Raw genomic sequence first — 72089 nt, forward strand, 5'->3', positions numbered from 1 at the left:
TTGGCACAAGTTAGCGGAAATTTTTTGTTTGTTTTTGTTTTCGTTTTTTCTTACTAAGTCTCATATTCCACTAACTTGTGTCAAAAAATAAAATCTCACATGGACGCACCATACCCCTCACGGAATCCAAATGCGTAAACATTTTTAGACATTTATATTCCAGACTTCTCACGCTTTAGGGCCCCTAAAAAGCCAGGGCAGTATAAATACCCCACATGTGACCCCATTTCGGAAAGAAGACACCCCAAGGTATTCCGTGAGGGGCATATTGAGTCCATGAAAGATTGAAATTTTTGTCCTAAGTTAGCGGAAAGTGAGACTTTGTGAGAAAAAAAACAAAAAAAATCAATATCCGCTAACTTATGCAAAACAAAAAAAAATTCTAGGAACTCGCCATGCCCCTCATTGAATACCTCGGGGTGTCTTCTTTCCAAAGTGGGGTCACATGTGGGGTATTTATACTGCCCTGGCTTTTTAGGGGCCCGAAAGTGTGAGAAGAAGTCTGGGATCCAAATGTCTAAAAATGCCCTCCTAAAAGGAATTTGGGCCCCTTTGCGCATCTAGGCTGCAAAAAAGTGTCACACATCTGTTATCGCCGTACTCAGGAGAAGTTGGGGAATGTGTTTTGGGGTGTCATTTTACATATACCCATGCTGGGTGAGAAAAATATCTTGGTCAAATGCCAACTTTGTATAAAAAAATGGGAAAAGTTGTCTTTTGCCAAGATATTTCTCTCACCCAGCATGGGTATATGTAAAATGACCCCCCAAAACACATTCCCCAACTTCTCCTGAGTACGGCGATACCAGATGTGTGACACTTTTTTGCAGCCAAGGTGGGCAAAGGGGCACATATTCCAAAGTGCACCTTTCAGATTTCGCAGGCCATTTTTTACACATTTTGATTTCAAGGTACTTCTTACACATTTGGGCCCCTAAATTGCCAGGGCAGTATAACTACGCCACAAGTGACCCCATTTTGGAAAGAAGACACCCCAAGGTATTCTGTGAGGGGCATGGTGAGTTCCTAGAATTTTTTATTTTTTGTCGCAAGTTAGTGGAATATGAGACTTTGTAAGAAAAAAAAAAATAAAAAAATCATCATTTTCCGCTAACTTGTGACAAAAAATAAAAAAAGTTCTATGAACTCACTATGCCCATCAGCGAATACCTTAGGGTGTCTACTTTCCGAAATGGGGTCATTTGTGGGGTTTTTCTACTGTTTGGGCATTGTAGAACCTCAGGAAACATGACAGGTGCTCAGAAAATCAGAGCCGTTTCAAAAAGCGGAAATTCACATTTTTGTACCATAGTTTGTAAATGCTATAACTTTTACCCAAACCATTTTTTTTTTGCCCAAACATTTTTTTTTTATCAGACATTTAGAACTATAAATTTAGCGAAAAATTTATATATGGATGTCGTTTTTTTTGCAAAATTTCACAGCTGAAAGTGAAAAATGTCATTTTTTTGCAAAAAAATTGTTACATTTTGATTAATAACAAAAAAAGTAAAAATGTCAGCAGCAATAAAATACCACCAAATGAAAGCTCCATTAGTGAGAAGAAAAGGAGGTAAAATTCATTTGGGTGGTAAGTTGCATGACCGAGCGATAAACGGTGAAAGTAGTGTAGTGCCGAAGTGTAAAAAGTGGCCTGGTCATGAAGGGGGTTTCACCTAGCGGGGCTGAAGTGGTTAAGAACGCTCCCGGTCAACTGTCTCACTTCAGAAAGTGGCATTAATCATGAAGAGAAAGTTTTTTTTTTTTTTTTTTTTATTTGTATTTTTATTTTACAGACAATATAAAAGCAAATTTCCAATCAGATATACTATAATAGCGCACATTAGACAGTGTATCGTCTCCATGCCATATATCGGACACATACAACAAAACAATCTGTGACCAGAGGAGTCAGCTCTAATACCAGTACATAGGCATGGGATCCACAACCCAAAAAAAAAACACACAAGAATAAAAAAAAAAAAACCATAAACCCAACCCCCCTCCGCCCCGCCCCCTCACCCCCCACCCGTTTCCACCCGGCTTGGTGCGGCCGCCGCGAGGGGCGGCGGAGTATTCCTGCCCCCCTCATAAGGATTTTCATTAGAGCCTTTACAATTTCACACGTATTCTGGCGTGGGCTGTGTTGATAGAGTTTATCTAGGAATATATAATGGTTTGTTGGGGTATATCAGTGGTCTCCCCAGTTACTAGCCATCAATTCTGCTCTGGGGTATTACGGCTGGCTATTTCCCTTCTCTATGGGCCCATTCCGGTAGCGTCGTTTAATCCACGTCGTTTCATGCCCTCAAAATGTGTTATTCGCGTCATTAAACTTTGCCAATCATTGATTGTTGGGGGTCTATCTTTCACCCACTGTCTCAAGATTATCACTTTGGCCAAAAGAAACCCCTTTAACCAGTATACCTGTTCATTTTTAGTGGTTTTGTTTTTATACTCAGGAGGAAGCAATCCAAGAACTGCTACTTGAATAGTCATGGGAGGACTGTTCCTGCTGTTTGCCACCATTGTCTGAAATATGCAGCCCCAGAAAGTCCTAATAGCTGGACAGTCCCACAGCATATGTACAAGCCCTGCGGCTACACAAGAACATTTAAGGCAGCTAAATTCTTGACCCTTGTTAGTGTACATTTTAGTCAACAGGCTCGGAGTAACATATAAGCGATGTATTATTTTGAATTGTATCAATCGGTGTTGTCGTGAAAGAGAGGCCTTCTTTATATTTTGATATATTTCCTGCCATTGTGAGGGGTTACATTCCCCAATATCTGTCTTCCATTTATCCACACTTTTAAATTTAGTGATAGTGCTTATTTCCTCGATGAATCTCCTATATATTAGTGAAATCTTAACTTTATTCCCTACTATGTTATAACAAAAGGATAAGAACCCCGGAGTAACTTTTATCAAGGGTGTTTTTTTGAGAGTGTATGATAGTGCATGTTGTAGTTGACAATATCTATAGTGCTCTAGTGCAGTTATTGGTGCTTGTTTTATCAATTCCCGTATTGATTTACTATTCCCTTTTGTGTATATATGTGAAAATAATGAAATACCTTTTCGAGTCCAGAATTCGTTTTCGTTAAGTGTCAAAAATTCAGTTAGGGCAGGGTTGTCCCATAAGGGGGAGAAATCCAGAATTTGAGGGGCATGGATCAATATCTTAATTTTATTCCAAACTTTCTGTAGCGCGGCTCCGATGGGGCAAAAGTAATCTGTACGTTGAAACATTCCGGATTCCAATATACTAAAAATGTTATTGGAGTGTAGTGGGCGTTGACCTAGGATATGTGATATTAATACACCATCCCCGACATTGACGCACCATTGTAATTGTGCACAGAGATAATAGATTTGAAAATGGGGCAGGCCTAGGCCCCCGTTACTTACGGCCATTCGCAGGTATTGTAGTTTGATGCGGACCCTTTTTCTGCCCCATATCAGATCATTTATCAAACGGTCAATCAGATTGAAGACGCTATCCTCAATCCAAGTGGGGCAGGAGCTGACCGTATACAATATCCAGGGTAACAAAACCATTTTAATCAACGCAATCCTATTGATCTGCGAAAGTGGGAGTTTCTGCCACACTCTTATTTTGTCTTTTATTCTCCCCACTAAAGGGGAAATATTTAACTGATTATATTCCCTGATATTATTGCTGATTTTTATCCCGAGATAATCTAAATGATCTGTCGGGGGAATAATTCTGATCCTAAGATCGTTAGGGGGGGGCATCCGGTTCAGGGGGAAGAGTACAGACTTAGACCAGTTTATCTCATACCCAGCAATTCTGCCGAATTCCTCTGTTATCCGCATAACATTGGGGACGCTTCTCCAACCGTCATTCAGGTAGAGTAAGACGTCATCTGCATATAAGCAAATCTTATCGTCTGTCCCTCTCCCCCCGAAGCCGGATATGCCAGGTTCAGTCCGTATCCTGCAGGCAAGGGGTTCCATAAAGATTGCGAAGAGGAGAGGAGAAAGGGGGCAGCCCTGACGTGTTCCCCGCTTTAGGGAAACAGCAGGGGTAAGCACCTCATTGACTTTAATTCTAGCAGTTGTTTCACTATATAGCAGTTTAACCCATCCAATAAATTCCTGGCCCAGATTCATCCTATACATAACACGCCAGAGGAAGGGCCACTCGACACGATCGAACGCTTTAGCGGCGTCCAATGATAGTATCGAGCGGTCCTCCCCTCCGCCAATCTGGATATTAAGAAAGGTCCGCCGTATATTGGTCTGTATCTGTCGCCCAGGAATGAACCCTGTCTGGTCCACATGTATCAGGCGCGCTATTACTTTTTTTAAGCGATTGGAAAGGACTTTTGCAATTATTTTATAATCTGCATTGAGCAGTGATATTGGGCGATAGTCCTCAACTTTATTTCCCAGTTTCCCCTTTTTAAGGATCAATGTAACCGTTGCTTCGGCCAGAGACGGGGGCAGCTTTCCGCGTTTACTAGACTCATTTAGAACAAGCAACAGTCCGGGCAAGAGTATCTCCGCATGGAGCTTATAGATGCCAAATGGAAGTCCATCCGGACCCGGCGCAGAAGAACCCCGAGTCCCCTGCAGGGCCGTTTGTAATTCCTCCAATAAGATGGGGGCACACAAAGAGGCGGAATCGGAGACCGAGAGCGCCGGGATCCTGACTTGTTCCAAGAAGGCATCTATTTCGGTCACTATATCTACCGCCTCAGATCGATATAAATTATCAAAGTGATTAAAAAACTCTGCTACCATCTCCATTCCTCTTTCCAATCTACGCCCATCCCCCGTCAGTATCTGTCTAATTCTTTGGGGGGGTTTTTGATTTGCTATAATAGAAACCAATAGCTTACTCGGGGTACCCGCCTCGCAGAAATCTTTATAGCCCATGAAAAATAGTTGATTCTGTGCTTTTTCCTTCATAAAGGTAATGTAATGATCTTTGGCAGATTTTAGCTTAGTACGCGTATTCATATCATTTCGTACTCGGATACAGCCCTCCAGATATGCAATATTTGCCTCCAGCTTTTTTTGTTCGGCAGAGAAATCATTTTTTTTCGTTTTTATTCTAGAAAAATACAGCCCACGCATAAATGCCTTCATGGCATCCCAAACAAAATGGATGTGAGCTGTACCGATATTCTCTTGCCAAAATTGTGAGAGTTCTTTATCTATCCCAGCGGAATCATTTAATATAGTTAGCCAGTGTTCGTTCAATCTGAACGATCTGCTGATCCCGGTTTTTTGTCCGGTCTTCATCACCAGTAAGATCGGTGAATGGTCGGATATGCCATGGGTCTCGTATGTCATTTTTGAGATAGATTCAAGCATCTGCTCATTGGCCAAGGCCATATCGATCCTAGACATAGCGCTATACGCTTTGCTAAAGCAGGAGAACACCTGTTTGTTGCCGTAAAGCCATCGCCAGACGTCGGTTAAACCCATCTCCTCACAGAACCCGCGAAGTAGAACATGTTTATCCTGCGCACTTTTCCGGGCGGTTGAAAATCTATCCAGCGCCGGGTCGAGCACGCAGTTAAAGTCACCACATATTAATATCGGAGAGCGCTCTCTATTATGTATAAAGAGTGCCAGCTGCTTTAAAACTGTCATTGTGAACGGTGGGGGAATATACAAGAAAGCAAGGACGCACCTACTACCATTCCATTGGGCGAAGAGGAAGATATATCTCCCATCTCTATCAATCGACTGGTCTAGCAGGATAAAGTCGATGCTATGGTGTATATACACACTGATCCCTCGGGAATATGCCGAGAGACCAGAGTGAAATTGATGTCCAGCCCATCTCTTTATTAAATACTCAGGGATATTCGGTGTGGCATGCGTTTCTAATAGAGCAACTATTGCGGGGAGGTGTCGAGTAATTAAATCAAAGACCACTACCCTTTTCATTCTATCAGCCAGTCCACGCACATTCCATATCATGACTCTATTACTAGTCATCATGAATTATGGAGGAGGCGTCCGTCACCCCCCAAAGGCAGCCGCAACCAAGCCGGGGTCCCCCCCCACCCATTATCCACCCACACCCATTGATACCCACCCCCCATCAACCCCCTTACTGGTTCACTGATGCGAAGCATCGTTGTCAACCTCTTACATTTCGCCCATCCGTCCATGGGCCGCCCACCGCTATTACCCCACCCCTAGGTTGAGGGGCGTTGCTGCCACATCAACCGAGGTCCGGCGTCTAAACCCTGACAGAGTCAAGCCATTCAACGGTTTCTCTGGGGGAGTGAAAAAACATTACGGTGTCTCTATACACCACTCTTAACTTAGCGGGGTAAAGCATTGAATATTTAATATTCCCCTCACGTAATCTTTTCTTAATGTCAAAATATTCCCTACGCTTGCTTTGGGTGTCCCTAGAAAAGTCGGGGTATATCTGTATCGAATGTCCGTCAAGTGTAGTGTCAGCTAGATCTCTCTTCCGTCGGAGCACCCAGTCTCTATCACTAGAGGAGAGTATCCTAATTAGGATGGCTCGGGGGGGGGCTACCCGGCGGCATCTTTTTTACAGGGATTCTATGGGCTCTCTCCACACATAGTGCGGGAGTATCTCCACCAGAACCAAGCATTTCAATTAACCATTTTTGAATAAACGCCACGGGGTTGCCCCCCTCTACCCCCTCAGGGAGGCCGACTATTCTCAGATTGTTACGTCGTGCCCTGTCCTCCATATCAGTTAGTCTTGCATTAATACGTTTATTTTCCTTATCCAATTCTACAATTTTTTTTCCCAACTGTAAAATGACCCCCCAAAACACATTCCCCAACTTCTCCTGAGTACGGCGATACCAGATGTGTGACACTTTTTTGCAGCCAAGGTGGGCAAAGGGGCACATATTCCAAAGTGCACCTTTCAGATTTCGCAGGCCATTTTTTACACATTTTGATTTCAAGGTACTTCTTACACATTTGGGCCCCTAAATTGCCAGGGCAGTATAACTACGCCACAAGTGACCCCATTTTGGAAAGAAGACACCCCAAGGTATTCTGTGAGGGGCATGGTGAGTTCCTAGAATTTTTTATTTTTTGTCGCAAGTTAGTGGAATATGAGACTTTGTAAGAAAAAAAAAAATAAAAAAATCATCATTTTCCGCTAACTTGTGACAAAAAATAAAAAAAGTTCTATGAACTCACTATGCCCATCAGCGAATACCTTAGGGTGTCTACTTTCCGAAATGGGGTCATTTGTGGGGTTTTTCTACTGTTTGGGCATTGTAGAACCTCAGGAAACATGACAGGTGCTCAGAAAATCAGAGCCGTTTCAAAAAGCGGAAATTCACATTTTTGTACCATAGTTTGTAAATGCTATAACTTTTACCCAAACCATTTTTTTTTTGCCCAAACATTTTTTTTTTTATCAGACATTTAGAACTATAAATTTAGCGAAAAATTTATATATGGATGTCGTTTTTTTTGCAAAATTTCACAGCTGAAAGTGAAAAATGTCATTTTTTTGCAAAAAAATTGTTACATTTTGATTAATAACAAAAAAAGTAAAAATGTCAGCAGCAATAAAATACCACCAAATGAAAGCTCCATTAGTGAGAAGAAAAGGAGGTAAAATTCATTTGGGTGGTAAGTTGCATGACCGAGCGATAAACGGTGAAAGTAGTGTAGTGCCGAAGTGTAAAAAGTGGCCTGGTCATGAAGGGGGTTTCACCTAGCGGGGCTGAAGTGGTTAAGAACGCTCCCGGTCAACTGTCTCACTTCAGAAAGTGGCATTAATCATGAAGAGAAAGTTAAAGTATAACTGTCATTTTTTTTTTTTTTTTTTGGGAGTATTGGATTGTGGTGATTAATATCACCTTGGTGGCCCTGTTTCAACTTTTCACTGTGTATTCAATTACCCCTTAATTCCACAGTTTTGTTCCCTGTACTGCCTACTTTTACCTCTGCTTAAAATCAGGTTGCTAGGCATTGTCCGTCTATGTGTTGAAGGACGGAGGACGCAGAAGCACGCAGCCTGCAAGGTCAGATTACTGACAGCCAGGGACTTTAAGTAAATGATTAAAGCCAGGTCCTCCCCAGCAGCTGATAACAGTGCCTGGGCTGTGTGCACTTCTCCCTGTCCCTGCGCTTGGCAGACGCGCCCTCACTCAGCAGACTGGGACAATGCAGAGTCGAAGCAGCGCAGACCAGGGAAGGGAGCTCTGCCATCTGCTCAGTGTATACATGAGAACAACATGTGGTAAGAGGACCCCTTTGTGCTGCAGGAGATTAACCCTTTAGAGGGGAGGGCTGTGGTTACTGACACTTTTGGGGGGGGCTATTGTTACTGGCTAGTGAGGGCAGGCGGGATTAGCCTCAGGGGGAGGGCAGTGGCGGCCATCTTAACTGAATAGTGAAATTGCTGTTTTATGCAGACTGGTTGCTAAGGGCTGAATCTTATTAAATATGGGGTAAGTCAGTCTAATAGTAACTGATTCTGGAATATCATGTTATTAGTAACTACATATATGAAAATTGAAATTAGGGTCTAAGTGTGACAATTATCCTTTAACCGCCTCCGGACTGCCTAACGCAGGATCGCGGTCCGGAGGCGGCAGCACTGCACAGTCACGCATATATGAGTCATCTCGCGAGATTTCCTGCGAACGCGCGCATTCACAGGATCGGAAGGTAAGCGAGTGGATCTCCAGCCTGCCAGCGGCGATCATTCGCTGGCAGGCTGGAGATGTGATTTTTTTTTTTTTTTTTAACCCTTAACAGGTATATTAGACGCTGTTTTGATAACAGCGTCTAATATACCTGCTACCTGGTCCTCTGGTGGTCCATTTTGTTTGGATAGACCATCAGAGGACACAGGTAGCTGTGTAAAGTAGCACCAAACACCACTACACTACATACTACCCCCAGTCACTTATTAACCCCTGATCACCCCCCCTATAAGGCTCCATTCAGACGTCTGTATGATTTTTACGGATCCATGGATCGAATCCGCAAAACACATACAGACATCTGAATGGAGCCTTACAGGGGGGTGATCACCCATATAGACTCCCTGATCACCCCCCCCCCTGTAAGGCTCCATTCAGACGTCCGTATGATTTTTACGGATACATGGATCGGATTCACAAAACACATACGGACGTCTGAATGGAGCATTTTATCAAAGACACGTAGAACAATAAATTGAGAAAAATTTATATGGTTGTGGTTTTTTTTTTGCAAAATTTTACAACTGAAAGTGAAAAATGTCCTTTTTTCAAAAAAAACCACATTAAATTTCGATTAATAACAAAAAAAGTAAAAATGTCAGCAGCAATGAAATACCACCAAATGAAAGCTCTATTAGTGAGAAGAAAAGGAGGTAAAATTCATTTGGGTGGTAAGTTGCATGACCGAGCAATAAACTGTGAAAGTAGTGTAGTGCAGAAGTGTAAAAAGTGGCCTGGTCATTAAGGGTGTTTCAGCTAGGGGGGGTTGAGGTGGTTAATACAAGCCACTTACTAATGTATTGCAATTGTCCATATTGCTTCCTTTGCTGGCTTGGTTCATTTTTATATTACATTGCTTGTTTCCATGGTTACAACCACCCTGTAATCCAGCAGTGGTGGCCATTTTTTTCTATAGTGTACAAGCACAGCCAGATTTATAAATGATCCTCAAAAGTGTTTAAAGTTCTAAGTGCTGGATGACTTTTCTTGGATCTGGGCTTGTTCTCTAGCCTCAGCCTCAGCATTTCTGAGAGCTCAAACAAACATTCAAATGGAACCCGTCACCATGGAAATGCAGTACAGTCTGTAGGCAGCATGTTATAGATCAGAAGGAGCTGAGCAGATATAGTTTGACAGTAAAAGATTCAATAATCTAAAATATCTGATCATTCTGGGCTTAGGCGTCATGTGGGTGGCCCAGATCAGCTATTGACAACTACCTCTTCATGACTGTATACAAAGTTAGTTGTCAACTACTAGTTTGGACTGCCCACATGACTCCTAAGCACACAACGAGCACAGATTTAAAGGGTTTTTCAGTTTGTTTGTTTTTTACCAATGAATAGGGCTTCAGTATCTGATTGGTAGGAGTCTGACACCTGGGACACCCGCTGATCAGCTGTTCAAGAAAGCAGCGGTGCGGCTCTCTGCTTTTCCATAGGCCAGTGACGTCATGTGCATCATTCATGAGGCCTAGGAGCAGGTTAGCCCCATTCAAGTGAATGGGGCCAAGCATGGTACCAAGCACAGCTGCTATACAATGTAATGCTCTGCTTCGTGAGCTGTGAGAAGGCAGCCTTCACAAACAGCTGATCAAAGGAGGTCCTGTGTGTCAGACCCCCACTGATCGGATAGGTCATCAGGAAAAACCCTCAAAACCCTAATTTTACAGAATCTTTTCCTACATGCTGTCTACAGACTGCACTGCATTTTCTTTGTGACAGGTTCTCGTTTACATGCTTGTTTAATCTCACAAATTGCGATTAGGTTCATACAGAGGTTTTTTTTTACTATAAAACCATATATCGGTCTGCTCGGCTCCTTCTGCTCTATAACATGACTAAAGATTAGGGCTCGTTCACACCAATGTATTTTGCGTTCTGTATACGGGTCGTTTTCTGCGTTCCGCATACGGAACCATTCATTTCAATGGGTCCGCAAAAGATGCAGACAGCACTGTGTGCTGTCCGCATCCGTTGCTCCGTAAAAATTATGAGTCTCTTATTCATGCCCGTTATAAAGAAGAATAGGAATTTCTATAATAGGCCTCCTGTTCCGTAAACTGCGGAAGGCACATGGGCGCCATCCGTGTTTTGCGGATCCACAATTTTTGGACCACAAAAAAAAAAAAAAAAAAAAAAAAAAAAAAAAAAAGCACGTCGTGTGAACGAGCCCTTACACTGCATTTTCTTTTCTGACAGCTTCCCTTAAATTAAAATTCTCAGTTTGATCAGAATTAAGCTTTCAAGGCATCTTTCACACGGGTATCATGTTTTTTTTGCCCGGATAAGATGCTGGTGCGTTGTGGGAAAATGCAGGATTTTTCCGCGCGAGTGCAAAACATTGTAATGCGTTTTGCACGCGCGTGAGAAAAATTGCCATGTTTGGTACCCGAACATCTTCACAGAAGTACGGGTTAGGTGTTCTGTATATCGGTATATCCGCATACTGTATATCGGTATATCCTCAAGTGTATAGAGGAGATATATTAAATTTTTTATTATATCTCTCCTCTATACACTTGATCGCGCAGCCAGGCTTCTCTTCTGTCTTTGCTGTTCACAGGAATAGGACCTGTGATGTCACTGCGCTCAGCACATGGTCCATCACATGATCTTTTACCATAGTGATGGATCATGTGATGAGCACAGTGATGTCATCACAGGTCCTATTCCTGTGAACAGAAGAGAAGCCGGGCTGTGCGATCAAGTGGATTAAGGAGAGTTAATTTTTTTTATTTTATTTTTTAACCCCTCCAGCCCTATTGTACTATGCATTCTGTATTCAGAATGCCATTTACCCTTATAACCGTGTTATAAGGGAAAATAATAATGATCGGGTCCTCATCCCAATAGTCTCCTAGCAACAGTGCGTGAAAATCGCACCGCATCCGCACTTGCTTGCGATTTTCACGCAGCCCCATTAATTTCTATGGGGCCTGAGTTATGTGATAAACGCACAATATAGAGCATGCTGCGATTTTCACACAACGCACATGTGATGTGTGAAATTCACCGCTCATGTGCACAGCCCCATAGAAATGAATAGGTCCGGATTCAGTCCGGGTGCAATGCGTTCACCTCACGCATTGCACCCGCATGAAAATCTCACCCGTGTGAAAGGGGCCCAAGTGAATCTGTCACCAGTTTTATGCTGCTAGGTTCTAACAGCTTCAGCGCATACCAATGAGTCCTGATATTCATGAGCTTCTGGCTTTCTCTGACCCCGAAATTCTTTTTTTTTTTTCAACCGAATCAGCAGCAGGGGGCAAAGAAAATCAGAAGCCTAGTCAGGACTCATCGGAATGCACTGGAGCTGTTGAACACAAGATTTTAGCAAAGAAAGTGACCCAGCATTTTGCTAAGGAGACTTGTCACTAGTTTATGTTACCCTTAGTTAGGACACCATAAAACTGCCCACAGATTCGGTTTAAAATAAGCCCTTATGACCAAATATATGCAAATCTAGTGGCTGGGGCTACAACACAACTTTTTGTAAGGCTACTGATTTTAATTATCCAACAGTCCAAAGGAATGCATGAGGTCTATACAGTCTTGTAGACTGCAGTGGTCACTCCGTTCAAATCAATCTATTCTACTACAAAAGGTCGCAGTACAGCCTGGGCCTAATGTGTGGTGTAAATCTCCTCATCCAATGGTGTGCCCATCTTTAAAAAGGTACTATACAGCCAGTAAAGGAGAAAAAATAAATAAATAAAAAGTGGTAGAGGCAGATTCACTACAGTGGCAAGATCAAGAAAGGCATGGTTATTGGAAGTACATTTAGGTGGAGAACTTCAAAAATACAAGTTATCCTACGGGCAGATTTTTGATAAATACCGTATGTTGAAGACAAATTCATTTTTGTTGGCCATAGCATCCAATTACAGCCCTGCTTTAGTTTTCCAAGAGCAGAATACAACATGAAAGCTGTGCGGAAGTTGATTGCTATGGGCAAGAGGTTTTTCTTGGTCAGTTTCATAAATCTCGCCCAATGTGTTTAGGTTTGTTTTATGAAATCCACTTTGAAATATCATAAAAAGTTGACAGCTTGAAGGAAATTATATATCAGACTTTACCCTTTGAATCAGCTTTATTCTTCTAAATCTGGTATTTCAATATTTCGTAGCACCTTGGCAATGTCCAGAATAGAATACAAACACACATACATTTAAAGCATGAACCCTACTTTACAATGTTGAATTAGGACAATAAACTGGAACAATTGGGGGTGGGGAGTATGTTTTATTTGGACTAAAAAGACCCATGACTGAAAATGCCAAGGCAAGTTATAATCACCAGGTAAAAGGATGTAGATACATTTTCTCACAGTTCAGCTTAAAAGATAGATTTCTGGTACAATTTAGTTTTTGTAACAAGCAGATTTATAAGTGCCAGAAGGTGACTTTTACGGGACAAAAAAAAAAAAAAAAAAAAAAAAAAAAAAGATTCAAATGTTCCAGATTCAAGACAAACTCTTCCTTGATCGTCAAAACACAAAAAGTTGAAGACATGGTACCACAGTAAAAGGACTCCCTGACAACACAATATACAGAAAGAAAAAAAAGTTGCATTATGGAGGAAACACACCTGTGTAAATATTCAGAATAAAACTCAAAAGAAACTGAAAAAAAAAAAAAAAAAAAAGAAGTATAATAAAAAAGGAATAAAACCAAAAAGCAACTACTCTACACTAGTGCAGTTTCCATGGACAGCTCAAAAAAATAATTAAAAATCACGGATTTATCACACTCGCCAAAAAGGTGTTTCTGGGTATCTGAAGCGATACAGTTTGCACGTCATTTCACTTTAAGCAGATCGTAAGTCACAAACTACTGCCAGCATATCTAGTTAGAGAAGGAATGTTCTATATTACACCATTTTAGATATTATACAATGTTATGCAGTTTGCAGTCTAATAGTGTATTAATAGTGGTAGGATCATTACTTTGAATAAAGGCAATTCTTAAAGCAAAAAAAAATAAAATAAAAAATAAATCTTCAAAATACAAAAAAACACCCTGTACTTTTTGGGAACATGCTCACTAATGAGACTAGGTAATAACATTGTATGCTAAGAAATAAGCCAAAGGTAGCTACAGGCAAGTATATCAGATACTGATTAAAAAGGGACAATCAAAATACAGTATTGGATTGTTAATGGCTTAAGTCATAATCAGATTTTCAGAGTACGAATGTGAGGATATGCTTGAGTTAGTAGCCAGCCGCAAAGGCTGCACGTTTGTCATGCAACATACTGCATTTCTAGTTCATAACCTAGATACTTTTACAGCCCTAGTTATACTTTGATAGCCCCAGTTCACACAAACAAAAAAGGCCAGCAAAATATCTTGCGCAAAAAATTAAAATAAATACTTTGTTATGGAGATCAGAGCCTTATGTAGCACTTCTACTGAAAGCCAACATTTCCACACCTTTATCGGCATTTCTGTACAGGAGCTAGAAGTCTGAAGGAAAAAAATTATAATATGCTATACACAACACAGAGCCATCCTTTCAATTTCACATATTAAATCAACTTGCATAATAAGATTTCTGCAAGTCACAATCAATGATAATTTATTTTACATCTAGAAAAAAAAAATTATAATATAGTACAATTAAGAAATACTCGTGTCCTATTTCCACAAGAATAGGATTAAATGCACTGCATTCACATTTCCAGATTTAGACTAGAACGAGATAAAAGGCTAAGATGGGACCCATTCCAGTGATTAATGAGAAAACGGGTCCCGTCGCTTCTTTGTAACTAGCACAATACGAGTGCTCCCAAGTCAATTTCAGTCGACGTGCAGACCTCGCACAGAAAGAGGCCGGGCCATACAAAAATAGCAGTGAATGGTGCAATCGAGATAGGATTTAAAGTTTTGAAAAAGTTATTGATTTGAAGAAAAAAAAACAAAAAAAAAAAACACAAACCTGACTAATTTTATACAGAGGAGTATAACGAGTATAACAAGCTTTAGACAGATTTGTACAAGTTTGAATAATGAAGCGAAACCAAAAATTTCAATAGAAAACTAGTTCAGTTCTGATGCCTTCTATTATGACTGTAGTCACCAATTTCACGAAGGCTACAAGGATGAAGGAGAAAAAATAAATCTCAATGTATGGATTTTTAGTTTTTTTTTTACAAATGTTGGTGGGAGAGATTGCATCAGTTTACTAGAAATCTATGAAAAAAAGACCCCACAGGCTTGTCACAGATAAAGAACAATAAGCCCAGTGAAAAGTAGGTGAGATCATATCGGTTATGCATAGCCCTTTCTTAAAGACAACATACATATACACTGCATGGATACACGGATTAACACCGCTAATGTGAAAACCATGCTCGAGACGGAGAAAAAAATAGCACGTATGAGAGAACTCGGGATTACAGACACACATGCCATTGCTATAGCTAAGCTTCTGTTATCTTCCAAAAAATTGTGGCTTGACAGGTAAACAGCTTCAAAAGAAACTTTAGTAAGGTCAAAAGACAAACTAAATTTCGAGCTAATAGACAGGATAGCTGTACATTCAGTTTTATAATCTGTGACAAAACAGCATCTGGCCACAGTTACATAACACACTGACCACACACTGCACCTTTTTTTTTCCACTTCAAGGCCAAAATGGCATACACATACTACCAGCAAAGCCTTAAATAGATTAAAAAAATTAATTTTAAATTTCTATTTTTTTGTTTACTTTTTTTAACAGATCTATTTCTCAAAAATATTTTCTTTTCCCCTCTTCAACCAAGTCTTCTAGGTTTATGACAACCCTGAAAAAATGATAGAGCAGGTAACTTCTGCAACATATACCAAAAAAAACAAAAAAAACCCACAGATCTGATCCCCTCCCCGCCCCCCCCCCCCCCCAAAAAAAAAAAATATACAAAAAATTCCTATATTTTATAGGTTATTTTCTTTTTTAAGTCGTATCTGAACCACGCTACCACCTCAAATACTAATCCGAGATGAAAGCTTGGTTCCATTAGGCCCACTTTGTACAAAGTTAACATAAACGATGACCATTTCCATGGAAGTCTGTTTTCTTTCTTTGATTTCAGTCCGATTTCATGGTTAAACAAAGTTTTTACTTTGGTGATCTTGGTGGCACATATTGCTCCTTGCCATTACGTCTTGCTGCTCCCTGAGGTGAAGACCTGCGTACAAACTGGCGCCTCTGTTCCCTGATTTTCCCAGCACCACCTCGGGGTGTCCCATTGCTTCGGTGGCCAGGAGATTCTTTTACTTTTCCTTCAACCTTCTCATGGGTCTTTTCAGAACCTTTTTCTGGAGGAGTAGAGGTTTCTTCATTTTTGGCAGGTGATGCTATATTAGTACGAAGCTCACGAAGTGGCTGCACTGGAGCTGGTGCAAGTTCCTTGGGAGGCCTCTGACATACCTCAGCGTAACTTAGTTTTCGTGGTTCCTTGAGACAAAAAGAAGGTTGTAATCGTGAACACATGGCATTAAAAGTACAAGTCAGGCTGACAAAACAGAACATGGATATTGCAAAATAGATTAACACAACTACCCTCACATGTTGGTGCTTTTAGAATATATCTAACAAATCGATTAAACCAGCAACCTTCCTATCCAACTGTGTTCATAGACATAGCTGTGGTTCACCCAATTAAAATGCTGTTTTTCCTTTGATGATCTGAGGCTCCGTTCTCGAACTAGAATACTTAATATGCAAGTTAGGCCTTTGGTGCAATGAGGGTCACATTTGATCTTGTTGTGGCCAAGTCCCACAGAAAGGAGCAGAGCTTGGGCGCATTAAGCCCTTGTTGCACCATATGTCTAATTTGCATATTAGGAAAAGACAGAACTCTGGAACGGAGTGTCTATCCAACAGTTTGACAGGGAGGTCGCTGGTGGCAGCCTATACGGCTTTACAGTTCACGCGTTGTGGGCAATACATCAAAATAGTGTGCATTGTATTGCTCTTTTGGCTGTTTGAGTAGGAACAGTTCACTTTTAAAAATGGTCAGTAAACACATTTAAAAAATACAGCAATTTGAAGTAAAACGCATGCTGCTCGCCAATCTTCTGCTAAATGTGAACGCCGCCCCAAGGTAGTCCGATATCCAAAGCATTCCAAATTTTTCATCAAAGTACTGGACTTGGAACTGTCCAGGCAGAAGCAGTCGATTACAGAATGCCATATCTGGACCAACCTCCTCCCAAGAACATAGGTGCAACAAGGTACCAGTGCTCGAAAGCAGAATACAGCAGCAGCGAGGAGGAGGCGAGGGGCTGTGGAGACGACCATCATAAGGACGCACCCTTCTTTGCCTGTCTTGGGAGGCACACTAGCACACAGACTGCAAGCAGTTGTAAAAGCAATCGGCACATAACTAGTACCTGTGTACTCTGAGCGGGAGATGCGTTCCCCATGGGTGCAGTGGCAGCAGGCTTAGTTGGTTTCACAGCAGAAGCGCACACGGGTAGCACTGCTGAAGTCTGGCTTCCAACATCTTTGTGACAAAAAAATTCTGCAGGTTTCTTCTCAGTAACGGAGTTGCTAAGGAGGAACATTAAAACCAACAGGGAGACAAATTAAAATCATTAAAGAAGGTCTACACATTCATATCTGTAGTAGGCTTTTTGGATTAAAGGGGCTTTCCAGGTTATAGATATTGATGTGGGTCCCCACCGTCAGCTGCCGGAACAGAACACAGAATGGAGGCAGAAGCAGGCTCACCTATGTGCAAGCTAGCTGCAGAAACCCAGCATGGCCACCATATATGGAACAAAGCTGTGCTTTCCGGCTCAATTCTCTGTTAGTTTTGGTGCTGCTGCATACAGGTGGGACGCTAGGTGTTAGACCCCAAACCATCTGATGAGGATAGGTCATCAATATCTAGAACAAGGGTCAGTGACCCTCGGCACTCCAGCTGTTCTTGTAATTCCCATAAACATGAATACAGCATTCTGAGAGTTGTAGTTTCCGAACAGCTGGAGTGCTGGAGGTGGCTGACCCCTCAACTATAACCTGGAAGACCACTTTAACCTTTATAGAACTTTAAAAGGTGATAAATCAGGTTAAGTCCCACAGTACATATCACACAGCCCTCAGATCTCATAATCTTGCAGTCATTGGAAGAACAATGCAGAGAAATTCTGGCCATAAAAATATAAAAGTAAACTAAAGTTGAACATAAATAAAAGAATGAGAAAGAACAAAAAGGAGTGGAATTAGAAGAAAAATACATAATAAAAGTACACAGAATTAGGTCTGCAAGTCCTTTACCCTCTAAGCGCGATACTTGATCATCACAGGGCTAACAGTACATGAAACCACCAATTACAAAACAGTTATTCAATAAAGAGAAAGCTGGCCCTATAATTTAGGTAGCCGTCAGCCAAATCGAGCCCAATTCCCCCATACATGTTTACGCTGGGAGAGAGAGCATATCAAAATCCCACAGCCACATCCTTCTCTAGTCAGGATACCCCCCACCACTGTTCAAAGTGTAGTGTCTGTGTAGGGTTACTGCAGTATGGCTTCCACTACACTTAGCACAGAGTTGTGCCTCCTGCTGCATTCAAGAGCTTCTAGCTCTGGAGGCTACATGGAACAGCTGATCAAGGGGGTTTGGGGCATTGGGCCCCCATTCACTGGATATTGATGACCTTTCCTAGAGAGATAGGTTATCAGGAGACTGGAAAACGCCTTATACAATATACCCGTTTCCTATATAAAATCAAAAAGGTAAAAATAATTGGGCAATATGTGGCAAGCAAATGGCATACATGCCTTATACCTCATGTAGTGTTTTAGACACTTTCACCAAGGGTGCATGGCTTAAAATATGCCAAAAATGTAGCATTTTTGCTACAAGTTAATTCAACCAATAAGTAGTGTAAAGTTAGACATGACCAGGGGTGGCCAACCTGTGGCTCTTTGCTTCTTCAAGTGAGGCTCTAGCTGTGAAGCCAGGAAGCAGTCAGGGGGCTCACTCTCCACCACAGGCTCAGATCTCTTGTCCTAATAGGGCACTGTTACTTCTTTGCAGCTGCAACTCAATCTTCACTATGTCCTGATGCACAGTGTGCGAACGTAGTACGTGGAGACACGCACTACGACCTGACGTTGTGCTCATCAGGTCACAGTGGAGAGTGTCAGACCTGCAGAGTAGTAGGAGCCCAGTGCCTGGAGGGAAGATTTTTATTTTTTTATTATAGAACTGAGCATGGTGGTCTAATCTTAGCATGGGAGGTTCTGATCTGAGCACGGAGGGAGGGGGGGGGGGGGGAGCACACTGATCTGGACAATAGGGTCTGATCTGAGTGGGACAATCTGAGCACTGAGGGTCTGACACAGGAAGTCCGATTTGTGTTGCCTGATCCAAGCATTGGGGGTCCGATTTGGAGATCTTATCGTAGGTCAGATTAGGATTGGGGATCTGATTTAAGAGTGATCTGAGGTCTGATGATAAATATATTTAGTTTTTTTCTCTAATGAAAAATAAGAAAAAATATATTTCTAGCAGACCTCAGATCGGATGAAAAATATTTTAATCTCATTTTCCTTTGTTAAAACCTAGGTGCATCTTGTAGGGCAAAAAAATAAAAATACAGTGACTCGTGTGAAATTGTATAGCTTGTGGCTTCTGGTCATGTATTTTTTTTTGGGCTCCTTGTGTATGTAAGCTTGGCCACCCCTGGACTAGACATTCTAAAGATGCACTAGATTTATCAACCAGTAAAAGCCAAAGTGATGGCACAGCTGAAGACTTCCTAGTCTAAAGGATCAGTTATACGCTCAGAGGAACAGCTCGGGAAGGAAATGTTCCTTCCAGAAAATTACCTGCTAGTTAGTGGAGGTGAAATTTGCTGCATTTACATTCAGCACTCACCTCCACAGTATAAGGCCGAATGCACACGGCTGTGTGCGGTCCGTGGAACCACGGGCTGGATTCCTGCTAAGAGCAGGAGCGCACGGCGTCCTAGCAACCAATGACACTGTGCGCTCCTGCTCTCAGCAGGAATCCAGCCCGTGGTTCCACGGACCGCTCACAGCTGCATTATTTCTGGGCAGCAGAGTGCCGGTTACACAGCACAATCTACTGCCAAGAATATATCATTTTGGTGTCCATATGGACAGTTTCACCTGATGAATCAGCATTTTGCTAGTTCATCGGGTGATCTGCGGCACCTTTAGAAGAGCAGATTGCCGGGAACGTTCATTCCCAATAACTGGTCCAAACATCTCTACACTACCTATTCGGTAGGACAGATTTACCAATACAATTTTATGCGAGGCTATAGCTACATTGGTCACCCAACAACAATGTAGCCAATGCCATAGGCTCATATAAAATAGTATTGCGTGATCAGTGTCGTCATACCTTCTACCTTTGTACCTATACTTTATTTTGCACAATTTATGCAAACTCGAACAGTATACAAACTGTGCCCACCTAGGTTGAGGTTGAGGTGGTGGTGTAACAGCTCGTGTAGCATGCGGTGTTGAACTTGTGATCGTGTGCTGCACTGGATTTTTTGCAGGTTCTTCCTGAGCAGGACTTGTCAAGCTTGGAGGCAATTCCTTATTTTCCTAAATTAATACAGAATATGTTAAAGATCAAAGCATAAACAATTGGGAGAAAAATTAAAATTTCCATTAGTTTCTGCTGGCATGTAAAAATTCACAGAATATTACATACAGCACACATAAGCCCTAGTCACAGCCAGGTAAATGAAGAGCATCCGCACACATTAGGATTCACTGTTGAAACATGGGCAGGAAATACACACTACAGACAACTTGAGCAAACAATATCCGCAACAAGTTTTTGGAGACCCACTTTTTCTTTGCAGATTCCTTTGACAACATCAGCCATCCTGCTTTCAAGTACAGGCTCCCCCGGCGTGCTCACTACACTTCCTGGCAATGGAGGGAAATTAGATGCCAGCAAGTCAAACTTTGGTGTCGGTGCAATTTCTTCCATTGTAGTCGGTGGACGCTGAAACAAATGATGCAAAAATCAACAAACTGCAAGGGGTGTGCACATAAAGATTGATTCCACCGCACGGTCATAAGCTTTACGTTATTGTAGCCCTCAGATCTCATAATCTTGCGATCATTGAGAAGCCAAGCGGACAGGGCCTGAGCAAAGTGGACAGCAATGAGAAAGAGGTTAGATGAAAAAGAAAGAAATGAGGAAAGAATGAAAGTGTGATGAGAGCAGCTCAGGCTTCTGAACGCCAGCCATGTTCCCTCTAAGCGCGATACTTGATCATCACTGGGCCGTACAATAGCAGATATGAGACACGAAAGTCAGTCATGAGATTCTAGTCTAAACTAGACATTACTTTTAACAAAGTAATACCAATAAGGCCTCACTCACACAACCGTATTTTTGCGGATTGGCTGTGGAACCCATTTATTTCAATGGGTCAGCAGAAAAAAAATGCAGACAGCACATCGTGTGCTGCCCGGAACCGTATGTCCATTACACAGTCCCACAAAAAAAAAAAAAAAAATTAGAGTATATATATATATATATATATATATATATATATATATATATATATATATATATATATATATATATATATATATATATATATATATCTATCTATATATCTATCTATATATATCTCTATCTCTCTCTCTCTCTATCTCTCCTTATCCATTTTGCAGACAATAGTCAGTTACAATGGATCCGCCTAAAAAAAAAACAGCACTGATGTCATCTGTATTTTTTGCGGATCAGTGTTTTATAGACTGCAAAATACATACGGTCGTGTAAAAGCGCCCAAAAAACGCAAACCGGGGTCTGCTGGGCTAATAGTATTTGTGATCTTATGACATTCTCCTCAATGGCACATTTATTTCATTACACATACAGGGGGAATATTGCGAATAAGGCTACTTTCACATTAGTGTTTACAGATCAGTCATGGATCTGCAAAAACGCTTCCATTACAATACAACCGCATGCATCCGTCATGAACGGATCCGGTTGTATTAGGTCTTCTATAGCCAAGAAGAAATCAGTCTTGAACACCACTGAAAGTCAAAAGGGGACGGATCAGTTTTCTATTGTGTCAGAAAACTGATCCGTCCCCATTGATTGTCAGGACGGATTCGTCTTGCTCACCACCACAATGCAGACAGAAAAACGCTGCAGGCAGCGTTTGTGTCCGCCACCAGAGTGGAATAGAGACTCATTGGAGGCAAACTGATGCATTCTGAGCGGATCGTTTTCTATTCAGAATGCATTAAGGGCAAAACTGATCCGTTTTCGACCACTTTTGAGAGCCCATGACGGAACTCCGAAACGGAATGTCAAAACGCTAGTGTGAAAGTAACCCAACACAATTTCAAATAGCTGGAAAAAAAGGGTCACACATTCACCAGGGTTCATAGAATTACATTTGCAGTGCTAGCCCGAATCAAGACTTCCCAGACGTGTAGGGGAGAATAAAAACAATACAAAAAAAACTACTTACTGAAGTGCGATCATCATCTCTTCTTCGTCTACCTCTGAAGATATTTCTCCTGCAAGAAACCGTAGAGAAAAATCTGATCACTTCTGTAATAAGCAGTGTCTATACTGAACACATACATATAGGTCGGCAGTTGGGACTTTAAATATGGCGCCTGCTGTTTTTTTTAAACTCGTTTTATTGAAACAAGAGTAACAAGGCACATCAGTGGTACAATTGCATAGAGGATACCAAAACATAGTACAGGTCTGGTCACATGTAAAGACAGTGATTATACATCCACAATTAATCAAACGCAGAGGGTACATCATTTCAGGGCTTACACAGCAGAGATACCATAGATCGAATAGGGCAGAACAGAAAAAGAAAAAAAAATTTCAAAACCGATCCTGTCCAGGACCAACTGAGACCACAGACCCCATTGAGGTTGTTAAGTGCGAGTCACACCACAGTCCCCACACTTTCTGGAACTTATCTGGACACTTTCTATTGACAAATATCACTTTCTCAAAGGGGATCACCTGATTAACCAACCTTTTCCATATCCCCAAAGTCGGGAAATCATCCGCCATCCATTTGAGGGCAATAACCTTACGGGCCAAGAACAGAGATTCACTCAGGAATATCTTGTTATAATGAGTCCAGCCATCATTGTCTAGGATACCCAACAGACACACCTTAGGGCATAGCGGGACAGGACCTAGGCCCAAAGATGAGAGCACACCCAGTACTGCCTGCCAATATGACTTAATGTGAATGCATTCCCACATCATATGCCAAAAATCTGCGTTATTGTGAGAGCACCTCAAACAGTTGGAGTGGGGAAGTCTCCCCATCCTATGTAATCTAGTGGGGGTCAAATAGCTGCGGTGTAGCATAAATAACTGGATCAACCTATTATTGATTGAGGGAGATACCCTAGTTACCGCCTCTAACGCCTCCGACCAATCCTCCGCCGAAAGAAGCGGGATATTCCCTTTCCACCGTGCCTCAGCAAGTATAGGTTGCGCGGACATGTGATTCTCTAGGAGATGGGTGTAGAGCACAGATACTACGCCCCGGGGTCCCTGAGATTTAATAACTCCTATGAGGGGGTAAGAAGATATGGCCCTGTTTCTATCTCTAAATTGCTCCTGCAGAGCATGCCTAATCTGCAGGTATTTAAAGAATTGGGTGCGTGCCAAACCATATTGCTCCTGGATTTGAGAGAATGAGCGTAGGACGCCTCCACTGTACAAATCCCGCAAAGCTACAACACCGGCTTCTGCCCAAGCATGCGTACCTGCAATCCCTTGCAAATGGGGGAATAAGGAGTTATCCCACAGAGGTATGGTGTCGGCCCAGTCTTGATACTGCCTCAATTTAGCATCCCTCCAGACTTGTTGTGCCAACCTGTGTACCGGTAGTAACCGTCTCGACAAGGAGCTAGCCTTCTCCAGCACTGGCCACAAGTTAGATATGTCCAAGTGCTGCTGCAGATAATAATCCATATTTTGCAAGGGCTTCCCATTGACCCACCCAGCCAAAAACTTTAGCTGTCCTGCCAAAAAATACAAATGGCAGTTCGGCAGCGACGCCCCCCCCTGTGTCCTGGGCCGCTGTAATGTGTTCAAGGCAAGTTTGTGCCTGGCTCTGCCCCATAGGAACTGAGTCATTGAGGAGTGGAGCCGGTCCAATAGATTCCGTGGTATAGGGGTGCACGCGTGTCCCAGAATGTACAGCCCTTTAGGCAACAAGACCATTTTGATCAGATTGATCCTGCCCATAACAGACAGCGGGAGGGTTTTCCACACCTTGAACTTCTCAGTGAATATGGCCTCTAGTGGGGGCAACATTCCTGGAGTAAGAGTCACCTGGTACTCTGGTAATGATAATCCCCAGATATTTAAAGTGGTCCACCACCCTCAGGTTATGGTGAACTGCAGGCCAATCGGAACGCCATAAAGGCATCAGGGCCGACTTAGCCCAATTAATGTGCAACCCAGAGAAATGGCTGAATTGCTCTATAATCGTGATAGCTCGAGGTAAGGAGGTGTCCATGTCACTCATGTATAGTATGAGGTCGTCTGCATACAGACCCACTCTGTCCTCTCTCCCCCCCAAACCAACCCCCTTGAATGATGAGTCAAGGCGGATACGTAAGGCCAGGTGTTAAATGGCAATTGCAAATAAGAGGGGAGAAAGAGGACAACCCTGCCTCGTACCCCTCTGCAATGGGAAGCAAGGGGAGGCCGTGCCATTGACCAAAATACTAGCTCTCGGATTATTGTATAGTATCCGAATCCATTGTAAGAACTTAGGACCGAAACCAAATCTCCCCAACACCCTCAGCAGGTACGGCCACTCCAGCGAATCGAAGGCCTTGGCTGTATCTAGGCGCCTGCTGTTTTAAACAGCGAGCACACAGGGCTGATGCCCGCGACTGGCGGTAATGCCGATCGCTGAATTTTAACCCTTCAGATGCAATGGTCAAATGTAACAACGGCATATGTAGGCGCAAAAACCCGGAAGTATGTGGTTCCGGGTGCGTTCTGTATCCCCCTGGCAAGGATAGGGAAAGCCAGAGCATGTGCAATTCAGCACCTATCCTGAGTGACAGGAGGCTGCCACACATTAGTTCCTATGGAGAGCCTGCCTATGCCATTGGAGGCTGAGAAAAGCAGTCTAGTGATTGATTGCTGTAGTTCCCTAGGAGAACTATGAAAAAAACAAAAAAACAAAAAAAAAAAAAAGGCACAAAAAAAACAGAATAGAATTAATATATGGCACCTAGGGGTGCACCGAAATGAAAATTCTGGTCTGAAACCGAAAATTCAGGATGCCCTTGACCGAAACCGCCTTTTTGCCCAAATACTTTTTTTAAGTAAAAAAAAAAAAGGAAAGTGAATTAAAATATAAAGTTAAACAGATACATAGATATTATACACACAATGCCACCCAAAGTGGTTATTTTAAAAAAAAATGTCTCCCCCCCCCTCCCTTGTCACTCTCATTCTACCCCCCCCCCTCCCTTGTCACTCTCATTTTACACCCCCCCCCCCTTGTCACTCATTTTACACCCCCCCCCCATGTCACTCATTTTACACCCCCCCCCTTGTCACTCATTTTACCCCCCCCCTTGTCACTCATTTTACACCCCCCCCCCCTTGTCACTCATTTTACACCCCCCCCCCCTTGTCACTCATTTTACACCCCCCCCCCCTTGTCTCTCATTTTACACCCCCCCCCTGTCACTCTCATTTTACACCCCCCCCCCTGTCACTCTCATTTTACACCCCCCCCCCTGTCACTCTCATTTTACCCCCCCCTTGTCACTCTCATTTTACACCCCCCCCCTTGTCACTCTCATTTTACACCCCCCCCCCCCTTGTCACTCTCATTTTACACCCCCCCCCCCTTGTCACTCTCATTTTACACCCCCCCCCCCCCCCCTTGTCACTCTCATTTTACACCTCTAATGTAGCGTGGCCGAGCTCTGTTCGGTCCGCGGTACAGGAGCATTTTTTTTCTTGTACCCGGCCGGACTGAAAGGAAGTGCACACTAAGTGAGCACTTCCTGTCAGTCCGGCCGGGTACAGGAAACAAAAGCTCCTGTACCGCGGAACGAACAGAGCTCGGCCACGCTACACTAACAACAGCAGTAGCACAGAGCAGACACAGCAGGCTGCGCAGCACTGAGCCGGAGATTCTTTAGAGCGGCAAGCGTTTAGGAGGCACAGCATGAGGGGCGCCGCCGGCCGGCCGCCCGAACGAACGTATATAACCAACCATATTTTCTGCCGATATGTACCAATATCGGCCGAAATGGATTAGGCCCATTTTCGGCCGCCGGAATTTCGGTGCACCCCAAACAAAACAAAACTGCAGTACACCAAAATGCTACTCACCTCCCCCGAGCAGCTCCATCGGTACCATTCTGTTCAAGATGTAAAGAGTCCTTAGAAAAAACATCCTGATGTCCAGTTAAAGATGTGATGTGCCGATCTGATGGGAAGGGACGAGAGCTGGGTCTGTTAACGTGGACATCAACTAATGGTACGATGGTTGTAGTTCCACCCTCAGCAGTTCTTTCTGAAGAGTTTGGAGATGACCGGAATTGAGGCTTCCCACTAATGAAAGACAGAAAATAAATAAAAATCAACATTACATTCTGCAAGCCAACAGAAGTCCACATCAAGGACCAGAAATAGATGCCATTACTAATCCTTGAACATGAACTGCATGAATAAAAAACCTCAAATATTTAGAATGGAGATGAGATCTAAGGCAGCTTTCACGCTGAGTTTGATTAGGGATTGTGAGGTAAAACCAAGTGTGGGTCAAAAACACAGAGGTGGAAATCTTCCCATTATACCTCAATTCTGTATAGGCTCCACCTTTGGTTTTTGCATAGAATCACTGATGGAAATCCCTGTCCAAGCACTGGCTGTGTGTAATTTGCCTAAAGGGCCCTTTACACGGGCCGAGAATCCAAAACTTAATCTGGCAGTGTAAGGGTATTTTCACATTAGCGGCAGCGGACTCCAGCAGGCTGTTCTGGCGGGTGAACAGCCTGTCGTATCTGTCCTGCCGCTAGTTTATGTGTGCCCCTAGACTGCCGCTCTGTCCCCATTGACTATAATGGGAGCGGGGCGGAGTTCCTGTGGTGGCACAGCGAGAGGCTGCCGGACTAAAAGTACTGCATGCAGTACTTAGTCCGGCTGCCTCATGCCGTGCCGCCGCAACTCCGCCCTTATTATAGTCAGTGGGGACGGAGCGGCAGTCCGGGGGCACACGTGAACTAGCGGCAGGACGGATCGGACAGGCTGTTCACCCGTTTACCGGCAGCAGATGATACCGTGTAAACATGACCTGATGCTGGCAAACAACTAGTCAGTAGGACGAAGAGCGATGGCATTAGTGATCACTTCACCATACTCTGGAGGAGATCACTACATGGAAATACAGCAGTCTCTTCCATCAGGGAGTAGCAGATTGTCGGGAAGGAACGCTCCCTTCCTGACAATCTGTTGCTCTGTCGTCCTGTGTAAAGGGACCTTAACACAATCATGACATGATCACCCATAAACAAGCCTAAATCCTATTCAGGTTGACAAATATCTTTTGGGTGCAAAAGCTGTAAAATAAAGCAAATGTCCATAAACTGCACACCCACAATATTATGAATGTCTGATGTGCTCTAGGTCTACATCCCCATTTACATTCCTCTTATAGTTTGCATGCAACAAAAATTATATTTAAAACCAATCACATGCACAACTTTTTGAACCAGAAAAGCTCTTAGCAGTAATGGCTTCTCTCCCTAAACGATTTGAAAGAAGCTGAAAAGAATGAGAAATTGATTACACATGCACACCTACCATTAAGGCCTCATGCACACGGCTGTTTGGGTCCGCATCCGAGCCGCCGTTTTTTGCGGCTCAGATGCGGACCCATTCACCTCAATGGGGCCGCAAAAGATGCCGGAACGGCCGCGTGCATGAGGCATAAGTGACACAGAATAAGGCGGCCCATGAATTATCATCATCCTCCATATACACACCTAAAGAGGTTGTACCATATATGATATGTATTGCCCACCCCACTGATCACTAGAAAGGTGGTCCTGAACCCCCATAGAAGAGGCCGATGCAGCTCAATAGGAACTAGCATTTAGGGGTGACAACAAGAACAGTACGACCGCTGTACCCTGGAAGGGGAGCCATGGAAACCATTCACATATGCAAACTGAATAAAGGGCATACCCAAAACCACAAGGAGGCAAGGCTGATGCTGTCACCGTAGATGGTAGAGGCAATGAACAACCTGTGAAGGAAAGAAAGCACGTAGCCAGCACCATAGAAATCAGCAGGTTATGCCATGCACAGAAAACCGTACTAATACTCACGAGAAGTGAGCAAACCCACCAGCTGCAGCAGGTCATGTTACTGGCAGATGACATTCGCATCCATCCGCAAAACCTGCAGCTCGGATGCAGGCCAAAACAGCCATGTGCATGAGGCCTAAGAAAGATGGAAAATGCGATAGGATAGACAGCTTCCAGAGGTAGTGAATTACTCCGCTGACGGAAAAGAGGGGAACCCAACAATGTCTACAGGGTCCACTGGTAGTATAAGCACTACTGATTGTGCAACTACTCCGCCAATGGAAGGAGGGTAATGCTACAGGATCTACAGTATGCAATTGTGGTGCACCTAATCCACCTATAGAAGGGGGAAAATCCAAAAGGAGACATGATATCCAGTATTAGTGCAATTACTCCGCCTGCGGAGGGGGGAACGCAACATGACGTATGGTATCCGGTGGAAGTGCAGTTACCCACCTAATGAAGGAGAGTAATGCGATAGTCTGTATAGGAATCAGAGGTAGTGCAACTACTCTATGCAAAGAGAATACCACAAAATTTACAGTAACCGGAGTAAGTGCAAATACTCCTACTACGGAAGGAGGGTAAGGCTACAGGCTGTACAGTATCCAGTGCAAGTGCAATTACTCAACCTATGGAAGGAGGGTAATCCTACAGGACGTCCGGTATGCAGTGGTGGTGTAAATAGTCCGCCTATGGAAAGAGGACAATGCTAGAGAGTGATGATACAGAATGAATAGAATCAAGAGGCAAGTGCAACACTCAGTCAATTGAAAAAGGAGGGTAATGCTACAGGCTGAACAGCACTCAATGGAAGGGCATGTACTCCGCCCATGGAAGGAGGGTAAAACTAAAGGCTGTACGGTATCCAGTGGTAGTGCCATTATTTTGCCTATGGAAGTAGGCTAATGCTATAGGCTGCACAGAATCCAGTGGCAGAGCCATTACTCTGCCTATGGAAAGGGAATGGTACGGACTGTACGGTACCCAAAGGAAGTGCTATTACCCCGTCTATGGAAGCTGTGTAATGCTTCAGGCTGTACAGTACCCAGTGGAAGTGCAATTACTCAGCCTATGGAAGGATGGTAATGTGATAGGCTGTACAGTATCCAGTGTTAGTGCCATTATTCTGCCTATGGAAGGAAGACCATGCTATGGGCTGTACAGTATCCAGTGGTAGTGCAAGTACTCTGCCTATGGAGGAAGGGTAATGCTGCAGACTACTGTATCAAGTGAAAATGCAATTACTCTGCCTAAATTAGGGCAATGCCAAAGGCAGTACAGCTAGCATCCCAGACCTATGTATCCAGCGGTAGTGCGAACATCCAGCTGTAGTGGTAAGAACTATGGAATGGCGGTGGGAACTAAGTCCAGAACAGGACCAGATGGCTCAAATGGGTTATTATATATAGTTTTTAATTACATACAGCTCAAATCTAAAACCCCCAGCTGTCTCTGGTGTGAGGAAGAAACAGCGCAAACATTTCATGTTTTGAAGATACAGCCTTATGTAGGCAGCAGAGTCGGGGCAGAAATACATGGAGGGAGCAGGAGCGCAAACCTGCGACATACCCCAGCTGGACAATAAAACCAGCAGGGAGCTAGGGAACTGCCATGGGGAAGGGGGGGGGTAAGCCGCAGAGAAACCAGGGCCTCGAATACCAGCAGCCCTGCCAGAAGACATGGACCGGAAGGCTGGGAATAAAGCAGAAGGTGGCCTGACATGAAGTCTCCCCTATATGCTGGGGAGGGAGACCTACCGAAACTGAGGCCTCAGGGGAAGGTAAGCAGGCCTCCGTGGGGGATTTTCACACGGGAAAACTTGAGAAGGGGGTGAGAGGAGGAATGGGAATGGTGCTGTGGGGACTGAGAGAATACTCACCCGTCTGGCGTTTTCTGCCCACCAGGCTCTAGCCAGGTCACCAGCTTCGGTGTGTTATCCCTTGGTGAGATTAGCTACACTGGTAACAGAGGGGACTTAGAGGCCGGACCTGGTGAGCCGAAAGCTGGTGGGATAAAGAGGCTTTAGGAACCTCTGGTCCTCCTTGCCTTCTGGAGACTGGGAACGAGCAGCGGGCTTGAGGACCCCCTGGACTCCCGTCTCTTGGGTGAGAACGCAGGCAGCTTGGAGACTGCCATCAGCCCAGCTATAAAAGTATAAAAAAAAGTAAAAAAATAATAAAATAATCTGCAGACCTGCAAAGCAAAGAGGTTTGCCTCCTACGGACACCAAGCTAAAACAGATTAGCTCAGTGTCTGTAGGAGGGGTATAGCTGAGGGGAGAAGCCAAAATTTTTTTTGCTTAGTGTTGCCTCCTAGTGGCAGCAGCTATACACCCATGGTCTTTTCTGTGTCCCCCAATGATACGAGCGAGAAATATGACTTTTGTATCATACGATCATCACCAACCACATCTAGTGATTAACCACTAATAAAACTTATGTTGGGTTCATCTCAAAAGAAAAAAATCCGCACAACTTCATTTGGCAGGGCAGGTACAGAACCGTCGCAGCTGCAACTTGTACTGCGTTGGAAAGCAGCAAAACACAAGTTCTATCCACGCAAGCAAAAATTACTGCAGACGCTGGATATTAGTGCAATGTCCGCTTCATGACCCTAAATGAACCTACAAATTACTGTCAGAAATGAGAAGCGAGCCGAACCATTCCAGAAAGCTCCCATCAGACGGCTTTACACAAAAGCAGCAGGCACTGCTAAAGCAAGCTCCCTTTGTCTGTACAGCTGAATTTCAATCCTGTGTGCAGATGAATAACTGGCCCTTTCCAGTAAAGCTGGGATCTGTTGTCAACAATTCCAATAAAAATGTATTTCGGTTAGGGGTGGGCGATATGGCCTAAAATCTATATTGCGATATAATTTTAAGCATGTGCGATATATTGTTTTCTATATTGGAGGCCAATATTGGAGGCCAATATTAAGGAGGCCAATATTAACTATTGGCCTCCTTAAGGGCTAGAACCCTTGTCATATTCACCCTAATAGAGCTCTATTAGGGTGAATAGGACTTTACACTCTCCCTGCTGCCCTGTGCATAGTGCACACAACAGCAGGGAGCTGACCATGGCGGCAGCCTCTGATCTGCCCCCCAGCCTCTGATCTGCCCCCCAGCCTCTGATCTGCCCCCCAGCCTCTGATCTGCCCCCCAGCCTCTGATCTGCCCCCCAGCCTCTGATCTGCCCCCTCTGGTAACGCAAACCCCCCCCTCCCTCCCCAGTATTAATCATTGGTGGCAGTTTGCAGTTCCGATCGGAGCCCCAGCAGTGTAATGCTGGGGCTCCGATCGGTTACCATGGCAGCCAGGAGTCACGCTGCTTAAGTCCTGGCTGCCATGGTATGTTAGTGAGCAGAGCATTATACTCACGTGCGCTGTGGCCGCCGGTCGCTCCTTCTCATAGGTCTGTGCGGCGCATTGCTAATGCTGTAAGCATTAGCTATCCGCCGCACAGACAGAAGAAGGAGCGACCGCCGGCCACAGTGCACGTGAGTATAATGCGCTGCTCTCTGCTCACTAACATACCATGGCAGCCAGGACTTCAGCAGCGTGACTCCTGGCTGCCATGGTAACCGATCGGAACTGCAAACTGCCACCAATGATGGGGGGGGGGGGGGGGGGACCCTGAGGGATATGGCCGGCACATTCATTGGTAGTGCAGTGGCCACAGTCCCTCCCCTCCTCCTCCTCGGTCCTCATTGGTGTTCAGCGGCAGCCGCGCACAGTGGGGAGGGAGGGACTCCCTCCTCCTTCCGCTGTGCTGGCCGGCTCAGAACATGGTGCGCGCGATCATATCGCGGTCCGGAGATATAGGCGATATGGCGAAAATCCATATCGTGGCCCAAAATCATATCGCATATCGCCTATATCGCCCACCCCTAATTTCGGTACTCGTGCAACGCTCACGTACAGACCTTTAGAAGCAATATCCAAAACTCAATGGGAGAGGTTACATCACAGTTCTGCAATACATCCATAGGCCATTACCACTTATGTCATTTGGCCATATTATGGATTTGTAGACCAAAAGGCACAGATTTCATTTTATTTCTTAAAAATACTCAAGTGTGAAAGCGCGGAGCTTGTACCTACCGGTTTCTATGAAAAGGTCGACCTATACTTAAAGCAGCATTTGTTTTGTAAGAGCCTGAAGAATTAAAACCATTAACATAACCGCCATTTGGAAACGGAGCCTGAGGAGAAAACAAAATAAAAAGTACAAACATTAGTATTCGGTGAGTTGGAGAATCTCTAAAAAAGTGAGACAACCAAGTTATTGATAACTAGAAATGTCAGTGTGGTTTATGATGTTGGAGACGTGTGTTTTGTCTTTGGTACACTGAAAGAAAAACACATTGTTAGGCCTCATGCTCACGACACTACGTCTTTTGCGGTCTGCAAAAAAACACGGATGATGTCTTTTGCGGAATGAAACAGCTGGCCCCTAACAGAACAGTACTATCCTTGTCCGTATAATAGGACATGTTTTACTCCATGTGCATTCCATTCCGTAAGGAAATAACTGTTTTTTGCGGACCCATTGAAATTAATGGTTCCGTATATGGAAAAAATAAAAACACGGAAAGAATACGTTAGTTTGCGTGAGCCCTTAAAAGGGGTTGTCAAAATTTTCTAAAGAAACTGAACACCGCAGCAGTAACACGCTGTCAATGTGAAGTCATTGCTGCAGCTTGGTCTACACAGCCTGGACGGGAGAATTTGAGCAACTGCGCAAGATCAATTAATGGTTTATTCTTTATTTTTAAACAATTAAACAACCCGAGTGATGTCCAGACAACTCCTCTAAAATGGCTATGTCCAAAACAGGGGGTAACAAACAAGTGGCCCCTGAGGCAATTATCGGCAACCCGCATCTGAGGGGACAGCTGTTTAGTGGGCCATGAGAGCCAATGGCTCCCCATCCTCACCAAAGGGTGCAGGCCACTAGGATTGAAGCCTATGAGGCAGTACACCTCCTGCATCGGGTCTTTTGCAGTATGATGGCATGATCACAAATTCCTGACTCCTGATTCAAGCATTTGTGATTACATCATTACGCTGCCAGAGACACAGCGCACATGGTTATAGTGATTTTACTAAAGGGCCATAAGGAACACTGTGGCAGGGGGCTTTATAACAAACACTATAGCAAAAACAGATAGTGAACATAGTAATCAAGGCCCTCAGATCTCATAATCTTACAATCACAGAGATGGCCCAGCATTCATTCACTGAGAGGCATAAAAAAAGCCTTTCTACTTCAGGGACCAGAAATGGAAGCCATCCCTGGTGTCTGAATCTGTAGATTAAAACCAAATCTACAAAAAGAATTTAACAATCTCATGTAAATGAACGTGGACCTTTTTCTCTCAAGGCGCATGTTCTCATCACTGGGCCACACTTAACACACACTGACATTCAGTTATTATGTATGGCTACTTACCAGTGGTGTTTCAAAGTAAGGTGCTGGGTTTGGAGACCATGTCTGAGGCACAAGGTTATAGAGTGAATACTGTTGATGAGGACTATATACAGGCTGCATAAAGAGTGGAGAATGAAACTGTGCTTGTGTCTGAACGGGCTGACTGTACACATTCGAGTCCACCGTTCGATATCCATTCTTCGCAAAGAACGTGTTGATGGCTTTTATCCTTGCCTGGAGGATGGAAAAACAAGCAGCAGTGTTGAGACTGACACCCAACCTGTAAGGCTCTGTTCACATCTTCACTGCTCCATCGAAGGAGCGGAACAATAAAAAGATAACAGTGGCAGATCTGTTCCTTGACCAACAGTGCCCGACAGACCTCACTGCCTATAACAGCGCTGTGTTGCGTTTCCGTCATAATTTCCATAATTTTACTGGGAAAACAAAACAGTGCTGCATTCTGCATGATTTTGTCCAGTATCACTTTCTGATCACACAGATGTGAACACCCCATAGGTTAAGGTAACAATTTTAGAATCTGATTAATGAGAAGAATGGAATAGTGGCCCTGTAGTCAGATAGCTACCCCCTTCTCTGCAGTCAGCCTAACTTTAGAACCGTAATACTAAGCCACGGCTGACATTCTGTGTGCTACTGGGACTGTCAGGCAGTATGTAATTAACAAGACTGCCTGAGACGGTGCTGGTCTTCAGAGCACATTGGGCATTGAAATAAAAAAATAAAAAAAAAATTAATAAGTTGGCAGTGGAAAAGTTAAATAGAAAAGTGTGTGTATAATATATAAAAATCATATAGTAACCAGTAAAAGGAAAAAAATGATCTTACCATTATTGGCTTGTCCTGAAATGTTTTAACTTCTTCCCTTAAATATTTAAAAGCCTGTGGGTGTGAGAATAGTGTTGTGTAGTGAGTATACACAAAGACAACAAGCTACCAGAAATTGTGGTGTAGTATTTTATAATATTAAATTAACGTTTGCAATATTGACTATAAATTGCTGTATTTTACAAGCATTATTTACGGAGCCACATACTCCGGATATGTCCTCAATGTCGGCAGGAGTCCGACCCCAGCACTTTGTCCATCAGCAGTTTGAAGAGAACGCAGTGCTCATGTTGCTTTCTCTTCACCATTTACCTGCTCGCCATCGATGGCGCAGTGGTAAGCAGGTCGAATTACAGTTCCTCCGTCCCATTCACTTCAATGGGAAGGAGCAGTTCCACTCAGTTTGTTCCTTCCCATTGAAGTAAATGGGACCGAGGAGGAGATGTAATTACACCTGTAATTAAAACAGTGAAGAGAATGCAGCTCTCTTTCAGGTTTCAAACAGCTGATCTGCAGGGGTGTTGGAAGTTGATAGGTCATCAATATAAGAAACCGGCCAACCCTTTTAACACGGTTATTTAAAAAAAAAAAAAAAAAAAAAAAAAAAAAAAAAAGGTTCATCAAGTTCCACCAAGAAATAGGCGGGGAAGTGCCATTTCTTTTGATAGATGTTTCTACTAAGCCTTCTCATCTACCCAGGTAGTATTCTGTTTAGATACAACTCATTGACCCATTAAACTGGCATATCTTATGTCACTCTCTGTAACGAAGATTATCTATTTTTGCAGACAGAGCACTGCATAAATTTGTGGCATTTTGGAAACCCAACACCTAACATTAGCAAGTGCAGATATGTGGCTAAATTTGTGACATTTTCAGGTATTCATCTTAAAACTATTAAGGCCAGTTTAATCAGATTATTACAGGAGCACTTTCCCAAGTGTGCCGGCCCGACCATGGCTCTACTAACCCAAACTGTAAGCATCATAGATTCAGTTGAGCCTCCGTCGGATCAGAACTGACATACAGAGGCATTAGTGTACCTGGAATGCACGCATGTAAAACTGGCCTTAAACTGCAAAGAAACCTTAGAAACTATGCTTACTTTCCTTGTCACCTTGCAAATCTGGTTAATGACAAGAAATGCAGTCTTTGCAGTAACTGGTCTTACTTCACCATCTGCAACTTATTTGTTTGGGCAGATGTTTAATCACAACCTGGCATAAGTTGCTTCGTAAATGTGGGCCATGTTTTCCTACAGAAAGCGGACTACCAAAAGGTGACAGCCGCTTTCAGCATGTCACCCCCTGAGGCCTCAGATCCGACTCTAGTCAAGAATTTTGCAGTGGGAAGCTGCCGCTAACAGGGCTTACGAAAGGGCTCATCTTCATGAGAATCCATAGACGCACCCATATGCTGTACACTTGTAAACTATGGAAATATCCCGAAATAGAACCACACCCCATCTCACCTGTTGTGCATCAGTGTCAGACTGGAATGTAACATACCAGTTATTGTTGTGAGCAAACTCACAACTTATCACTTTTGGACAATTTTCATTATCGAATAGTGCTTTAACCTCCTGTAAGATACCAAAGTGATAGTTAGATGTTAAATATCCAATCATGGGAGGATTAAAAGTAGTAATATAATCATGTCTGCCAAGGGAGGTTGCAGAAATATATCTTTCCCGTCCGTATAAATGGGGTTTTCAGAAAACCAGAAACAACCCCAGTCAGATATTACTGTGTGGCTGCATGGGCCGTAGCAGGCTCTAATTAGGCTATTAAGACCGCACTGTTTTGTCAGTCTGCATTGTTCATGGCCGCACGGTAACCCTTACTCTTAATGAAACCTTTTCTCCCTCGCTCTTCTGTCTTATGTGCAATACACCCACCGACTCCACCTAATAGCACCAAATGCCGTACTCCGCAGTTCCATAGAAGTGAATTGTGCTCCATATGCATGCACACCACCGCTCACTCCATTCTCCTAGGGCAGTGATGGCGAACCTTTTACAGACAGAGTGGCTAAACTATAACCCAAAACCCACATATTTATCGCAAAGTGCCAACACGGCAATTACCCTGAATACTACAGTTCAATATAGTATATCTTCCATATCATTTTGCTATAATAGCCTGCCTACATTCACCACCACTGTCCTAGGGTATTCTGAGTCCTCTATTTTTGTGGGAGAAGGGCTTCAATCATTAGGACACAGATAGGAGATAAGTAGGAAAACCCCTGAAAGAAGAAAAAAGCTGGCAGCTACCTCTAAACTCAGGATTGCCTACATAACCAACAAAATGCACTTTAGGAACTAGCGCTGCAATATCCTAATTTTAGTCTGGGACTACATGGAGAAAACTGGATAAACCATGAAACATTATGCTCCTAGATTTAAAGGGATTCTGTCACAGATTTTCGATACAGAGCAGTTCATATCAGTCTCCTTTATTTAAAATAAACTAAATTTTATCCCCACTTGTCATTTTTATTTTATTTTTTTAAATGAAGACACATTTATATGATAATTACCTTCATAAGGTGCCCAAAGGGCTGTCCCACTGGCTGTTGGCACCCTGCCCCTCATCTTGGAGCCCAGTGCAGCCCCGCTGTTAATTATTCACTCCTGTTTTTGGCAGTGCACCGTAACCTCGTGCATCCTTCAATGTTACCGTCAGCAGCCTCATCTAGGGAAATCGTGCATGCGCCAGCTTTCTGCACAAAAAGCTGGCGCATGCACGATTCACCTGGATTGAAAAAAAAACGCAGAGGAGAGTAGCAAATAATTAACAGCAGGGCGTAGGTGGGGTCCAAGATAAGGGGCATAGCTGGGCTCCAACGGCAAGAGGAACAAGCGCCTTGGGCACCTTATGAAGGTAATTGACATAAATAAGCGTTTTACCAAAAATAAAATGACAGGTGGGGTAGACCGCTATATTTTTATTTAGATAAAGGAGACATATGATGAAATGAACAGCTCTGTATCGAAAATCTGACAATCCCTTTAAAAAAACAAAATGGCAGTCATCCTTGGGGTGTTGGAATTTTTGCAAAAGGTCTAGTCTAACTATGGTCGGGATTTTATGTGATTTTCAGTAGTGCAGCAATGAATTCCCCTCAATGTTGGCAAAAATCAGACCTTGCACAGTAAGGTGCGCAGAACCCCCCCCCCCTCAAAATACTACTAGACACTGAACAAAGAGGGGTGCAGAGATGGATTTGGTGTGGTAAAAGATACCCTAGCACAGGGCTCGACAAACCCCAGGCGCCAGGTCGCCATGGCGATCAGGAATTTTGTCCTGGCACCTGGGTATTTGCCCTCACATGGCAGCCCCTAGTAATCTGGGGCGCTCTCAGCACTCCGCCGCCTCTACGTGGACTTCCCGGACAGTCTGGCAGGGAAGGAGTTACCTGGATCCGCCGTGCCCGATCACTGTACGCTGCCTGCAGTACATGTGCGTGCGGTTCTGTATGCTGCCCGCGGTACATGTATACTTCAGGGTTACTAACAAGGGGTACAGTGCTTTTTTTTTAAAAAAAAAAAGTACATTTTTGGGGAGATTATGCCACTAAGTAATAACGTACTAAAATGCAAACATCTTTCTTTGCAACTTCTGAACTTATTTTCATTTTCTGATCATCAATGCAGCAAGAAAGTTTAGGTGATTTGTTAATGATCAACATGAATGGACCCTCTGAAGGAGTTTGATCCTGCAAAGGCTGTTGACTATTGGTACTAAAATTCAAAAATACAAGGCATGTTCATGGCCACAAAAAGCAAAGTGAAAAAAGATCCATTTCATAAAAATAATCTGGTATGTCACATAATATTTTCATTATCTTGTTAATACCCATGTTTGGTTCTAGACTACTTTATATGTTAAATTTAAGAGGTGTTTTTGTCACTGAAAATAATGCTTTATAAAAGGTTAAAAAAACAAAAAAAAAACCTGTTCCTAACTTTTCTAGCTGGCTCCTAGATTCCAAGGAAATTTGTCAAGCCCTGCCCTAGCAGGAATTTGTACCATGACAAGCTGGCAGGGTGATTTGTATAAAGTAGATAATTCACATCTGGATGGCAGAGACACTCTAAATATTAAGTAACCACATCAGCATTACTCCAGCAGATTCTGAGGCACTGTACCTCCACAGGAGTTGTTTCTGGGATTTCACGTAGAATTATTATACATCGCTTATGGTTTGGTCGCACTTTTTCTCCTTTTTCATCAACCTGTACCACAGGAGTAGCTAGGACAAAAATAGAAACGGTTATATAAGCATTACTGCCAATCTACAGCAAAATGTTACGTAGAAATAAAATGATAGAGTGCGACCAGCTAAATGTAGATGCCAACCAAAGATCACAAGCAGCACAAGAGCCGAAGTCCAAGCATTCCATGACCACAAGCCTAAGCACAGAGATGTGCCGAGATTAACAAAGGAAAAGCAAAGGTAACCAAACGCAAGGCTGTCACTACTTACAACGCAGAACTTCCACAATCAGGTCCATATCAGTGGTCAGCTTCTTTATTCCTTCCATGTTTGCTATTGTCCATATAGGTACAAACTGATCACTATCCATTTGTGACATCAAATATAAGTCTTTAGATAGGTTCTCTCTGCAGCAGAAAATATAAATATACCAACATTTAGATCATAAAAACAATTTCTTGCACCGACCACTAACGTAGCTAAACATAAGCTTTTTTGTAAAATGTCCCCAATACTTTTTGTAATGTACTTTAATGCATTTTTAATAGAGATATTTCTTCCCCCCCCCCCCCCCCCCCAAAGAGCACCTTTCCCTTTGCGCTTAAAATCCACCTTTCTCCACACTACTGACTTGTCAGCGATGTACGGAGAACGGACTATGCACTTTATAAATGGGGCTGCAGAGAACAGTACAGGCAGGAGTACATATTGCTGCTCCTGCCGGTGCCCCCCAGAGGCTTACTAAATGCTGGCATAGCACATTGGTACCCTGTAACCACGTACTATGCCAGGATTAGCTGAGCGGAGAAGGCTCTGGCCTGCTTTGCTAAGAGCAACCATGCAGGACTCTTAGCGAAGCAGGAACAGGCAGGAGCCTTCTCCGCTCAGCTAATCCTGGCATAGTACGTGGTTACAGTGTACCCATGTGCTATGCCAGCATTTAGTAAGCCTCGCGGGGGGACTCCATGGGCTGCATTCATAAACTGTACAGCCTATACTCCACTGAAGAGTCAGCGGTGTACAGAAGAGTGGATTTTAGGCTCACTTTAGGAGGGGATCTCTATTAAAAACGCATTAATAAAGTACAATTCAAAAAGTATAGGGGAATTTTACCAAAGACAAAAGTTTAGTTACTCTAATAGGTTAATACAAAAAACATTACTCAGCCTAGTTCTACTTACCTTGAAAAGCAAAATTCTAATTGTTTCTTAAGACATTCTTTCAGATCTTCGGCAGAAACAGCCTGTGGAACAGTTGAAGTGCTTTCACCTTCATGAAGAAAAGTAAAAGTCAATTTTTAAAACCCATACTGCGCGACAAGCTATGTGCAGATTTCATTACAGACACTCCACAGCGTGTGCAGGAGATTTAAAATCTCATCCATTTCACTGCCACTATAAAAACTATGGAGGACAGCAGTCTTTTTATGCCACTATGTGGCATTAAGTTGCAAATTACGGCACAAACTATATTTGCGCCATTTTAGAGGGTTTTGTGGAAGGGGACAGGGCTCAGCATGGCCCGCCAGTTTTACTACAACTTACACCAGAAACTCAAGTCTGCTCCTGTGAATTCTGTGCAAGCAAATGTGAAAAGTCTGCCTTATTATATTTTGTATTTAAATTAGTGCCACTAGTAACACTTATCCCCTATACACAGGATGGGGAACAAGTGTGATTGTTGGCAGTTCGACTGCCCGCGCATTCCTGTTATTTTTATACATCCACACCATTAATTTCTCTAGATTCCCAATATATTGTATGGAATATTAAATGGTACCATTAAAAAGTACAGCTTGTCCCACACACAAAAACAAAAAAAAAACACTAAGTTACATGAATGGAAAAAATAAAATAAAATTATGGCTCTTGGATAACAGAGTAAAAACAAACATGAAAAAAAAAAATGGCTGCAGCAAGGTTAATGAGATGGTTAGGGGGATAAAATAGTTAACTATTTATATAAAGTTGGAGTACTCATTTCAAGGCAACAGGGGAAAAGTTTCCAAATAAGCAAAAGGGAGCAAAATAAGACTCATTCTGGTGGAAGGAAGGATCTGGAGGTTCTCAGCTTACCACCACAATGCTGCTTTTTATTATTTTTTTAAATAAGGACGTATATACATTTCACACTTTCAGTACTAACAAATCAAGGAAGAAAAAAATAAATAAAATCATCTATGACAGGTATGCTCAACCTGCAGCCCTAAAGCAGTTGTAAAACTACAACTCCCACAATTCCCTGCTTTAGGCTGATAGCTGTACGGGCATGCTGGGAGTTGTAGTTTTGCAACAGCTGGAGGGCTGCAGGTTGAGCATGCCCGATCTAGGACATGCCCAATTTAGATGAGGGCTTAGAAATTAGGTCAAAAGGACAGCTCCATTTTGGCCCATATTAATTCTTGATGTAATGGGGGGAGATTGTGGGTTTACCTGAAACCTCGAACATTTGGTATCCAAGTTCGTCTTGAACTAATAGGTCCATTCCATTTGCTGCTGCTGCTTCCTCTAACTGAAGGCCATTCCTATTCGCTTCACAAGAGGGGGAATACATTACTTCTAGGGGTTGACAAGTTTCACTTAGACTTTCTAGATTGCCTGCAGGGAAAAAATAAAAATAAAAAATCTAATAAAACCTTTTGTAATTTTTATAAAAGTTCCAAAGCTGGCATCTTTTTTTTTTTTTAAACACATTTTATTGTCCTCAAAAAGGGAACAAATACAAACCAAAAATATGTATGCGAGTCTGCTTACAATGACAAAATAAGTTTGTACGAGTCTTATAATCCCCCCCAACATAGAGGTTCAAGATAATAAGGAGTACAAATAATACAATGCCAAAGCTGGTATTTCTTCCAAGCTACCAGAAAAAAAAATAGAATTTGATTGGTGATGGATAGGTTGTGGTTCAAACGTCCTGAAGCTTTTTAGCGTTGGCTGACCATACCTGTTCTATGCCTATGTTCCTCCTTAATTCTCCCCTTCTTGAAAAGTAGGTAAATTGTGCTAAGGGTGGCTAGTTTCAGCAGTCCCACAAAAAACAACGGAGAGCAGCCGCGCATGTGCGGGGCACCCACTGGCACTCTGCAGGCCCGTACCTATCAAACATTGGGGCCATATCCTAGAGATATGCCCCCAATGTCCAAGATGGGCATATCCCATTTTAGGGGCTTGAATATGCAATTCTCTGATTGCTTGTACCATAGACTGTAATAGAATACTATTACAGTCTATGGTATTTTCACTGTCTGCCTGTCTAGCCATGCAGCAGGCAATTTCTTATGGCAGGCCTGAGGGCCTTCACAAGACCCCAGACCTCCACAGAAATCAATCTGAGCTCCATGAATCCGCCACAGGGACTTCTAGCGGAGATCAGAGGGATACCCCTCCCTCTGTCTAACTGCTCAAATTACAGTCACTATTGACTGTGGCTTCTGAGGAGTTAATTGTCCAGGATCAGAGTCATCTTCGATCCCAGTCATTGCGGCCAGGTGACAGCTGTATTACACAGCCGGCACCCACCAAGTACGGTGAAGGCTCAGCTTGTGAGCTCACTTCTTACATTTAAAGCACACGACGTACAATTACGTTGCAGTGGGCATCAGAGTAAGTCTGGATGAACACAAACCATGATGACCAACCTTCTGTGTGTAGTTCTGCTGTGGCCACTGCTTCATCCCAAGACTCATCTGTGCCATTGACTGTCTCAGAAACTTCAGTGTTTCCTTGAGGGATTTCCTGCCATACTTTTGCATTAGGATTTAAACCAGCTCCTTTGGACGCCACCTAATTAGAATAAGCCAATAAGTTTATACAAATACATCAGATTTGCAGTTATAATACAAAAGAAGCTAGTTCTTAGTTCAACACACTTCAACTAAATTTAGAGGACCTGTCACCACGAAATGCAGTCTGCAGGCAGCATGGTATAGAGCAGGAGAAGCTGAGCAGATTGATATATAGTTTTTAATGTGACCTCATCCTCTAAATTTACCATTTCTAAATAAGAGCACAGTGGAACTTAGCCCATCAACCCCAATTGCTTCCAAATGACAATGAATGGTTACGGACACCTATGTGACATTATTTGGCTGAAATGCATGAATGCTTGGCTAAAAATAATTCCTTACAGACTTTGAAACAACTTTGCACGCAGGCTGCAGAAGACAAATGGTGCACTCGTATTCTGCTCAGTCCAGTTCAGTGTAAAATCCAGCAGACAAGCCCTCACGTTTCCTTATGCACCGTGGTTACAGTAGATTTTATCATGTTTCAGTAAAGGATTGATATATCTTTGAACCTGGTGCTGGACTGACATCAGACCGTTGAAATCTCCCAGATAGCCCAGTCTGTAGCTGAAATACATGCATTTCATAAAAAAAAAAAAACCCTTACAAGATTTTCCCCGTCTTTTAAAAGTATGGTATATCACTAGGACCTATCACCTTATGACCTCCAAGACCCCGAGCACTGCGTACCCTTACCCTAGAAAGTACTCCCTGCACAGCGGTGTTGCTTGCCATCTGGCCTTGCAGGGAACTACAGCCGGCGCCATAACTTGAATAAGGGAAACACTGCAGATGGCCAGGGTGTCATGCTGCAGAGAAAGAAAAGTGCACAAGACAGGAAACCCCCTGCAATGTTTTTCAGGTCACCACCATGTCAGTAACAAGATCGAAGAACAATACGATACACTTAAAGAAACAAATTAGCTGACGTTTGGAAGGCAGAGGATATCCTGGATTATCTCTGTCCACTGAAGTAACCTGATCTCTAAGTATTACCGATACACTGGAAAATACAATAAACGGAGTCTGGCCCTGCAGTACACAGAGTACCTTTACAACTGTAGCCAAGAGAACATTGCAAAACTGAAGAACTTCCTATGGTTCTAGATGATGGAAGGAGGCATAAATAATAAGTGAATGAAGCGGTCACGTGTGCACATCTGCTCAATTCACACATGGCTGAAGAGGATGAACTGCCAGGCACAAAGCGACCAAGTTCAGCAGTAGAAAGAAAAGGCGGCACTGACCACTGTAGAAAATATTACTCACTTTATTCCTCCATGAGTAAAAAAGTAGGGTTGGAGCATACATGCAGTTATCACACCGGGTGCAGCAGCGACTGCCTTTTCACGCTGGACTAGCGCTTCATCTGGCCAGTGACCAATTATGTATTGTACTCATACTTTTTACTGGCTGAGCACCACCATTACCGTTTCTATTTTGATGCGGTGTGACAGACTTGGTGCGGATGAAGACACGTGGCAGTGCCACCCAGTTCTGTACTCCTACAAACCCACCAAGACCAACTTGTAAAGCGATAAAAGGTTCTCATTGCAAGGAGAAAACATGTTTGAGATAAAGTCTCCTTCATCAGGTTTAGGCCTAATGCACACAACCGTAGATCTGGTCCGCATCCGTTACTCCGAGAAAGAAAAAAGAAAAAAGAAAAAAAAAAAAAAACACACCCCATGTCCTATTCTTTATCATTTTGTTAAACATACATGAAAAGTTACGGCAAAAAAAGTCTAAGGCTACTTTCACACTCTCGTTTGGTGCGGATCAGTCATGGATCTGCACAGACGGATCAGTTCAGATAATACAACCGTCTGCATCCGTTCAAAACTGATTATCTTTAACAAAGCCAAGACGGATCAGTCTTCAACACCATTGAAAGTCAATGGAGGACGGATCCATTTTCTATTGTGCCAGATTGTGTCAGTGAAGACTGATCCCTGCAAGCAGCGTTTTGGTGTCCGCCTCCAAAGTGGAATGGAGACTGAACTGATGAATTCTGAGCAGATCCCTTTTCATTCAGAATGCATTAGGGCAAAACTGATCCGTTCAGGGCTCTCACAAGCGGGCCAAAACGGATCTCAAACAGAAACCAAAACTTCGGTGTGAAAGTAGCCTAAATTGGCAAACTTCATTTTACCCCTTCAAACACCTGAACACCAGGGGTTAAAAGGAGTCAGACCCCCACAGATCTAATCTTGATGGCCTATCCTGAGACTAGATCGTCAATATCTTTGCACTGCACAACCACTTTAATAACGCAGGGATTCACACATTATGCTTCGTGCTCTTCTAAGTTCCCTTTACAACGCTGCTCCCAACCACGTAGCTTTAGGCTAGGTCTACACGACGACATTTGTCGCACCAATGTCGCGTGACAATTTTTATAATGGCAGTCTATGGTGTCGCACTGCAACATGCGACGTGCTGCGACTGCAACGCGACAGTCGCAGAAAATCCATTCAAGATGGATTTTTCTGCGACTGTCGCGTCGCAACATGTTGCAGTGCGACACCATAGACTGCCATTATAAAAATTGGCGCGCGACATTAGTGCAACAAAATGTCGCGCGACAACTGTTGTCATGTAGACCTAGCCTTACAGCAGAAGTGCAACGGGCCCCAATTACTTAAATAACCACTGTGGGTGGTCGGGCACAGCTGGGCAGGGGGGAAAATGGTTGAGGGGACTAAGAGCTAAAGCAGAGCTACATGGGTGGGCCCGGTCATCAGACCACCATGATCATACTGATGGCATATCCTAGCGCTACCAGTTTATCAGATGGGAATACCCCCTTTTAAAAGGCACTCACTCATGCTCATCATTACTACAGCTATGCGTCTCCAGAGCAAGGAGAGTAAACCCTTTCCAAGCAGGCTACCAAAGCAATGGCTTAATAAAGGAATCCAGACGGATACCCTGCAATCTACTCTTACAGCGGTCATAAGAGGCCTCCATCGCGGTGACGTCACGGTTTCCAGGTACATTAGCAGCATACACTCCCAAACACTGGCACATTGCTCCCATTGTGTCAAGTAACAGGCACAAGGCAAACACTTCAGTAGTAATGACATGCAAACTGATGTGGACAAACAGGTTGGACCGAGGGAAACAAGTAAGGGCACTATTACACAGGCGGATAGAGCAGACGATTGTCAGCACACAATCTGAATGTGGAATATAAGCTTAAAGCGATTGTCATCAGAAATGAGGCCTATAACCTAAACATATGGCGAAGTCCCTAGTAAAACACTGAATCCTAAATTGACCTTATCAAATGCGCCTGTGGCTCTATAATCATATAAAACAGGTTTATATAACCTGTCACTCACGTCACAAATGTGTCCAAGGGGACGTCTCATGGTGAAGGGTGCCCAGCTGCAGCCATCTCGTTTAGGTGCCCAGCGCTGCCTCTCTAACTTCCGCTCGCTTCAGCCAGATCCCGCGCATGCGCACTAGGGATAGGGATCTGGCTGAAGCGAGCGGACGTTAGAGAGACGGCAATTAACTGAGGTAGGCGGCTCTAATGAAAGGGAGGGCGGCGATTTGTACCTAAACGAGATGGCTGCAGCTGGGCACCCTTCACCATGAGACGTCCCCTTGGACACATTTCTGACGTGAGTGACAGGTTATATATGATTATAGAGCCACAGGCGCATTTGATAAAGTCACTTTAGGATTCAGTGTATTACTAGGGACATCGCCATATGTTTAGGTTATAGGCCTCATTTCTGATGACAGAATCCCTTTAAGGCTACTTTCACACTAGCGTTTGGCTGTCCGCTTGTGAGCTCCGTTTGAAGGGGCTCACAAGCGGACCCGAACGCTTCCGTCCAGCCCTAATGCATTCTGAGTGGACGCGGATCCGCTCAGAATGCATCAGCCTGGCAGCGTTCAGCCTCCGCTCCGTTCAGCAGGCGGACACCTGAACGCTGCTTGCAGCGTTCGGGTGTCCATCTGGCCGTGCGGATCCGTCCAGACTTACAATGTAAGTCAATGGGGACGGATCCGTTTGAAGATGACACAATATGGCTCAATCTTCAAACGGATCCGTCCCCCATTGACTTTCAATGTAAAAGTCTGGACGGATCTGTTCGGGCTAATTTCACACTTAGACATTTTTTGACAATATAATGCAGACGGATGCGTTCTGAACGGAGCCACCGTCTGCATTATATGATCGGATCCGTTCAGAACGGATCCGCTCTGAACGCTAGTGTGAAAGTAGCCTAAAGGGGTTATCCACAGATTCCACCCCCAATGCCTGGGCCACTCATATAGATTATACGTACCCCGCTCCTCAGCACTCAGGTCCCTTCGAGCCGCTGCATCTCCCTGTCGTGCGGATGAAAATGTGGGAATCCGCTAATAGCAGGCCCTGACAAGGAAAAGCCTCCCTAGCACTGTGGGTGACGCTAGGGAGGCTCGCTGTGCAGGGATCCGGAGCAATGCAGGTGTCGGGGAGTGGGGTAAGTATAATCTATATCAGGGGTCCAAGCATGTTTTAGACATTGGGTAACCCCGTTCACAAGCAACACAAACCCAGCAACCAACACAATATTTTCTGCTGAAGTCTGTTGAGGCCTGTGCTTCGTAATAAATTTGGTGGATCTTACTCCAGCGCACTTTTACCAAGTCTTAGTTCACATTTCAGCGATTTCAATTGGTGAGCGAGCAAAAACTGGAAGTGGCGCAGTTCCACCACTGTTTTCTGCACTTTAAATTTACAACGTAACTAGTGTTACTGTCAGGCCTCATGCACACAACCGTTGTGTGCATCCGCATCCGTTCTGTCATTTTTCACAGTTTAGCGGAGGTCCCATTCATTTCTATGGAGCTGTGAAAAAAAAAAAAAAACGATAGTCCTCCGTTTTTTTTCCTCTCTGTCCGTGATTCCAGTCAGTCAAAAAAAATATAACCTGTCCTATTCTGATCAGTGGAAAAAGGAGGACGGACCCATTCAAGTCAATGGGTCGGTGTAAAAAAAAAAAAAAAAAAAAAATGCACAACTGGTATGTCATCCGTGTCCGTTTTTTTCTACAAGACCCTTGGTGCAATAAAATGACACTTTATTAACCTTCCATTTTCCCCCCGTCAGACCAAAAAAAAAAAAAAAAAAAAAAAGGAAGACGAGGAAACACAACTGAAGCCAAATCACTGAGTGAAAAAAACAGTGTGCATGAGGCCTTATCCAATGGGTTAGTTACAATTATAGCCATGCCACATGTGTAGTTTTGGGTTTATTTATTTATTTTTTACTACTTTTGCACAGTAATAGCACGGCTCGTTATGTCGCCACAGTCCAAGAGCCAGAACTCATTTTTGCAATGTGTTTGGGGAGAGATGTGGTTTTCATTGGTACAAAAAATTTTTTCTGGGGGGGGGGGGACGACACATAGGACTTAACACTTATTTTTTAGGGTGGGATGAATAGGAAAAAAACTAAAAAAAATCTGAGTTTTTTGTACATTTGTACAAGAGGTGGTTTAATTAACATTTTTAATATACGGGTCCCCACACACAATGTGATATCATGTGTGTTGACCATTTAACAAAAAAAAAACTTTATGGAAAAAAAAATTCTATAAACTTTTATTTTTAACTTACTAACTAGGGAGCACAGCTTTTATAATACATTGGCATACCTTGTATACCAATGCATAACAGCCTATCACTGCAACAGTGTCTGCTGCACAGTCTAATAGACATTCAGAAATGGCAGCCCTAGGGACCAGTTGGGCCCCTGGCTACCATGGCTGATGGTGGCAGGAGTCCTCTCCCTCCACCTGCCTAAAGGCTGCGGCAGTTATTGACTGAGGCATTGGAGTTATGCCTGCCGTTACCGTAGGAACCAGTCTTCAGTCAGTGCTGGGCTTGTGCGGTGATCCAGTGCGCGGGTCAGTTCATTCCGTCACCCACAGCAGAATTCATGGTGTGGGCAGAGGGGACTAAACTGATCTCACACGCTGTGTTGATGTGGCACTCCAGCACAAAGAAAGTCATGTGTAGAAACACGCAGGAGACTTCCTTTAAAAGGGGTTGTCCAGGCTCAGAGCTGAACCCGGACATACCTTCATTTTCACCCAGGTAGCCCCCAACTTGAGCATTGGACCAGTTAATGCTCTGATGCTCTCCTATGCTAAATCGCGCAGGGCAAAGGCATTTTCAGGAGTTCCATGGGGCTGCCAGGAAGCCCGTGACATCACCGGCACTCATGGGCGGGCTTTAGCGCTGCCCTAGCCAGTAAAACTGCAGCACTAAAGCACACCCATCAGAGCCGGTGACGTTACCGAACACAATGCCGGGCGGAAGGCTCCACCCGGCAGTGTGTTATTGTAAACCAAAGAGCCCTTGCCCTGCACGATCTAGCGCTGAGCAAAGGGAGCGCGCTCTGATGCCAACATCAGGTGGGCTGCCCGAGTGAAAATATAGGTATGTCCGGGTTTAGCTCTGAACCAGGACAACCCCTTTAAATTAAAATTGCCTGTACAAGCGTTATTGCAACCTCTGCTGGTGCATCCTTAAGTCTAACACTTATGTCTTGAGATGTTACTACACTTTCTACACCTCATCACTGAAGTAAAGCTGCGACAATTTTTATTACCTTTTACAAATTCTCAGACAATAAACCCGGCTTAAAATCAGCTCAAGAGGCTAATCACACCGACTTTACAAAACTGGAGTGAGGGCGAGTTCACATCACTGTTTATTTTTTCGTTCTTCTGATCAAAAGAACAGAAAAAAAAATATGGATCCTGTTAAAAACACACACAGATCTGAGTAGGGATGAGCGATTCGACTTCGGATGAAACATCCAAAATCGATTTGCATAAAACTTCATTAAAATACTGCATGGTTCGAGCGCTCCGTACAGTATTAGAATGTATTGTCTGATGAGCCAAACGTATTACTTCGCGAGACTTCAGTTAGTAACTTAAAAAATTAAGGCTACTTTCACACCTGGCTTCGGTGCAAATCCGTCTTGTATCCGCACAGACGGATCTGTACCGATAATGCAAACGCTTGTTACCGTTCAGAGCAGATCGATTTGCTTTATATTAAAAAAAAAAAAAAAAAAAGTCTAACGGATCCATTTTCAATTGCACCATATTGTGTCAGTGAAAACGGATCGGTCCCCATTGACTTACGTTGTGAGTCAGGACGGATCCATTTGGCTCCGCATCGTCAGACGGACACTAAAACACTGCAAGCAGCGTTTTGGCGTCTCAGCCTCCAGAGCTGAATAGAGGCGCAACGGAGCTAAACTGATGCATTCTGAACGGATCCTTATGCATTGAGAACGCATTGGGGGTTGAACGGATCAGACTTTGGCCGCTTGCGAGAGCCATGAAACGGATCTCACAGGCGGACCCAGAAATGCCAGTGTGAAAGTAACCTAACTTATACTGTAAAAACTTTTTACCGAACTTAAATTCATTTTTGAAGTCATTACCTGAAGTCTTGCGAGACTTCACAAAGTAATTACGTCGGCTCATTGGAGCCAATCATTCTAATACTGTACGGAGAGCGTATTCTAACAAAGTTTTATGCGAAGCGACTTCAGATGTCTCATCCGCAGTGGATTCGCTCATCCCTAACCCCAAGCATCAGTTATGCACATTAGGCATCCATTTGAGCCATTTCCATTCTGCATGAAGTCGCCCCCCCCCCCCCCCCCCAATGACAGATCTCTGATGGAAACAGCTTAGACGATGTGCATCACTGACGAACAGGATCAGTTTGTTTTCTATATTTTTTCTGTTACTCTGACAGATCGGATGAACGGGAAAAAAAACTAATGTGAACTCGGCCTGAGTGATCTAAAATGCTGCTAGATTACTTGAGCTAATAAACACTATTTTACAATCAAGTACTGGCACCCTGTGTAAAGATGGCGGTGAAGTCATGAGTAGATGCTTGACCTGAAGATCTGTGGTGCAGGTTAATGCCCTTTAATCTATTTGGGACGACTATTAATCCACATTGGATTATATGGATGTCCTGCCCATAAAGGTGCTGAATTAAAGGGCTTGACTTTTTCCACCCTTGATGCACTGGCATTCTGGCACAAGACCTGGCAGGATCTACTGGACAGAATTAACAGTTATCGCCAGCTATGCCAAAAAGGCTTGTCCAGGGTTAGAAAAACAGATCGGCTTTCTTCCAAAAACAGCGCCACACCTGTCTATTTGGCTGCATCTGGTAGTGCAACTCTGCTTCCTATAAATATGGGCAATACCCATCTGGACACAGGATAACCACAGGGGTAAACGTGCTCAGCTATGTCCCAATGAAGTGAACGAAGAGAGATGTTCATGGGCGGCCATCTCTCCATTCATGGTGGCACCTCCTGTGAACAAAAAGGAATACCCCTTTTCCGGTTCAACCCGCCACTGTTACACCACACCCTGAGGTTACGACCCTCCAAGTGGTTGTCTTCATGGACATATTTCCACTTATGGAAAAGCTGGGTGACAACCTATTGCATTACACACCTCCCTCTGTTAAGCCCAACTTTCCGTGACCTTATCGGTGAAACACTTAGGATTTAGACATTTATCACTGAAAGTCTGAGAAAGCTTTAACAGCCACCACATTGGTTATTGGACATTTCCAGAAGCCGGTCGAGCTGAGAAAGGGCTGCCGAGTGACAGCTCAGTAATAAAAGTGACATCACAAAATATTGCATGATCTAGTATGGCCGGTCAGGGTTAAACTTTCTGGTTTCACACTATAGCAGTTCTATTCAGATCATTCTCTTAATTGCTGGTTTCTATCCACAATGCTCAGTTTACAGGATTGCCCAAGGCTGATCGATAAGTATTTGGATGGTAAATTATAAAAGTGACTATTAAATAAACCCTCATGGCCCCTCTACAGATTAGCATCGCGACCTTGACTGGAGCAGTAAAGCAGTCTCACAGAAGAGACAGACTGGCAGGATGCACCCCTCACATGGCTGTCAGTCCAGCTCACCGCACTTTCTGCTCCCCCTGCGAGGGCTTTTTGGCAGGAGGACAGAGGCCGCGACGCTTGCAGTTATTTGGCTAGCAATGATAACATTTGGCCTCTGTCCAAGTGATCACATTACACAATGTTTGGCAGGGAAGGATGTGTCGTTAACCTTGGCGACCGCTCGGTCCAATGTACAGCTGCCCACAAATGTCCCGATAATTGGACGATAATCGCCGTCTACGGTAACATGGCGCAGAGCGCGGCTTACGTGAACAGGGAGCACAAGTACACAATGCATAAAAGGCAATAGGGCATCAGAGGGGGTCTGGCACCTGACCATCACTCCCAAGAGACTGATCTGAAGGAACACCATGGGTAAGCTTCCTCCGAGCAAACGGCCACTGATGCCAAGACTGTTAAATTTGACCACGCCAAATATTGGCTTCACTGCTGATATATCTGTGCATCAGTGCCTTGAAGTGCAATGCTGGAGAACATGTTCCTCATTGCAGTAATTCTTTAAAAGGGGTTGTCTCACCTCCTGGCGATATGCCACCAATATCATATAGGTGGGGGTCCCAGCACTCATCTCCAGAACGGGTCACTTCAAAGTAAAGGAGGGTGAAGCGTGGCCACAGTCTATTTACTTCTATGGGAGTTCTGACATAGTTGGGCTCAGCCATTTCTGCCAGTCCCATAGAGGTGAATGGATGTGGGCTGGCATGTGTAGCGTGCTCTCTATTCACTTCTGATAGCAGCCCAGAACTCCCATAGAAGTGAACCGAGAGCACACTGTGCATGCGTGGTGTGCTCTTTGCTTTGGGTAACCTGATCTGCAGATAGGAGCAGGTAAGGGTTGATTCTGCTGAGTAAAACAATGCCCATCTTATGAAAAGCAGCGAGAAGTATCTGACAAAAAAATTAAAATAATATCTTATTCTTAATACAAACGAGGGCTCCAGCATACAGAGGGTCAGGCCTTCATCTTTATTTAGATACCAGGGTAAGATGCCCGACTGAACGTATACCGATGGCAAAAAGGGAACCCGTCACCAGGATTTTGTGTATAGAGCTGGGGACATGGGCTGCTAGATGGCCGCTAGCACATCCGCAATACCCAGTCCCCATAGCTCTGTGTGCTTTTATTGTGTAAAAAAGTGATTTGATATGCAAATTAACCTGCGATGAGTCAGGGACAGGACTCTTCTCAGGTAATGTGCATATCAAATTTTTTTTTTACAAAATAAAAGCACACAGATATGGGGACTGGGTATTGCGGATTCCAAATTAGTCCCCCAACTGTATTACATATGGTCCTGGGGAGGATGGTGCGTCGAACGTCATGACTACACTGTTTCCAACCACTGACATTTGCATCGATAGCATATTCCATAAGGTATCGTCAGTCTGACTGCCACCAAAGCTCGCTCTCAGGTCACCTATTCTAGTCTACGGAAAAACCTGGCCCGTCAAGAAAAGCAAGTGTGACTGCAGCAGCTCTGTTTTCACATAGGCAGAGACCGATGGCATCTAAACCTAAGGTGTAATGAAAAGGGTTGTCCCATGGAGACAGCTCATCAGATCGTCGGGGCCCGATCTTCCCCATTTCAATCAAGTAGGCGTCAGGCTGCTCCATTCAGTTCTATGGGGCTGTCGGAGCTTGCACTCTGCTCGCCCTGGCAGTCCCATAGAGCCGAGAGGAGCAGCGGACATGCAAACTGGGACCATTGGCCCCCAGGAGTTGGGCCTCCCAAAAAAACAGACGCTACGTTGTGCCAAAGGGAAAAGAAAACCAGATATGGATACCTGCCTCGAAAAAGAAAACTGAATGAAGAGGTTAATGATTCTGCGACAAGATCAGGCCTGAAGCCTGTCATGCCTACTAGTGTCAGACTCCGGCAGCTGCTCCGAATTACGTTATTCTGTGCAGGCGCCTGTACACATCTTGTATGAGACTGATGGAAAACCGACAAGAATCATACACATGGCGAGAAAGTCCTGTGTGAACGAGGCCTTGGAAAGACTTCCCACGTACATACAGGGACTCTACGGACCACAGTCACAATGGCGGATCCGTTTTGTAACAGCCGAATATAACTGCAGATACAATTAATAGTCAAGTTAGACGGATCCAGATGACGACACAGACAGGACAGGAGCGTCCGTCCCCAGACGTCCTTGGGCCGTCCTCACTCAGCACTTTTTAGCTCTGGGAAAGCTGGGTGACAACAAATATGGCGGCCGCCATCGACCTAGACAGCCATATGGAGAAGCAATAACGCCAGGCTTGCTCGCTGGTGGTCATCCAGCTTTTCCTGCCTCAGAAAAAAGAACAGTGCACCTAAATCGCACTCGGGGGTTAACTTTAGTCCCTGGGGGTAAACTGCCGCCAACATGGAGAAGTCAAAGGTTTCCAAACAAAATGGAAGATAAGCGGCCCCGGTAACGTCCTTGGCCACAGCAGGAAGTGTGGTAACTGGCGACTTGTTGCTCATCACGTGTGCAAGGGGGGGGGGGGGGGGCTGCTTATTTATAACCCAGGCGTTAAAAGCACAAAAACACCCCCCCCCCCCCCCCTATGCAGCTGAAGGGTTAACCCCGCGCCAGCTGCTCCCCACCTATGTACCGGCGATTGCACAGAATGACCTAGTTACACACTGGGCGCGACATGGCGCCGGGATCACAGCTGATCGCCCCTGGAGCGGACACTTCACACGATGGGAGTTGTAATCAGGACATCTGAGGTTCACATGATGGGAGTCGTGGCAGGTACACGGCCCCGGGGACCAGCATGGGCCCCGGGGCACCTCCCATATGGCGGAGCCGTCCGCACAGCCGGGGCTCCATGTCACCTTGGCAGTGCGGCAGCGGCGGCCGTGACAAAAGGTCACCGCAGCGTCTTTCAGCCATCCCCTCCCCCACCGGGCCCCTCGCCGGCCACAAGTCCAACTGGGACGGCCGCTCCCCCAACTACTCGGCGTGGAGTCCGGAGCCCCACTGCCTCGTGACCGCCCGGCTGCAGCGGGGCCCGCAGAGGATTGCTGTGTCAGCCCGGCCTCGGTCACATGGCGGCCTGCTGCCCCCCACCCGCATTTCCCCGACTCTCACCTCCACGAACAAGAGCATCCTATCACGGCACGGAGCAGGACCCGGGCGCAGGCACTCGGGGGGAGGGGGCCGGGGGGACACGGGGCAGGAGAGAGAAACACAAGGATTAGTGCGGGAGAGGAAGGAAGGACGAGTGAGTGACAGCGGCGGGCCCGCACTGCTTGTCACACAGGCCAAGCCCCCACACCCTCCCCGAGCTGCGGCGCTAGAGCCCGGCCTCTTCCGCCGCCCTCGCCTCCCATTAGACACTGCAACGCATGCGCACCCAGCAACTGCTTCCGTGGGTCAGAGGTCGGCACCTGGCGCCATGATAACACGTGCGACACAGCAGCGTCCCTTGCAGGTCATGCCGGCAGCCGCCATTTTACCGCAGGGCAACAGGCAGACTGGGGGGGAGGAGGGAAGGGGCGGAGCCTTATGAACAGTCGGCACGCGCGGGAGGGCGGAGTTATCAGAAACCCCATGACGTGTTTGCCGGATTATTATTTTATTTTAAGCATGTGTTCGTCACTTGCGCCGTTTTATGGAGATTTGGGCTTCATGGGTCACAATTGTCTCACAGAAAGGCTGTCAGCCCTGCATAGGGTGGACTTTTATCAAATTCCCGTTCTTTTGGCCCTGGGTTTTCACACGCAATTTTCTTTTTTTTTTTTATAAAAACTTTATTTATTATAGAGAAGTCTATTTAAAAACACTGGGGGTAAAACAGTATACCAGAGAGGGAGTCTGTCACCTGCAAATTAACTGTTGAATGGGGTTAGGAAAGGTCACCAGTCTGTGATCTGTGGGGGTCTGGCAGCGATCAGCCGAGTGAGGGGACCATCGTATTCTAGCGAGTGCGGCATCGTCATCCATTGTATAGCGGCTGTGCTTGGTATCGCAGTTCAACCCATTCGCTTCAATAGGGCTGAGCTGACCTCCGACCACGTGACCTATAGTCGTGATGTCACTGGTCTGCAGGAAGCTGTGAGAAGGCCATGGCACTACTGTGAGCGCTGCTGCCTTCTCAAACAGCTGATCCAGAGGATGGATCACTAAGAAGAAGGCATCTGTCAGCAGATCTGTACCTATGACACTGACCTGTTACATGTGCTCTCAGCAGCTGAAGGCATCTGTGTTGGTCCCATGTTCATATGTGCCCACATCGCTTAGAAACACTGTGTTTTATTATATGCAAATGAGCCTCTAGGAGCAACGGGGGCGTTACTGTTACACCTAGAGGCTCTGCTTTCTCTGCCACTGCAACTCTCTCTGCACTTTGACTTTAGGAGCAGTCAGGGCCAAGCATGATGATGGTTACACTGCCTGGTCCTGTCAATCAACGTGCAGAGAGAACAGAGCCTCTAGGTGTAACAGCAACGCCTACGTTGCCCCTATGGGCTCATTTGTATATGTTAAAACTTTATAGTTTTTTCAGTGATGTGGACACTACTTACAAAAAGTTTGGGATAGTTGGCTTGTGGGTGAATTTTCAGGATGAACCTGAAATGCACTCTAATTTTTACAGGTGAACTTAATGTGACCTTCTCTAAACTTCTGAATGCACCTGTCCAACTGCTCAGTGTTTCAGTACTTTTTGTACAACTTGCTGTTCTCTAACAAGGAGCTTAACAGCAAAATTCACAACAGGTGTTTGATCCATGAATTGCCCAATACATTTCCTGGTTCAATCAGAATTGGTATTTAAACAGTCCTCCTCATCATGCTGTTCACATTTTGACATAATGAGACCAAGACAACCCCTAACAATTGATGAACAGTACCTCCCCATTGCGAGGCTTCAAACGGGATGTTCTCAGACGGAAGTGGCCACTGAGCTTAGGCTACTTTCACATTAGCGTTCGGGGCTCCGCTTGTGAGTTCCGTTTGAAGGCTCTCACAAACGGCCCTGAAGGCATTCGTCCAGCCCTAATGCATTCTGAGTGGATGTGGATCCGCTCAGAATGCATCAGTCTGGCACCGTTTGTCCTCCGCTCAGCAGGCGGTCACCTGAATGCTGCTTGAAGCGTTCAGGTGTCCACCTGGCCGTGCGGAGGCAAACGGATCCGTCCAGACTTACAATGTAAGTCAATGGGGACGGATCCGTTTGAAGTTGACACAATATGGCTCAATTTTCAAACTGATCCGTCCCCCATTGACTTTTAATGTAAAGTCTGGACGGATCCGTCTGAGCTACTTTCACACTTAGATTTTTTTCTAAAATATAATGCAGACGGATCCGTTCTGAACGGATCCCATCGTCTGCATTATATGAGCGGATCTGGGCAGACCCCAGACGGATCCGCTCTGAACGCAAGTGTGAAAGTAGCCTTAGAGTGTCATCAGCAGGTTACAACAGAGAGACTGGGAGAGTCACAGAAAGGCATAGAAGTGGACGTCCTTTGGCCACATCCCACACTGATGGCCATTCATTATGAAAAATGCCCTGCGGAACCGGATGATGAATGCCTCACAACTCCAGGCACATTTAAGGGAGATGAGAGGCACCCAAGTGTCACATCAGACCATTAAAAACCATTTACATCTGCATGCTAGACGACCTGCAAGGGTTCCTGACCACAGGCTTCATTGTCTTGCATGGGCCAGGGAGCATCTACACTGGATGAGGGACCAGTGGGCTCAGCGCTGTTCACTGACGAAACAGAAACAATGTCCGCCAACGATGCTGGAGAAGTCAAGGAGAGCGCTATGCATCAGCCACTGTTGTCACCAGACGAGCCTTTGGTGGTGGTGTTACAGCGTGGGCAGGTGGGTTTAGTCACGTGGAGGTGTGGCAAATAGAGTGGCCTGCACTTTCTCCACACCTGATTCCCATTGAAAACCTATGGGACAAGGGGCTTATGAATATGAGCCCTCCATAGTGTGTGCAGTGTAATGTGGGGATTCCACAGGGTGCACCACACGCTGGAGCTGCTGAAGGCCACCTGCATACGCAGTAGAACACGTGCAGATTTTCCTCGTGGATTCCCATGTGGCAAAAAATGGAGCGTAGTACAGTACCAGCCAAGTGTACGAGTCTACAGAAATCTCATGTACACTTTGCAGATTGTTTACATGTGGATATTGACCTGCCCTGCCGATTTCCAAATCTGCAGCATGCCAACTATATTTCCGGTTTTAGGTGCAGATTTCACCCATTTCCAATGAAGGATGAGATCTGCAGTTTGCATCAAATCCACACCAAAAAACTCTGTTAGAAATTGCAGAAACACACATAAATTCACAGAAATGTTTGCGGATTTCACCTGCTCTCGCGTGCAGGCTGCCTAATACTGATTGTAGCAAAGTGACCCATCGTTTTGCTCAGTTATAGCCGCATAAAACTGCTGGCGGACTCCCTTTAATAATTCCCTACTGACTTGTAACTGAGATCTGCTTGTAGCATCAGCATTTTTTACTGAAAAACACTTGTTAAAAAGTAAACGAGTTGTGGCCGCGACTGTGACCAGCCTCCCTAGCGTCACTCGTAATGCTAGGGAGGCTGGTCACAGTCCGCTATTGGCTGCTCTCCGTCGCCATATGTTTTGATCCGCATGACGGGGAGATGCAGCGGCGGCGGCTGTGCTGGGATCAGGGGGACGTGGGTGCCAGGGAGCAGGTAAGTATGCTCTAGAGGAGGGGCTCGGGCATTCGGGGGTCATTATAGGGATTGGATAACCCCTTTAACTGTACCCGGAAGTATAGAAGCACCGGGCTACATTGCAATCTGTCGGTGCCCCATGGCGCTGCAGATCGCTGTGGCCACAGTATGTATGCAGAGAGACCAGTAGAAGTGGTCTCTGCATGGCATTGTTCCAGCACCCTGCTACAACGATCCATCGCAGTGTCAATTATAAATGCTGGCAGGCTAGCTCTCCTCTTGAGGGCTCATGCACACAAACGTGTGCCGTCCATGTCGTGCATTGGGGACCGCAAAATGCAGTCCCCAATGCACAGACATTGTCCGTGTGGCCGACGCTGACGGATACAGCCCCATTTAACTTGAATGGGAGCATGTTGTATTTTTTTTGCGGCGCTTAGGCACGGATCAAAATGCCACAGAAGCACTCCGTAGTGCTTCCATGGCCTTCCGCTTCATATCCTCCGGATTGTGGACCCATTCAAGTGAATAGGTCTGCATCTATGATGCGGTGTGCACATGCCAGTGTCCGTATATATTGCTGTTTGCGTGCCGCAACATGGGCACAACCGGCAAACGTTCTTGTGCATGAGCCCTGATGTGAACGCCTCCTACTGGCTGTAAAATTAACTGTGAGCCTGCAGGCTGTGAATGAATTCACTTTTTCATAAAAAAAAAGAAAAAAAAATGAAAAGTAAAATTTTAAAAAATCATATCCCCCCTTTTATTTCATAAAAAAAAATATATTAGTTTTAGCAGTAGTATAAGTACTTGTGTAAAATATACAAACATATACACATTTTTATATTATAGAGCTGAGGACATTGGGTGCTAGATCGCTGCTAGCACATCCGCAATACCCAGTCCCCATAGCTCTGTGTGCTTTTATTTGATACATATGCAAATGAACCTTTAGATGAGTCCTGTACGTGAGATGACTCAGGGACAGGACTCATCTCAGGTTAATTTGCATATGTATGAAATAGGTTTTTTTTACACAATAAAAGCACACAGAGCTATGGGGACTAGATATTGCGGATGTGCTAGCGGCCATCTAGCAACCCATGTCCTCAGCTCTATACACATAATCCCGGTGACAGGTTCCCTTTAAGTTAAATTAATGTGACTATTTTGTAACTAATGTTATTCAGTTGTGTTTTTCCTTTTGCTGGAAGAAAACACAACATAAATGCAGGTATGTTGTTGCAAAAACCACATGCGCTTTTTGGTGCAATTTTATTTTATTTTTTTGCTGCACTAAGGCCCCTTTCACACGGGCGAGTTTTCCGTGCGGGTGCGATGCGTGCGGTGAACGCATTGCACCCGCACTGAATCCTGACCCATTCATTTCTATGAGACTGTGCACACGAGCGGTGATTTTCACGCATCACTTGTGCGTTGCGTGAAAATCGCAGCATGCTCCTCTTTGTGCGTTTTTCACGTAACGCAGGCCCTATAGAAATGAATGGGGTTGCGTGAAAATCGCATGCATCCGCAAGCAAGTGCGGATGCAGTGCGATTTTCACGCATGGGTTCTAGGTGACAGTCTATTCACTGTATTATTTTCCCTTATAACATGGTTATAAGGGAAAATAATAGCATTCTGAATACAGAATGCTTAGTATAATAGGGCTGGAGGGGTTAAAAATAATAAAAAAGTTAACTCACCTTCTCCTCTTGTTAGCGCAGATGCCGGTCTGTTCTTTATCTGTGGGCTAAAGGACCTTTGATGACGTCAGATCACATGCTCCATCACCATGGTGATAGACCATGTGATTGGAGCATGTGATCTGACGTCACCTCAGGTCATTCAGCCCACAGCTAAAGAACAGAGTGGCATCTGCGCGAACAAGAGGAGAAGGTGAGTTAACTTTTTTATTATTTTTAACCCTTCCAGCACTATTATACTATGCATTCTGTAGTCAGAATGCTATTATTTTCCCTTATAACCATGTTATAAGGGAAAATAATACAATCTTCAGAACATCAATCCCAAGCCCGAACTTCTGTGAAGAAGTTCGGGTCTGGGTACCAAACATGCGCGATTTTTCTCACGCAAGTGCAAAACGCATGACAATGTTTTGCACTCGCGCGGAAAAATCGCGCATTTTCCCGCAACGCACCCGCCTCTTATCCGGGCAAAAATCATGACGCCCGTGTGAAAGAGGCCTAAGGCTGAGTTCACACGAGCGTGACAGATTTGGTCCGGATGCGTTCAGGGTGCGTTCAGTTAAACTCGCACCATTTTGCATGCAAGTTCAGTCAGTTTTGGCTGCAATTGCGTTTAGTTGTTCAGTTTTTTCCGCGCGGGTGCAATGCGTTTTGATGCGTTTTTCACGCGCGTGATAAAAAACTGAAGGTTTACAAACAACATCTCCTAGCAACCATCAGTGAAAAACGCATTGCATCCGCACTTGCTTGCAGATGCAATGCGTTATTAACGCAGCCCCATTCACTTCTATGGAGCCAGGGCTGCGTGAAAAACGCAGAATATAGAACATGCTGCGATTTTAAAGCATTGCAGAAGTGATGCATGAAAAAAAACGCTCATGTGCACAGCCCCATTGAAATGAATGGGTCAGGATTCAGTGCAGGTGCAATGCGTTCACCTACTGCATTGCACCCGCACGGAAATCTCGCCCGTGTGAACTCAGCCTAAAACCGCACCACAGCCACAACATTTTTTTGTTCACATCCGATCCACATTTTTTGCTGGTCAGGTGCAGACCCATTCACCCACGGCCCCGCAGAAAAATAAAACATCCTATTCTTGTTCATTTTTTTGGACAAGGATTGGACAGTTCTACAGAGTCCAGGACATTCCATTCCACAAAATGCGGAACACACCCAGCCGCCATCCATGTTTTGCGGACTGCATAAACAGCCACGGCCATGTGAATGAGCCCTTATAATGATTTATATAGTTGTGTGTCCCTGTGAGGCCTGGAATCTATTGAATTAAGCCTTAGGCCGAATGCACACGGCCGTGAGCGGTCCGTGGAAGGCTGGATTCCTGCTGAGAGCTGGAGCGCACGGCGTCATTGGTTGCTATGACGCCGCGCGCTTCCTGCTGCCGCCGCAATACAGTAATGCACTGGTATGACCTATACTGTACTGCGGCAGCAGGAAGCGCATGGCGTCATAGCAACCAATGACGCCGTGCGCTCCAGCTCTCAGCAGGAATCCAGCCTGTGGTTCCACGGACCGCTCACGGCCGTGTGCATTCGGCCTTATTCACACATGATTCACGGACATGTGCTGTTCAAGTTCTCTACGGGCAGCACACATACCCATTCATTTTAATGTGTGTATTCACACATCCATGTTTTAGCACGGAAGCGTGCTCTATTATGTCCATCACACCCATTATAGTTTATGGTCAGATGCCATCTGTGTTTCATGGTCCATTAGTAGGAGATGCAATAAAAATTAGTTTTGAACTGTACAGTATCTGAAACACGGATGACGCACGGAGAGCAAAAAACAGACAAACGCAGATCCTTCATGGACATCTTCACAGATGAATCACTGACTGTGTGAATGAGGCCTTACACTTACATAATTCTGTCAGTGTACTACAAAACATTCTAGGTCTCACAGGGACACACAGCCTTAGGCCTCTTTCACACTACCGTATGGCTATTTCAGTGTTTTGCCGTCCATTTTTCACGGATCCGTTGTTCCGTTTTTTTGCTTCCGTTCCGTTTTTTTTCTGTATGGCATATACAGTATACAGTAATTACATAGAAAAAATTGGTCTGGGGCATAACATTTTCAGTAGATGGTTCCGCAAAAACGGAACGGATACAGAAGACATACGGATGCATTTCCGTATGTGTTCCTTTTTTTTGCGGACCCGTTGACTTGAATGGAGCCATGGAACGTGATTTGCGGGCAATAATAGAACATGTTCTATCTTTGAACGGAAATACGGAAACGGAATGCATACGGAGTACATTCATTTTTTTTTTTGCTGAACCATTGAAATGAATGGTTCCGTATATGGAACGCAAAAAACGGCCCGCAAAACGAAAAAAAAACCCGGTAGTGTGAAAGAGGCCTTATAAGGCCCCTGCAGACGAGCGTGTCCGGATTAGGTATGGATGCGTTGCGGATGCGTTCAGTGAAAACTGTGCGATTTCGCAAGCAAGTCCATTCAGTTATGTTTGCGATTGCGTTCAGTTCAGTTTTTATCACGCGGGTGCAATGCGATTTAATGCGTTTTGCAAGCGATATAAAACTGAATGTTTGCAAGCAACATCTCTTAGCAATCATCCGTGAAAAACGCATCACATCCGCAGTTGCTTGCAGATGCGATGTGATTTTCACGCAGCCCCATTCACTTCTATAGGGGCCAGCGTTGCGTGAAAATTGCAGAATATAGAGCATGCTGCTAGTTTCACGCAACGCACAAGTGATGCTGAAAACCAACGCTCATGTACACAGACCCATTAAAATGAATAGGTCTGGATTCCGTGCGGGCGCAATGCGTTCGCATCACGCATTGCACCTGCGTGGAATAGTCGCTCATGTGAAAGGGGCCTAAATCATTATAATGCTGTGGGACCCTGTCAGAGGAGCGGAGATCAGAACGGGAACTCACACCACCATACGTAGTGAGGGTCTCGCATTGAACTTGCGTGTGTGTCTGGACTAATAGCAAAAGTTGGTTAGCAATTAGAAGCAGCCATGCAGCAGCACACAGAGCATGGAGAGGAAGGGAGTGAGAGTGAGAGTAGTAGTTGTTCAACGAGTAATGTTCCTAATAAAAGTAGTGGAGCAGTAGTGCAGTGTCCCAGGGGGTCAGTAGTGTATGCTGGGCTTTGTAGTGCAGATTGACCACTAACCTGGGATCCACTGTCGTCTTCAAATCGGGGCGAATGCTGGAACAGGCAGGTATTTAACAGTTCGTGACGCCAGTGTCAATTAAACGGTGACACGCCGTGTAGGGTATGGTAAAAGAATGAAGCAAGCACAGGATAGCCAACAAAAACTGGAACTTTTACTGAATATCAGTCAGGATAATACATGGACACAGGTAGAGCACAGTTCCATGAAAGACGGTTGGTTTCCCATAAAGATACAGGTGGTTCTTGGGAATTACAGAATGGCCGGTCTTAGCAATGTATAATACAGAGTGTTGATTGCAGGAGATGCAGTTCAGGCGGCTTGCACACTATTCCTGACTGGTCCTGACACATGTGACTTTCTCTCCAAGGTCTAATGCCTTTTATCTGGCGTACCCTTGAAGCTGTCCTTATCTAGTACCTCCTCTGTTATCTTGAGTACCTCTTGCTTTATCTGATCGGCCTCTGTGGTAATCTGTGTCTTGGCTGGTGGCTTGCTTATGCTGCTTCAGCTAAACGGATGATGACTCAGGAGGGGAACCTTTTCCTTGGATCCGGAACCCGGTTACAGGGCCTTTACTACCCTCTCCTAGTCGGCAGGCTTCAGGCCTGCTCTGCTCTCACAGGCCCATAGCCTGGCCTTCTGTCATGGTCTTACCTTCTCACTGTTCTCCTTCGTTTGACATGTGCTGGCGGCCATCTTGGTTTCTGGGTTTCTTGTAGCCTCCCACCCTGCGGCTCCTCCTTCCCACTGGGAGGAGCTGGATGCCTAGCTCATATATATAGAAGGTCTGTGGCTTCAGTTCCTTGCTTGGTCCTCCTGTGTGCACATGCTTCAAAGACTGCTGCTGCTTTTGGTTCCTGATCCTGGCCTCGTCTGACTACCCCGTTGGTTCCCGATCCTGGCTTCGTCTGACTACCCCGTTGGTTCCTGATCCTGGCTACGTCTGACTACCCTCCTGGTTCCTGACCTCCGTCTACGCAAGACCCTGCTTCAGTTTAGCCATCCGTTTGGACTTTAGCTACGGCTTGATTTTCAATAAAGCCTTCTTATTCCACCTATCTCTGTTGTACGTCTGGTTCATGGTTCCATGACATTAGGACCAAGCCATGAATTCTGACGGTACAGGGCCATCCTCGCTACCTACGCTGGTTGCCAGACTTGATCAGCAGGATCACCTGTTGGGTCGGTTCGCTGTGGCGTTACAAACCCTGCTTGAACGCACGGCTCATTTAGCTTCCGTTGCCGATGGGTCGGTTGTCGCTCCTGGGCCCGCTCCTACTGCCGCTCCGGTTGTTGCGCCAGAGTCTACCCCGACACCTGTTGCTGCACCTGCGGTGTTTCGGGGTATGACCGGTTCTGCCCCCCTTCCACAGCGCTTTGGGGGAGAGCCAACTCAGTGCCGAGGTTTCCTTAACCAGGTGGCCATTTATTTCGAGTTGCTGCCACATGCCTTTCCTACTGAGAGATCAAAGGTGGGCTTCTTGATCTCGCTGCTCTCGGACAAGGCCTTGGCCTGGGCCAGCCCTTTATGGGAGAACAACAATCCGGTGGTTGCCGAGTTTTCCGGTTTTGTTGCTTCTCTTCGGAAGGTATTCGATGTGCCGGCTCGTGCTGCCTCTGCTGCGAAGCTCCTTATGTCCATCAGACAGGGTTCACGATCCGTAGCTGAATACGCCATTGAGTTTCGTACCCTGGCAGCAGAGGTGGGCTGGAATAATGAGGCTCTGGTCGCTGCTTTCTCTCATGGTCTCTCGGATGCCTTGAAGGATGAGATTGCAGCCAAGGACCTACCAGTGGAGCTTGAGTCCCTTATTTCTTTCCTGATTTTGATTGACACCAGACTCAGGGAGAGACCTTCCTTTAAGGAGAGCCTGCGGAGGCCTTCTAACAGATTGGCGCCTACGTTTGCTGTCCCACCCGTGCCTCCCTCTCCTCCCACGCCTCCTGGGGATGACTGGTCTGGGGGTCAACCCATGCAGCTGGGGGTTGCTCGCCTGTCCGAGGGGGAGAGGGTACTCCGGAGACGCGAGGGCCGATGCATGTACTGTGGTCTCGGTGGGCATTTTCGGTTGGCATGCCCGAACCGTCCGGGAAACGCTCGCACCTGAGATCCTGTCGGGGGCAGATCTTGGGTGGAGTCTCCTCGTCCCCGGTTTCCCGTGTTGACAAACCACTGATTACTGTTGTCCTCTCCTGGGTCGGGGGCTCGGTGACGACCCAGGCGTTGGTGGACTCTGGTGCTGGTGGCTTGTTCATTGATAGTGTGTTCGCCGCCGCCAATTCCATTCCTCTGCAGCCTCGAGGTTCCCCACTGGCTCTTGAGGCGATAGACGGCAGACCCCTTCTGCCGCCACACGTGACTCAGGAGACCCTTCCAGTGGGGATGGCCATTGGTGCCGTTCACAGAGAGTCGGTCTGTCTCCAGGTTATTTCGTCTCCACACTACTCGGTGGTCTTGGGGTACCCCTGGCTCCAGAAGCATAATCCGACTTTCGATTGGAGATCGGCCGAGATCCTCTCGTGGTCACCGCAGTGTGGGGCTAGTTGCATCCATGGGCCTGTCAAGTTGCTGTGTACTTCCTCGGACTCTCTGTTGCCTCCTGAATACGAGGAGTACCGGGATGTATTCGATAAGGTGCGTGCGGTTGCCCTACCTCCGCACCGCCCATACGATTGTGCCATAGAGTTACAATCTGGTGCCGTTCCTCCTCGTGGCAAAGTCTATCCACTGTCGGTAGCGGAGAATGAGGCCATGGAGGAGTACGTGAGGGAGGCGCTTTCACGCGGACACATTCGCAAATCCTCGTCCCCGGCAGGGGCTGGATTTTTCTTTGTGAAAAAGAAGGGCGGTGAGTTGAGGCCTTGCATCGACTACAGGGGTCTCAATCGCATCACGATCAAGAACGCTTACCCGATACCCTTGATTTCCGAGCTGTTCGATCGCCTCAAAGGGGCCACGGTCTTTACCAAACTCGACCTGAGGGCGGCATATAACCTGGTAAGGATCAAGGCGGGCGATGAGTGGAAGACCGCGTTTAACACCAGGACCGGTCATTATGAATCCTTGGTTATGCCCTTTGGGTTGTGCAATGCGCCCGCAGTCTTCCAGGAATTCATCAACGATGTTTTCCGTGACCTGTTGCAGCAGTGTGTGGTGGTCTATTTGGATGACATCTTGGTATATTCTGCATCCATGGAGGCCCACATTCTGGATGTCAGACGAGTGTTGCAACGCTTACGAGAGAACAAGCTGTTCGGTAAGCTTGAGAAATGCGAATTTCACCGATCCCAGGAAACTTAGGTTACATCATTTCCGCTGAGGGGTTCTCCATGGATCCTGAGAAGGTTTCGGCTGTCTTACAGTGGCCCCAGCCCAGTGGGCTTCGTGCCCTGCAGCGCTTTTTGGGCTTCGCCAATTATTATCGGAAGTTCATCAGGGACTTTTCCATGCTAGCCAAGCCTCTCACGGATCTGACCAGGAAGGGCAGTAATCCTCAGGTCTGGCCGCTCGAGGCCATCCGAGCTTTTGAGGCTCTAAAGTCCGCCTTTGTGTCGGCTCCGATTCTGTCGCATCCCAACCCTGGGTTGCCTTTTGTCCTCAAGGTGGACGCGTCTGAGACGGGAGTAGGCGCCCTCCTGTCTCAGCGTAGAACACCAGAGGGTCCTCTGCTTCCTTGTGGGTTTTACTCCCGGAAACTGTCTTCCGCGGAGTGCAACTATCAGATTGGTGACAGGGAGTTATTGGCCATCGTGCAGGCCCTTAAAGAATGGAGGCACTTGCTCGAGGGCTCGGTGGTTCCGGTTCTCATCCTGACGGACCACAAGAATCTGACCTACCTCTCTGAGGCCAAGAGATTGACACCACGTCAGGCCAGATGGGCTCTGTTCTTGTCACGTTTTAATTACGTGGTCTCCTACCTACCCGGTTCCAAGAACATCAGAGCGGATGCCTTATCACGGCAGTACTCCAAGCTGTCCGGGGAGGAGTCGATTCCGACTACGGTCATACCCCCGAATCAGATCCTGGCTGCTATTCGCACCAGCCTGACCTCTCCTCTGGGTGAGCAGATTTTGGCGGCTCAATCTGGTGCTCCCTCTGGGAGACCCAACGGCAGATGTTTTGTGCCTGAGGAGTTGCGCACTCGGTTGTTGCGAACCTACCATAACTCCAAGGCCGCGGGGCACCCTGGAAAGAATCAGCTGTCCTGGGCGGTTTCACGTCTGTTCTGGTGGCCTTCTCTACGTTCCGACATCGCCGCATATGTAGCGGCATGCTCCGTTTGTGCCCAGAGTAAGTCCCCTCGGCACCTTCCGTTGGGCCTTTTGCAACCCATAGCCACCGGGGAGCGTCCATGGTCACACCTGGGGATGGATTTCATTGTGGACCTTCCTGCATCCCGAGGCCATACGGTCATTCTCATGATTGTGGATCGGTTTTCCAAAATGTGCCACTGTGTTCCTCTCAAGAAGTTACCCTCTGCACAAGAGTTGGCCTCGATTTTTGCCAGGGAGGTCTTCCGGTTGCACGGTTTGCCCAAGGAGATTGTGTCGGATCGGGGGAGTCAGTTTGTGTCCAGGTTCTGGCGCGCCTTTTGCTCCCAGTTGGGGATTCATCTCTCTTTCTCCTCGGCCTACCACCCTCAGTCCAATGGGGCCGCAGAACGATCCAATCAGGCCTTGGAGCAATTCCTTCGTTGCTATGTCTCCGATCACCAAGACAATTGGGTTGACCTCCTGCCTTGGGCTGAGTTTGCCAGGAACACGGCGGTGAACTCTTCCTCTGGGACGTCTCCCTTCATGGCCAATTATGGGTTCCAACCTGCCGTGTTACCGGAGGTATTCTCTCCCCAGGATACTCCGGCTGTGGAGGATCACCTTTCCGTCCTACGTACTTCTTGGGTACAGATCCAGAGGTCCCTTGAGGTCTCTGCGCAACGCCAGAGACTCCAGTCTAATCGCAGACGAGCGCCCGCTCCTTCCTACCAGGTCGGAGAACCGTGTATGGTTGTCCACCCGCAACCTCAACCTTCGAGTGCCCACTCCCAAGCTGGCGCCTCGCTTTGTTGGTCCCTTCCGAGTGCTTCACAGGGTAAACCCGGTAGCCTATGCCCTTGCGCTTCCTCCTGGCATGCGGATCTCCAACGTGTTTCATGTCTCCCTGTTGAAGCCATTGGTGTGTAATCGTTTCACTTCCTCGGTTCCTCGGCCCCGTCCGGTCCAAGTGGGCAATCGTGAGGAATATGAGGTGAGCAATATCCTGGACTCACGCCTGGTCCGCGGTCGGTTGCAGTTTTTGGTCCATTGGCGTGGTTATGGTCCAGAGGAGCGTTCCTGGGTTCCCTCCACAGATGTCCATGCTCCTGCGTTGCTCCGAGCCTTCCACGCACGCTTCCCTCTGAAACCGTTCCTTACTCCGCGGAGGAGGGGCCCTTGAGGGGGAGGTACTGTCATGGTCTTACCTTCTCACTGTTCTCCTTCGTTTGACATGTGCTGGCGGCCATCTTGGTTTCTGGGTTTCTTGTAGCCTCCCACCCTGCGGCTCCTCCTTCCCACTGGGAGGAGCTGGATGCCTAGCTCATATATATAGAAGGTCTGTGGCTTCAGTTCCTTGCTTGGTCCTCCTGTGTGCACATGCTTCAAAGACTGCTGCTGCTTTTGGTTCCTGATCCTGGCCTCGTCTGACTACCCCGTTGGTTCCCGATCCTGGCTTCGTCTGACTACCCCGTTGGTTCCTGATCCTGGCTACGTCTGACTACCCTCCTGGTTCCTGACCTCCGTCTACGCAAGACCCTGCTTCAGTTTAGCCATCCGTTTGGACTTTAGCTACGGCTTGATTTTCAATAAAGCCTTCTTATTCCACCTATCTCTGTTGTACGTCTGGTTCATGGTTCCATGACATCTTCACTCAGACACAGGATCATTTCTGACCTCTGCTCCCACTGTCTGTCTCTTGCTACTACTTCCTGACTGGGCCTTATATAACCTAGGGTTCCCTAGCTCCCTCTAGTGACTCAGAGCTGGATTGACACCCTAGCCGGCCTGCATATGCACGTTTCACAGTAACAGGAAAATACATAGCATGACATTATAAGATGTTTTATACCAACCTCCCCTTAAATACAGGGGGAACGACAATACCCAAGTGACCCTTCTGTAGTGACGGGGTATTACTCTCCCGTACACTACATACCCCGCTGCTTTAAGCTGAGTACGACCTCGTACTCCATCAGGGCCCGCCCAACTGGAATCATGACCTGAAACAGAGAAAGACACATGCATACATACATATATGTCAATTACACACTTATCAGACCCAATTGGCAAAGGTGAAGTCTGGTGACAAGGGGCGTCGTTCTCTTTTTCACAGGATAGTGAGTGGAACGGGGGCGCTGACCTGGCACAGCGAATGTTAAAAACCAGGATAGTCCATGACAATAAATTAGTCCATAATAAATTAACCTCTCAGAGGCTTGCACATAGGAAGTCCATCTCTGGGCACATAGACGTGAATAAAACCAAACCGGTTACTTAAATACTGTCAGCAGCACATATATAAAATGACAATACAGGACTCTGACAATACCAGGGCCTTGTTATCCTGGCAAGTCCTGCTTACCCTTTAAAATAGTGCTGACATAAAAATGTCTTTTCAACCTGAAATGGGGGTAAAAAGGGGTAAAATGGTGCAACACTTTAAGGCACAACTGGGATTGTAGCAGCAAACCGGATGTCCCAAACATAACAAGGGCAGCTGGAAGCAGTGGTACACAGTGGCGCATTATTCAACTAGGATGCCACCGGCCGTGGGTAACTGGCAGCGAGCTTGACCAGCTCTGCCAACTGGAGGGACAAAACGGCCATTAAGGAGATGGACTTGAGGGCAGGAGTACTCACAGGCGAGTGTCATGTTCTTCCTCGGATGACGAGTCGATATAGGGAACCTGCAGCAATTCTTCTGGCAAGGCCGGCCACATTTGGAAACCGTCACCCCTGACAATCTTTAGAGGGGGAGGCTTGTCTTTGACGGCCTCCATTTCGGCCTCCGTCCTCGGAAACGGGAACCACCGCACGCCCCCGGCGCAGCCGAGGTCCGCCACCCAATACACCCTCTTGCGTAGGGCCTCTAGTTCAGCTTTTGTGCAGGTGAGCGGAGCTACCGGAGGTTCAGGGACTGTGGCCGCTGGGGTAACGATGGCAGCTGCTGCTTGGCACCGGGCCTCAGCACATTCCTCTGCCCGCCGGCAGCTGTCTTGCCGCTCCTTCTCTTCCTCTCGCCTCACCGCATCCGGAGGGGGATATCGTTCCTCCAACCCCTGCAGCACGATGGGCTCCCAGAAGACATCGGGACTCAGGTACGCTTGGCTATGCAGATAGGTGGTTCGGGCCGGTTCCACGTGCGCTCCCTCTGTCTCAACTGGCTCTGTCCTCTCTTTCTCAGAGTCCCAGTTCTCAGCCGGCGCCTTCGGGCGAGTCACTGCGGTAGCGTAAGGGCCCCTTAGACTTTAGGCGGGGGTGTACTCAACGATCTCTCCCACAGTTAAATTATGGAGATGCTCCGGGAGATAGTGCCGCTTCACCGATCGCCGGTTTACATAGAAGTCCCGGCCAGTCCCCAACTCCTGGATAAACCCGTAGCCTTTCTCTTTATCAAAGGACACCACGATCCCGCGGCGCCTTTCTAGCTGGGGCTTACCCGGAAAGGAGTCTCCTTGTATGGACTTAGCCATTTCTTCAAACCGCTTTTTCCGGCTGGTGTTCTTTTTCGCCACCGCGGCTCTCAACTCTTCCATAATAGCCGGCCATTCTGCGTGCCGGCGACAGATCGGTGGGGACTCAGGACGGGTGATGCTCAAGTCCATGGCCTGGGCCCAGGGGGTGGCCGTCCAGGCTAGAGGGTCCCACGGCCCCAACTCCGGAAAGTCCGGTGGAGTGGCGCCCCACTCGCACGTGGTCTCGACTTCTAGCTCTGCAGCACACGCCATCTCTCCTCTTCCTGGTTGCCGCGTCGACACTGACTCCTCCCACGCACTGGGCCAGTCTATCTCCATCTGAGCCCCGCCTCCCAGGCGTAACTCTTCACGGTAGTCAGTCGCGTCGTCACTCCTCCAGGTGGGTGGCGCTCCAGGGCAATCTCCTCCTTCTTCTTGGAAGGTTTCGGCGCCAAATCTTCGCGCCTCTGCACATCCTGATGGCGCAGTAAAAAGCCTCATGGCGTCGGCGGCCATTTTAGATGTCCTGATGCTGCAATTCACTGACAGCAAGCAGGATGATGAAAAGTCCAGTAAAACACAGTCCACAAATGCGATTTTTCTCTCTGGGGGTAGCGCAACACAGTACAGCGTCTCTGATTCCTCCCAGGCACAATTGTAATCCACAAGTTAGGAATAAAGGTTACAGTCTTTGTAATACGGTGGTGGAATAGTTAAAGCACACAGTTCACACTTCTCTGCACTGTAGAAGTATGCGGATCCTGTTCGTGACGCCAAAAAGAGCGATGCAGTGTCCCAGGGGGTCAGTAGTGTATGCTGGGCTTTGTAGTGCAGATTGACCACTAACCTGGGATCCACTGTCGTCTTCAAATCGGGGCGAATGCTGGAACAGGCAGGTATTTAACAGTTCGTGACGCCAGTGTCAATTAAACGGTGACACGCCGTGTAGGGTATGGTAAAAGAAGGAAGCAAGCACAGGATAGCCAACAAAAACTGGAACTTTTACTGAATATCAGTCAGGATAATACATGGACACAGGTAGAGCACAGTTCCATGAAAGACGGTTGGTTTCCCATAAAGATACAGGTGGTTCTTGGGAATTACAGAATGGCCGGTCTTAGCAATGTATAATACAGAGTGTTGATTGCAGGAGATGCAGTACAGGCGGCTTGCACACTATTCCTGACTGGTCCTGACACATGTGACTTTCTCTCCAAGGTCTAATGCCCTTTATCTGGCGTACCCTTGAAGCTGTCCTTATCTAGTACCTCCTCTGTTATCTTGAGTACCTCTTGCTTTATCTGATCGGCCTCTGTGGTAATCTGTGTCTTGGCTGGTGGCTTGCTTATGCTGCTTCAGCTAAACGGATGATGACTCAGGAGGGGAACCTTTTCCTTGGATCCGGAACCCGGTTACAGGGCCTTTACTACCCTCTCCTAGTCGGCAGGCTTCAGGCCTGCTCTGCTCTCACAGGCCCATAGCCTGGCCTTCACTCAGA

The 72089-nt window shown here is 45.7% G+C and overlaps 1 protein-coding gene across 1 annotated transcript; it reads right to left on the minus strand.

The window, feature by feature from the left end:
- Positions 1-13093: 13093 nt before the first annotated feature.
- On the minus strand, positions 13094-54625 carry LARP4 (La ribonucleoprotein 4). The gene is made up of 16 exons (XM_044285073.1): positions 54413-54625; positions 42191-42335; positions 40983-41147; positions 39732-39819; positions 38821-38957; positions 38483-38586; positions 35801-35911; positions 34330-34383; positions 33502-33714; positions 32151-32251; positions 26067-26288; positions 22183-22231; positions 20532-20690; positions 20145-20281; positions 17083-17242; positions 13094-16144 (listed from the first exon to the last, which is right to left on the minus strand). The coding sequence occupies exons 1-16, from the start codon at positions 54428-54430 to the stop codon at positions 15806-15808; spliced, it is 2202 nt and encodes a 733-aa protein (XP_044141008.1). The 5' UTR covers positions 54431-54625; the 3' UTR covers positions 13094-15805.
- Positions 54626-72089: the final 17464 nt, after the last annotated feature.

This window comes from Bufo gargarizans, chromosome 3 (genome assembly GCF_014858855.1).
Source record: "Bufo gargarizans isolate SCDJY-AF-19 chromosome 3, ASM1485885v1, whole genome shotgun sequence".
Classification (NCBI taxonomy): Eukaryota; Metazoa; Chordata; class Amphibia; order Anura; family Bufonidae; genus Bufo; species Bufo gargarizans.

Excerpts from the sequence above, each read along its gene's own strand:
- LARP4 (XM_044285073.1), bottom strand. Across the intron at positions 20,282-20,531 it reads AAGGAATCTGCAAAGAAAAA|GAAAATAAGGAATTGCCTCC; the intron begins GTGGGTCTCCAA and ends GTATTAATTTAG. Across the intron at positions 17,243-20,144 it reads CCACCTCAACCTCAACCTAG|CAACTCCGTTACTGAGAAGA; the intron begins GTGGGCACAGTT and ends GTTCCTCCTTAG.